Here is a 65,782-nt window from a genome sequence, read left to right as displayed (position 1 = left end):
AGGTCAGGGCTCTGTGCAATACACTTGAGTTTTTTCATGCCAAACTTGGCAAACCATATGTTCTTGGTCCTTACTTTGTGCCCAGGAACATTGTCATGCTGCAACATGTTTGGGCCTCTTAGTTCCAGTAAAGAAAAAAACTTAATGCTTAATGTTGCTTTTTTGGCATAGCTTGATGGGTACAGGATTTTATGATGTAATAGTCTGTAGGTATTACTGCTGATTATGCTATGCGCGGGTGTAAATGTCATTTGGGAAGACATTTATACATCGTTCCTCTCTTTGAGGTCCTGCATAGTTTAAGGGCACTTCCTCTATACCTTGTTATTTTGGCCAGTTATATGGATGTTGGATTTATTTTATTTATTAAAAAAAATAAAACGACATTTAACAACTAATAATAATACATTATAAAAGTGTAATAATTATAACACATGTTGTTAGTGCTAGTTCCATGGAAAACTAATGTTGTAGTTAGCTCAATTAACAAGAAATGTAAAGAGGTAAGCTAAGAATTAAAAGTTTTTAATTGTAAACTCATTGTATCTGAAGATCTGACCAGTGTGAGACTCAGTGATGAGAAAATCCAGAGAGAACCACAGAGATGATGATAATCCAGAGAGATTTGATAAATATCGGTGTATCCTGGGCTCTGAGGGCTTTAACTCAGAGACAAACTGCTGGGATGTTGAAGTCAGAGACGGTACAGTCTGGTTTGTGGGTGTGATGACAGAATCTGCTCAGAGGAAGGATAGGATATTCTTCAAAAGTGGAATCTGGTGTTTTGGGTATAATACTGGTGAATATGGAGCAGGTTCTACACCACAGACATTGACTCCCCTCTCAGTAGGACAGAAACTACAGTGGATCAGAGTTAAACTGGACTGGGAGAGGGGAAAGCTGTCATTCTCTGACCCTTTTACAAACACACACATACACACTTTCACACACCCATTTACTGACAAATTCAAAACTTGACTTCTCTGCCATCACAAGAAAACAGTTCCAATTCCGCTAAACAGCCCTTTCTCAACCGGCAACAGTGGGGATTAAACCCGGCGATTCAGAAAAATTCGAAGAATAAACTTGTTTAAAACTCTTAATCATGCAAAATTGATCTGGGATCCGCAGTCCAAACTCAAAGGATTACTCGGCGGACATTTAAATATACGAAGTATTATGTCTAAAAGCAATCAGCTAGAACATTTATTGTCTCACTCTAATCTGGATTTTCTTGGTCTTTCTGAAACATGGCTTAATAAGCGCTCACCTGAGGCTGCCTTTGACATTTCTGGGTATAATGTGTTTAGTAGGGATAGAAATAAGGGCAAGGGAGGGGGACTGTTAGTATATGTTAAAAACACAATTAAATGTAACCTCATTGAATGGTCACAGGAAATAGACATGGAGTATATTGGGTTGAACATGTGTCTATCTCCTCAAATGTCTTTTATTGTAATTTGTTTATACCGACCACCATCAACCAATAATATATTTTATGAGCATCTCCATAATATCCTTAAGCAATGTGATGATAAAAAGGAGTTGATTTTAATGGGTGATTTTTAATATAAAATGGGACAAAAAAACAGAGAGGAAAAAACAGAGATAACAAATTCAATCTTTCCCAATTGATACAAGGTCCAACAAGAATAACCAACTCCTCCCAGACACAAATTGACCTGATATTTACAAACAGACCTGAGAGAGTAATTAAATCACATAATTTGTTGACTGGTCTGTTTGATCATAATATCACACTGATAGTAAGGAAACTAAACAGAAAACAATTAGTATATCCAACCTCAAGAAAACAATTTTATGAGAAAATTCCTAAAAATGAAATAATCAACTTGGAAAAAGCTATAAATCAAATTGACTGGTCTGACCTCCTAACCAGCGGAGATACTGAGATTAGTTGCAGCACTTTTTTTTCGGCTATCACTGAGAAAAGAGCAGCTTTCATAAGAAAGGTGAAATGTAATCATGGAAAGAAGATCACCTTACCATGGCTAAATGATAGGCTCTGGCCTAAATCAGGACATAGTAGCGACTGGCTTACCTTCACAACTCTCCAAAATAAGGTATTAAGGAATTTAAGAAAGTCTAAGGCTGAATTTTTTCTCACAACTATCAATGAAGCTCATGGAAATGGAAAACTTATTTGGAGAAATCTTAATAAATTAACTGGTAGGAATAAAGAACAAAGGATAATTTTACCTGAACTCAAAGTGAATGGAATCCTGACCCAAGATACTGATATGATAGCAAGTATATTTAATGATTTTTTTTTTTATAAATTCAGTCAGGGAGCTGGTTCAAAGTATCCCAACTGAAACTGTACCATTGTCACAACTGGGATGGAAGGAGACAGACCCGTATGCAGGATAGCTTCAAAAGAAGGGGGTTTAATAAACACTGGAAGACATGGACAAAAATGACAATAACTGAAACAATACAGATGATGACATTTAACAAAGACTAAACATGACAAAGGGGGAAACGTAACTAATGATCCGCCCTGCCATCGGCAACGCGGCTCACTTAAATATAAAACACTATGATGACACAATGAGGAGCAGGTGTGGTGACAGGGAGGAGCAGACGAAGGCGGGGCAGACACGTGACGAGGAACAACAACAAATGCACATGGCCAAAAGTCCCGGCTAAGTCCTGACAACCATTTATCCCTATTGATAAAACTAAACCAATTTTTAAAATAAAGGAAATATCTGAATCAGAGGTCAGAAAAATTATAACCTCGTTAAAAAATTCAAAAGCTAGGGATTCATATGGTTTTGATACCACGTTTTTAAAATTACACAAGGACGCACTTGCTTGCCCAATTGCACATCTGATCAATTTATCAGTTAGGCAAAGTATTTTTCCAAGCTTTTGGAAAACAGCAGTTGTATCTCCGATTTATAAGTCTGGTGATAAAACAATGGTGTCAAATTATAGACCCATTAGTATTTTATCAGTAGTATCCAAGGTGACAGAAAAATGGGTAGCTGAACAGTTAAAAAACCATCTAAACTTGGGCCACACACCTTTACACCCAATGCAATTTGGATTCCGCACAAACCACTCTACAGAGACAGCAAACTGTTTCCTCCTTGAAAATATCAAGTCAAAATTAGATGAGGGTGGTATAGTTGGTGCAGTGTTTTTGGACCTTAAGAAGGCTTTCGACACTGTGAACCACCAGACACTATTATCAAAATTATCTTCTTATAATTTCTCAGATGAGGCTATGAAATGGATGGAGTCATATTTAACTAATAAGAAACAGTGCGTACATATTGGTAATTCTTATTCTTCATACCTTGACTGTAATATTGGTGTACCCCAGGGGTCAGTATTGGGCCCTATTTTGTTTAGCCTGTATATTAATGACTTGCCTTCAGTTTGTCAATCTGTTAATATACAAATGTATGCAGATGATACGGTTATTTATTTGCATACTAAGACCAAACAACAGGCAGCAACTGAATTAACCAAAGCATTGGTGCATGTTTCTGCCTGGCTAAAAATCTCAGATCTGCATCTTAACATTAACAAAACAGTCTGTATGTTCTTTTCTAGGAGGTACACAAATGTACAGCAGGCAGATGTTTTTATAGAGGGAGAAAAATCATGGAAGTGTCCAATTTTAAATACCTTGGTATTATTTTGGACTCTAATTTAACTTTTAAAAAGCATGTAAAAAAAAAAAGTGGCTAATACCATCAGATATAATATGGCTAACTTTAGACACATTAGGCCATATATAACAATAGAGGCAGCCAAACTATTTATGCATGCCATGACTTTTTCTCACATATCATACTGTTTCACAAGCTGGTCCCAAGCAAATATGACAACTCTAAAACCAATTGAGACCCTTTATAAGCAAACCTTAAAAATATTAGATCAAAAACCTATCAGTCATCACCACTGTAATATTATTACTAAATACAACTTATTCAATTTTAACAATTTCTCACATTATCAAGATGCCTGTCTCATTTTTAAAATTTTACATGGGCTTGCACCCCCACCACTGCGTGAATTCATAAAACTGAGGAATAACAGTGATAGGGCAAACAGGGCAGCTACCAGGGGAGACTGTGTTATACAGTATAGGCGAAGTAAGTTTGGTCAAACAGTCTTTTCAGTACGGGCCTCAAATTATTGGAATTGTCTTCCTACTGAACTCAGAAAGAGCACCAGCTATTCATCATTTAAACTCAAACTCAAGAAATTGATTAAAAACACTCAAAATTGCAATCATCAATAGTTAACTTATTTTATCTTTGGTACTGCCCATTTTTGTATTGTATTTATTATTATTATCTATTTAGTGTTTTAATCTGTTTTGTGTTTTTCATGTATTTAATTTTTGTACTATGATATTGTGTTGACCTGCCAAGGGACTGCAGATGAAAAATAGCTCTTCAGCTAATTCTGGCACATTTACATTTTGAGTGTAAACAAAAAAAGGTTGATTGATGTGCATTGTCCCTTTCAAATAAATAAAAAATAATAATAAAATAAATAGGTACTGCCATACTGTATCTATGTGTTGCACCTAAAGAATCTCCTCTAAAGATCCTCCCACTTCAGTGCTCTGTAAGAGTGAATCAGATCAGTTAGAGCTCATATTGTTTTATTTCAGTTCATTCATGAAATATTGTAGATTAAAAGATTTAGATTATTTGTGAAAGTTTGTTTTTACAAAAGCAATGAACATTTAATTAAAGTGAAAAGTTTACTGAAGTGAAAAACCCAAATTTCAATGTTTAAAGGCCTCCGATGATACGAGCAACATTGATTTACACAAATAAGGAAATATGTTTTTCAATGAAAAAGTCCAAATATCTTTCACATATCTTATGTTCATTTATGTAACTTGCAGTGAAAGGACAGTTGTTTACAGTGATTTCACAGACAATGATATAACAGCATTTCTGTAAGTTCACAGCTGTAATTTGTACAGTAATTTATTGTATTTCATCGTTTCAGCTGTAACAGTAATGCAGCCAGTAATTTTCTGTAAATTTAGAAATAAATATAATAATGCAGTGTGATTACTGAATAGATTTATAAAAAGATTAAACAAAACATTTTCCATAATTCTTTTATTTTCCCATTGCTGCATTAAGCTGTTAGGACTGCATGTGTGTAGTGTACATCAAGTTAAACTTTGACACCGACACTTTTACAAATTACAGTACACTGTTCTCACAACACTGGTAATTCTTCCACAAACTGCACTGACTACATAAGAAGAATGAATGTGTGTCTGTTTTACCTGGTTTTATATGTTTGATTACACACATTTTTTACATGAAGTATGGTTTTAAGCTTAACATTGACTTAATCCTATATGGAACATTGCAATGAGTTTTATTACTAAATCAAGAGTGCATGCAGACTCATATGGATTTTGACTCATATGGATTTTGAAACTTAAACATTAGTACCTGAAAAAACATCACTGCAACACAACTGATAAAGTCTGTTTGCTACAAGCTTTAATAATAATAATAATAATAATAATAATAATAATAATAATAATAATAATAACTTACTTGTATTGTATATATTTACATATATATTTAATTTAATTATGAATTAAATGATTTAATTCATGAATTGACTTTATGACCATTCACCATGTACTGTAAATAACTGTAATACAGGTGAATAACAGTGAGCAGAATTAAATATATAATACCTGCAACATCCCACAGTTTTTTCCACTGTGTGGCCCTGACTAGTGAACTAGTTTTGAGCACGGATATCCTAGTTAAAGTTAAGTTGTTTAGCTAGTTGTCACTTAAAAGATTTACTCAAAACACCATTTAGAAAAGTAAAAAGAATGTTTTTAATGTCATTTTCGTCAGTTTTTTAAGCACTCTATGAAACTAGTTCGCTAGCCTGAACACCTCTTTTTATATTCCCTAAAATAATTAAAGAGACAATACTGTCAGACTTATAGTGTATGGACTTTCAACTATCAAACATTTTGTTAGAATGTCTTGTTATTAATTTTAGCTATCTCAAAACAAAACTCTTAGATATCTCGGATATATCTTGAAATTGTGAGTTATTACGTCAAAATAGTGTGATTTTTTTTAGTTAAAAAAAAAAACATAATGTTTTTCCAAACTTCAGGGCTTCCATAAAAAAATAGTAAATTTGGATGTAGATTACCCTTAATTAGATTTAGAACTCATATAATTAAAAAAGAAAATTAAGAAACTGAAATCTGGTATCTATTTCGGCAACTTTTAAGACAGTGACACCCTGTGGATCTGCAGGGAATTACATCTAAATGCGTAAATCATCGGTCTCACATGTGACACTTTATGCCAAAATGTGCAGTTCCATAATAAATACATTATGCTACTATTATAATACTACATTATGCAGTAGGCTACTTGGTGAACAGCATTAAATTCTTTAAATAATTCATTAAATAGACATTATGAAAAAGACTCAATTCTAACAGTATGTTCTTATTTATGTGGGACAACCCCAGAGAATATTAACAATACCCAACAATACCCTCTTTCTGACAGCACGGTTAAACCAGCAGCACGTATTATTTCTGGGGTGCGGCTTTTGGATACTTAGCGGTAATAGAGCTGAAAACGGAAAGCGAGGTCCTAACGCACAGATCAATAACGTTTAATCCATTATAAATAGAAAATTTAAAAATGTTAGTTGATAAAACTCACTTATATAACTTAGGAATGACCTACTCTATGCTCACAATAAAGATCAGCCAATTTTACTGTGGATTTTTTTTATTAATTCCTATTCAAAGTTACTATATCTGACAATATAATTCTGCTAGGAGGCACAATTTAGTTCATTATAAAAGGAAAATTTCAAAATGTTAACGCGGATACGCGTTTTGTGGCATAATCTAATGATATGGCCGAAATGAACTTAAATTACACTTTCAGTTTTGATCCTACAGATAAGAGCAATACATCAATCGAATCTGTTAAGGATCTACTTTTATTTGTATAAACACATAATAACAATAAAACACTGTACTTTTGTAGAATAAAGAAAATAAACAGAGTGCGTTCTCTGCCATTTCGGTCTCGGTCACCACTCTTCACAGACACATAAATAAAACAACCCGAATCTCAGCGAATACTTGCCTCAAAGACAAGATAAATATATGCATAGAAAGCTTGAAATGCCTACTTTTAAATAAACAAATTCAAGTCAAAAACAAATAATCTATTTTTATGTAATCCGTAAGAAAGTACAGGTTTCTCCTGTTTCGCCTAATTATAGCTAATGTGTTCCCGCCTCCCTCTGAGCGCGCTGTTCATATGGAAATGAACTGAGGTGATGCAGGTAATCACGTACACGCCCCCGAGATATGGCATAAAACGTCAATCTCCATCATAGAATTACTTACTTTTTCTGCGCGTTGGCATGATGGCACGCTACACGGGTGAAGAAGGACTTTGGATGGTCCTGCGACGAAGATGCTACTTTCTCCTTAGAGGAAGAACATGACACGGATGACGAATGTTTGCATTTTGAAGAACGTCTGGACCCAGCGGAAGATATAATTCCTGACGAGTAAGCCTTTTATTATTACCTTCATGATTTAAAATGTTGCTCAGCTATAGTTTTTTTTAGAGATTTTATATCTAAATTTGGATGTTTCCAAACAGGCTATTGTCAGACTAAAATCAGCTTTTCAATATAATGTACAATCGGTAATATGAAATATCCTTACCGGACAGTTATATTTTTGAATGTTGTACAAAGCACGTATTTAACTATAAATAATGATATATAATGATGAGATATATATATAGCCTATATAATGATATAATAAATATCTGTATAATGCTATAGGCCGAATTTTGTTGCCGAATATCAGATGTGGTAAATGTCAGAAATGCGTTATACCCGGCTATTGGCGTTCGCGATCGTCCGAGGTGTAAATGTATCAAAAAGCTGTAAATGTCACCGATAGGTGGCCTATCGACAGACATATAGGTGCGTCCATTCTTATCAGTGATGCAATATATTATCAGTTATGAATCCTCTGGTATTTGCTAATAACAGTTTCAATTTTCATTTAGGACTGTGGCTGCATCACCGGCACCTTGCACAAGAAAGGCCCACAAGTGTCGTGCTTTGAGTTCCATGGAAAATCATACTAAGTGCACAGTAGTTGTACTTTTATTATGCCTATAGGGTAACATTATTTGTGGTTGGGATGACACAATAAGCAAATCTTCCTGTATGGGTTAATAGAAATTGTACTTTTGTTATGCCTATATCCCACATGAAAAAATTATATAGTAATTTATAGTAAATACTATAGTGTTTTTGAACCATACTATAGTAAATTGTATTGTACTGTGTGTATATATATATATATATATATATATATATATATATATATATATATATATATATATATATATATATATATATATATATATATTATAGTATTTACAACACTTTGTTAGTTAATGTTACCACCTCACCTTTACCTGCATCAAAAAATGCTTATTTTTATTTTTTATTTCAGATGTGAAATATCAGTGCAAAAGAACCAGTGGCAAAGAGAGCTAAAGCAAATAAGCATCCCACTTGGTCATGGAAAACAGAGGCTGATGTTGACATTGCTCCACAGGCTCTGAGATTCCTGCCCACACGGGAACCTGGACCACAGCTAAGACCATGTGATGCACATACTCCCATGAGTCTATTCAAAAAGTTTTTTTCTGAAACTGCTGTGTCAACTCTGTGTCGAAAGACAAATGCTCAGGCTGCCAGGGCATGTGCAAAGGTCTATAAATATAAATGTCGTTATAATGTATAAAAGACGTTAGCATCAGTGAGCTGTACCGCTACATTGGGCTACTCTTCTACATGGCCATGGTGAAGTTGAGTTCCATCACAGACTACTGGCGCCAGGACAATCTTTTCTCTGTTCCTTTTCCTGCCAAAATGTCAAGGGACAAATACCACACCATTTCATGGAATCTGCACATGAGTCACCCAGATGCAGACCAGGACAATGACAGAAAGCGGAGCACAGCTGAACACGACCGTCTTTTCAGGGTCAGACCCCTCATGGACACTATTCGGCTTGCATGTAAGGCCATCTATCATCCAAGAAAAAATTTGGCAGTGTATGAAAGAATGGTGGCATGCAAAGCAAACACAGGAATGACTCAGTACATGAAAGCCAAGCCAACAAGGTGGGGCTTCAAGTTGTTTGTTCTTGCGGACTCATCAAATGGATATACTATACATTTTGCTGTTTACACAGGAAAGAACAACTTTCCCACAGGCCATGGACTGTCATATGACGCTGTGACATCTCTGTTAGACAGTACAGTGTTGGGCTCTGGGTACCATGTATACATGGATAATTTTTACACTAGTCCCAAGCTCCTAAGAGACTTGTTTGCTTTGAAGTTTGGTGCATGTGGGACTTACAGAGACAACAGGAAAGATTGCCCTCGGAATGCAGCTAACTCACTCACCAAAAAATCTGTGAGGGGCTCCATCAGGTGGATTCGAGACAAACATCTTGTGTTCGTGAAATGGATGGACACACGAGAGGTGTCAGTCTGTTCCACCACCCATGCTGCTTATACAGGAGACAATGTGCAGAGGAAAGCAAAAACACAAAATGGATGGAGGACAAAGAGTTTTCCATGTCCTGCACCTGTCTAATCAGCTGTTACAGTACATTTACATTTACATTTACAGCATTTGGCAGACGCCCTTATCCAGAGCGACGTACATAAGTGCTTAAATCTCTAACATTGAATACATTAATGCTGGATCACTAAGTTACATACTTAAGATACCATGAGTTTAAAACATTTGTTCAAAGTTACAATGAAAAAGTGTCAAAGGTGTTTTTTTTTTTTAATGCAAAAAATAAGGAAAGAAGTGCTAGTTGAAGTGTTTCCTGAATAAGGTGGTCTTCAACCGCCGCTTGAAAATAGCCAGTGACTCAGCTGTCCGGACCTCTACGGGAAGTTCATTCCACCACCTTGGTGCCAGTACAGAGAAGAGTCTTGTAGTATACTCGCCTTTTACCCTGAGAGATGGTGGAACCAGTCGAGCAGTGCTGGTAGATCGGAGGGTGCGGGGTGCAGTGCGAGGAGTGATGAGGGCTTTGAGGTAAGAGGGAGCTGGTCCATTTTTTGGCTTTGTAGGCCAGCATCAGTGTTTTGAATCTGATGCGTGCAGCTACCGGAAGCCAGTGGAGGGATCGCAGCAGCCGGGTGGTATGCGAGAACTTTGGCAGGTTGAAAACAAGCCGTGCAGCTGCATTTTGGATTATTTGCAGAGGGCGGATTGCGTTCATAGGTAGACCTGCCAGCAGTGCATTGCAGTATTCCAGTCTAGAAAAGACAAGAGACTGAACAAGTACCCGAGCAGCCTGTGTGGACAGAAATGGCCGAATTCTTCTAATGTTGTAGAGAAGAAACCGACATGAGCGAGTCACATTAGCAACATGAGAGGAAAAAGACAGTTGATTGTCCATGGTTACCCCAAGGTTGCGAGCTGTGGCTGAAGGGGAGATCAGATCGTTGTGCAAGGATATAGCAAGATCATGACCTGGGGATGAATTACAGTATTACAGTACACAGCACAAAACAATGAAGTGGTACAGAAAGCTATTTCTACACTTCTTGGACATTGCTGCTACCAATGCTTTTATTGTACACAAAGAGCTTTATGGCACCATGAGCCACAAGGAGTTTATGGAAGAACTAATTGTAGAGCTCTGTGGTGTGTCACAGAAAATACCACCAAAACGGACCAGTGCTGACCATGTGCCTTTTCCAGGAGCTGAGCAGGCCTCAGATGCCACTACTGGTTGCCGGACCTGTGTGCTTTGCAAAGCAAAACATGGTAAGGGGCAGGACACTCCTTGGAAATGCAAGGCATGTAATGTTCACTTTTGTGTTCAGCTGAAAAGGAACTGTTTCCTAGAGTGGCACAAAGATGTATAACTGTTCAATTCTGGGTACTATGTGACAGAGTAGGTTATTGGGCTTCTACAAACCTTACAGCCTTTTTTATCTTGCACTCTTCCTGTTGACACTTTTTTTGTTGCACAGTTTTGCCCTGATTGTGTCTTCTGTGTTATTACTAACTTCTAAAGTTATTTTGTGTGATCATTAATTATTCTAAATAAACTACAAACAAAAAATATACACATTTATTTGGTCCTCACATTCTTTCTTGTAACCCCTCTCTCAGTCACACCTGAAAGGCTCATTATGCAGCTCATTATGCAGCTCATTATGACTTTGTCTTCTCAGGTGTGAATCACACTAATATGCATGATAGTTGACGCCTACTCGCATATGCCCTTTACAAACAAAAAGTGTCTTAGAAGATTTAAATCAATATATTGTTTTCTGTGAGCAAGTAAACAATGATTTTCACATAATTTTGAAGCAAAAACTCTAGGGTAGAAAATCCAGTTCTGTACAGTATGTGTTTTCTGGCCTTATTCAAGTGATTTAAAATGTTTCATTTTTCACTAACCACGCATAATCATTGTTTTCTCAAAAACACAATCATGTACATACATGCTGCTCACATATTGTTGTAGTCCAGTTTGTGCTGATTACAGTGATATTAGACTTTAGCCATTTATATCTTTGGCTTGAAAAAGCACAAATGTCAGGGTATGACAAAACTTCTCCAGGTCCTAAAATACCCTTAGACCTCAGAGGGTTAATACAACTCGCTCAGATCACTTCAGCATAACCTACTCTATAAGCAAAATAAATATCAGTCAGTTTTACTGTGGAATTGTATAATCATTTCTATTCAAATTCACCAAATCTGGCAATATAATTGCGTCTGTGGGCACATTTAATCCATCATAAATGGAAAATATTTAAATATTAGTTGATAAACTCAGATCACTTTGTAATGATCGACTCTATGTTTACAATAAAGATCAGCCGATTTTACTGTAAAATTTCCTAATAATTCCTCTTCAAAATTACGATATCTGGCAGTATGGTGCCTGGAGGCACTATTTTAATTCATTATAAAATCAAAATTTCAAGATGTTAGTTGGTTAAACCAGCTTATGTCACTTCAGCATAACCAACACTATGAGCAAAATAAATATCAGTCAATTTTACTGTGGAATATTTTATAAATCATATTTAATGTCACCATATATGTCAATAAAGGTGACATACAGTATACATGAAGTTCAAGCAGTGTCCCACAGAGAACATGTCATGTGAACTCTTCAAGAAGCATGGCTCAGAGCACTACTGGGATCTGGCTCTGAGTGAGAGCGTGCTGGAGATGGCTGATGACTGAGAGACAGGGCGAGCGAGCGTGTGTAACATAGTCTGAGTGACACAGGCAGCCATGTTTGGTTCATTATAGGAGAGAAGTGAACTGGACTGAATCTAACAAGCTTCACACTGGCAGTGGTGTGTGAGTGTGCGATAATGTGTCTGATAATCTGCACTACTGCTACTCTTGGATATTGGGTTCTTGTGATCATAGCAGGATGTTTGGGAATCTAGTGCATGGACGCTTTTCTCCTGGGACTTCTACAGAATGTTGAAGATGGCTGCCTTGGTTTCGTCGTTCCACGGACATAAGAATCCTTTACAGACAAAACTGTATATTTGTTCTATTTAATCGATTATAAAATGTATACTTCGAAATGTTAGTTAATGCAACCAGCTCATATCACTTCAGTATGACCTTCTCTATGCACTAAAGATTAAACAATTTTACTTTGGTATTTTTTTGGAATAGTTCCTCCTCAAATTCACCATATCTGGCAATATAATTGCACCTGGAGGTAATTTTTTATCCATTTTGAAATGTATTTTTTTTTTTCAAAATGTTAGTTAATAAAACCACATCACTTCCCAACGACCCTCTTTATGCTCAGAATAAGAAGCAAATAATTCTACTCTGAAGTAGAATTAAATAATTCTGAATTCTGAAGTAATTTTCATTCAAATTCAATATTCCTGTCTATTTAATTCAACCAAAGACGGAAAAAAAGGATTTTTCAAGATGTTAGTTGTTCGAACCAAATCAGATCACTTAAGAATGCCCTTCTCTATGGTCACAATAAACATCAAAAAATTTTACTGTGGGATTTAAAAGTAATAGCTCTTCAAACTTACTGCTTATAAACTTACAATATAATTGACATTTTGATTAATTTCCAAATTTGATTGATTTTTAAATGGACAGTTTAAATTGTTAGTTGATCAAACTAAGACAGATCATTTTATAAAGGCCTATTCTATGGTCACTATAATGATCAAGCAATTTTACTGTTAAAATTTGTAATATTTGCTCTTTAAATTCACTGCATCTCTAAAAATATTTGTGCCAGGAGGCACATTAAATCCATGATAAAATGTACCTTTCAAATTGATAGTTGATCAAATTGAATCAGTTCACTTTATATTATATTACTCTATGCTAACAATAAAAGCCAACTAATTTTACTGTGGGATTTTGAAATAAATGCTCTTCAAGTTATTATGTTTACCAATATAATTGTTCCAGAGGCACAGTTTAATATATTATTAAATTTACATTTCAAATTGTTAGTTTATCAAAACTACTCAGATCAATTTATAATGACCCATTCTATACTAAATAAGATAAACCACTTTTACTGTGGAATTTTGAAATAATTAACCTTTAAATCATTCAGTTCATTATAAAATGAAATAAAAAAATTACATTATTTGTTGATCAAACTGACTCATATCACTTCTGGATAACCTACTCTTTGCTTAAAATAAAGATTAATTAAGTAAATAAATAAAATAAAATAAAATAAATTGGTATGATTGGTATAATTGGTATAATGGTATAATTATGTAAATTACATAGTTAACATACTCATCCACATTCCATTCCATACACTGCTCATTTTACAGTTCTATTTTTATTTTATTATTATTTTTTTATTATATGTACATTTTAATTTTCTTTTGTAGTTCTGTACTACATTGTACTATTTTTCCTTATACTTCTGCTTTACTAAAATAAGGAACAGTCATATAACACATTTCACTACATGTGTATGTTTATGTATGTGACAAATATAATTGGAATTTTAATCTGAATTAAAATTTTATAATGGGTTACAGACATTGTAACTTTGAATGTAAATGACCTTAAATTTCCACAGTACAATGTATCAGTCTTTTTTTGCATCGCGTAGGTCATCAGAATCAAAATCAGAATCAGGTTTATTGGCCACACAAGGAATTTGGTTCCAGCTGTTTTTGACTCTCAAAAGTACAGACATAAATAACACTATAATACAGATACAAGATAAGACAGACTATACAAGACAATGCAGATGTGATACAATAGACATTATGAGTATTAAATATGAATACAGAATATATGACTGATCAGTTATGTACATAACGCGTGGGAAGTGCAAATAACAATATTGTGCAATATTATGCTTTTTGTACAATATGCAGCAGAAGTAGTGTGTGTAACACACGGATGATGTGATGACTGACAGTTCTGATAATGCAGTACTTATGCTATGAAGCAGGGAATATAATTATGGTGAGTTGTTAATCAGGGTGATTGTCTGGGGAAAGAAACTGTTCCTGTGTCTGGCAGTTTTAGTAAGCAAAGTTCTGTAGCACCTTCCAGAAGGGAATAATAATATTTAGTAATTATTTAGTAACTATTTAGTAATTAGTATAGTTAATATAGTAACTAATAATAATTTGAAATGTCCAATCTAAAATGTCCAGCTTCTGGTTAAATTATATTGACAGATATAGTGACTTTGAATAAAAGTTACTTTAAAATTCAATAGTAGAATTATTTGATTTTAACTGTGAGCATAGAGTATGTTAATATAAAGTGAACTGATTCAGATTTAAAGAGCTATTACATTAAAATCCCACAGTAAAATTGTTTGATGTTTGTTGTGAACATAGAGGAGGGCATTATGAAGTGACCTTAATTATACTGACAGGCAATGATATTGACAGATATGTTGACTTTGGATAGGAATTATTAAAAAATCCCACAGTACAATATGCTGATCTTTATTATGAGCCTATTATTCGTCATTATGAAGTGATCTTAGTGAATTTTATCAACTAACATTCTTAAATTTACATTTATAATGGATTAAAATCTACTTCCTGCCACAATAATATTGCCAGATGGGAATGGGAATTGGAATTATTAAAATATTCCACAGTAATATTGGTTAATCTTTATTTTCTTTATACATTACATCACATTACATTGCTCAAATGATCTGAAATATTTTATTAGCTAACAATTAAGATATATGTATATATGTATTATGTATATTTTATAATGGATTTTAAAAATAAACATTTGTATGTACCTCATTTTTGATGATTTTTAATGTAATGATTATTTAGACCTTAAGCCTTTATTCTCACAAATACTATAATTGTTTTGTACTTGTTATGTCGCGCATTAATTACAAAAATCATCGTTTTATATTAATATATTGTTCTGTGAAGTAGAAGCTCGGGGACACCTGCTTTCTGTTTTCAGCGCTATTACCGCTACGTAAGTATCTAAAGGCCGCGCCCTAAAAAGTTATGTGCGGGTACTTTAACCGTGCTTTCAGAAAGAGTGGCTGCCTTAACCGCAGTGCTATCTGGGTAATGGTGAATTAAGTTCATTTATTCTCCAATAAAAACGAGAGCTAGTTAACTGGAAGGAATTAGTGTTTGGAATTAGGAAGGAATTAGAATTAGTGAACTGGAATAGTGACAGTTTGAACAATTAAATCTTTATTATAAATTCAGAAGACTTAAATTCATGACTGGATCATTTTGGACAAAAATTTAAATTCATTAATTGGTACTCAGTGATATAACATAAGTGAGTGTTGTGTGCTGTTTCTGATGTAACTGATGACTGTAACAGATCATAACGTGTCTCTGTGAAACTCCTCTTATTAAGGAAGTGTGGTGTCTGAGGTGACTGCAGTCCTTCATAAACAGCCTGCAGCCTTCTGCTCTGGTGAGTTTAGGTTTGTTTTTAGTTTCAGCTCTGTGAAAGGAAGCAACATTTAACTGAATCTACAAAGTCATCTGTTTAAACAATCCTGTAATCGTGTGTTTCATTTTATCAAAGTGAAATCTGAGCAGTCGGACTGGAGAGAACAACAACAACAGTAAAATAAAATGGCTTCTAAGTTCTCAGAGAAGGATTTCTCCTGTCCTGTGTGCTATGAAATCTTCAAGGATCCTGTTGTTCTACACTGCAGTCACAGTGTGTGTAAAGTGTGTTTGCAGCAGTTCTGGGACACCAAAATATCCAGAGAATGTCCTGTTTGTAGGACAAAGTCATCTATGAATGATCCTCCCAAAAATCTGGTCTTAAAGAACCTGTGTGAGACTTTCTTACAGGAGAGAAGTCAGAGATCTTCATCATGGTCTGAAACAGTCTGCAGTCTGCACAGTGAGAAACTCAAACTCTTCCGTCTGGATGATCAACAGCCGGTGTGTTTGGTGTGTTGGGATTCAAGAAAACACATCAACCACAAATTCTGCCTCATTGATGAGAAAGTGACAGACTGTAAGGTAAAGAACATGTTCATTGAGTATATAATAGCTGCTATTCCATCATATCCAAATGTTCCCCATCTGAAGTGTGACCTGCATAAACAGGAGCAGATATATAATATATAACATTTTCTTCTGCTTTTGGTGCATTTCAAAAGCTATTCTAACTGCTTGTAAATGATAATATACTGTAGCTATTACTGTCACATTATGTATAAACTCATATTGAACATTGTACAGTTCAATCCCCTTAATAATCAGTGATCTGAGTTAACAATGTGTACAATAAGAGCTGAAACACAGAGTCTTCATGCAGTGGGTTAATTTATTTCAGAAGGAGCTCAAAACTGCACTGAAGCCCCTACAGGAGAAACTAAAGATCTTTACAGACTGTAAACTGAACTGGAGTCAGACTGCAGAACATATAAAGGTTACAATCAATAACATGGTTTTGATAGAATTCTATTCTCCATCATTGTAAAATCAGTTATATTTCATTTAATTTCCTCTTCACTGCAGATTCAGGCCCAACACACAGAGTGTCAGATTAAGGAACAGTTTGAGAAGCTTCACCAGTTTCTACGAGATGAAGAGGCAGTCAGGATCGCTGCACTGTGAGAGGAAGAGGAGCAGAAGAGTCAGATGATGAAGGAGAAGATTGAGAAGCTGAGCAGAGACATATCATCTCTTTCAGACACAATCAGAGTCATAGAACAGGAGATGAGAGCTGAAGACTTCCTGTTCTTACAAGTAAGGGTCATTTAGTCAGTATTTATACTGTGAGAAAGTAAAACTTCTTTCCATCATCAGAAACGTCACATTTCAGTGGTGTAAAAATGTAAATCATATCCACTGATATGTGCTTTGTTGTTTTCCAGAACTACAAGGCCACAGTGAAAAGGTGAGTGATGTGGTTCCTGTCTCTCTGCTTCTCTGTGTTTCTGAATCCAAAGCCACAGCAACACTGACTCCTGAATGTTTTTGCAGAGCCCAGTGCACACTGCAGCATCCAGAGGAGCTTTCAGGAGCACTGATCCATGTGGCAAAACATCTGGCCAACCTGAAGTTCAGAGTCTGGGAGAAGATGCAGGACACTGTCCAATACAGTAAGAGTCTTTCTTTCTTTCTTTCTTTCTTTCTTTCTTTCTTTCTTTCTTTCTTTCTTTCTTTCTTTCTTTCTTTCTTTCTTTCTTTCTTTCTAAGCATGTTCATGTAACATAAGGGAACTCTTATTCTGAAAGGCTTCTATTAGGTGTCAGACTGATCAGTGTTTGAAGTGTAAGCAGAGAAACTGAGTGAAAACATGGAGAGTTGTAGCAGCTTACAGACGTTTTAGAGTTATTATAGAATTGTAATTATTATAACGATTAGTTACATTTGTAATTTAAGCAAATTATTGCAGTTATTATTGCTCTATTGATAGCTATTAGCTATTGCTCTATTGATAGCTATGTTAGCTATTTCCATGCTAATGTAAAGTTATCCTAGCCTGTGTGTGTGCGTGTGTGTGTGTGTGTGTGTGTGTGTGTGTGTGTGTGTGTGTGTGTGTGTGTGTGTGTGTGTGTGTGTGTGTGTGTGTGTGTGTGTGTGTTTTTTCAGCACCTGTAACTCTGGACCCCAACACTGTTCATCCTTATCTCAGTGTATCTGATGATCTGACCAGTGTGAGATTCAGTGATGAAGAACAGAAACTTCCTGATGATCCAGAGAGGTTTGATTACTGGGAATGTATCCTGGGCTCTGAGGGTTTTAACTCAGGGATACACTGCTGGGATGTTGAAGTTGGAGACTGTACGTGCTGGTTAGTGGGTGTGATGAAAGACTCTGCTCAGAGGAAGGGGGAGATAATCTCCAGAAGTGGAATCTGGGGTGTGGTGTATTATAAAGGTAAATATGGAGCAGGTTCTACACCACAGACATTGACTCCCCTCTCAGTAGAACAGAAACTCCAGAGGATCAGAGTGAAACTGGACTGGGACAGAGAAAAGCTGTCATTCTACAACCCTCTCACTAACACACACATACACACTTTCACACACACATTTACTGACAAATTACTGCCATTAATATTTTTTTTTTGGTAATGAATCTCCTCTCAAGATCCTCCCACTTCAGTGCTCTGTAAGAGTGAATCAGATCAGTTAGAACTCATATTGTTTTATTTCAGTTTATTAATGAAATATTGCAAATTAAAAGATTCAGATTCTTGTGAAAGTTTGTTAAAAGTTGAAAGCACTCATAAGTCCATGACTTTCTTCTTCTTCTTCTTCTTCTTCTTCTTCTTCTTCTTCTTCTTCTTCTTCTTCTTCTTTTTTTTTTAATGATAATGTAAAAAGAGAAAGATACATGATTCCCACAACACAATAAATTTTAGCTGAATTAGCAGAAGTGAGCATCTTTACATCATTAGATACAGCACTAAAATATGACTAAAATATAACTAAAATATGTTAAAAAGAATAAAACAGGAGTAAAAGTAATTTGGATAAAAAGTGCAGTCAGTGTGAAGCAGCACAGTGCTCATTTAGTAAATGCAGAGTTAAACAGATGTGTTTTTAATCTTGATTTAAAAGTGTCTACTGTTGAAGCACATCTGATCTCTTCTGGAAGCTGATTCCAGCTGTAGGTGGCATAATAACTACTGTAAATGCTGACACACCTTGTTTTGAGTGAACCCTTGGTATCTCTAACTGACCTGATCCTAATGATCTGAGTAGTCTGCTTGGTTTATATTCAATTAGCATACAGTATCTGTAATGTATTTCGATCCTAAGCCATGAAGTGATTTATAAATGAGTAACAATACTTTAAAATCTATTCTAAATGTAACTGGAAGCCAGTGTAAGGACCTGAGGACTGGGGTGATGTGCTCAGATTTTTTGGTTCTGGTCAGAATTTTGGCAGCAGCGTTCTGTATGAGCTGCAGCTGTCTAATGGTCTTTTTGGGGATCCCAGTAAGGAGTATACAATCTAGCCACTAGGGAAACCAGAGTAATTTATGTGATTAAGAAAATATTATTTTATATTTTAGGTAAATACATTTTATTAAATCTGTCAAGCGCATTAACTGGTTTAAAGCCACAACATGCAATATGATTTTTTTGTCTGCTTTTTAACAGTTTTATCAGTCACTGCAATAAATTTATACCATAAATGTTTCATACCATGAGTAAAACAGTGCATGAATAGTTTACATTGTAGAGAGATTTCATCTAGTGATAACATTACTGTGTTTCTGAAGAGGTTTAATCATTCAGTTCTTCTAACTTTCTGAAACGACTTTGAGAGCATTTTGGAATTCTATGCCGTCTCTTTGGCCGTGTAAGTATTTCAAATATCACACAGACAGGGTGCTTTTACTGTAGCACTACATATTAAATCATGGAAATTACACTCGCATACCTATCCCATGCTTGTGTAAAGTGTTTGTGCACATTTAAGGCTTTACACACTCGGAATAACATGGAATCTCATATACACCGCTGCGTTTTTTCAGGAAATGGAAGTTACAATTCCACACACTGTGGTTCGCTGTGCTATTCCTGTCCTTCTTCAGCACAATACCTCAGAATTGACCAAGGTTTGCTTTGTAAGTATAGTTGTAAAAATTGTGACCAATATTTGCTTTTTTTTAAAGGTTAATGAATTTTGAATGCTTTGTGGCAATGTATGTAAAGCTCTGCCTAATGTCTACATTAGATATAATTACTTCCATTGTTTTATATTTTATCTTTTCAGAACTTTGAGCACCTTCCTGTTGACATTCTGACCATCATCAATGAAGACTCTCATCACTGCTCTTTGTTGATCTCTGTATATTCAGTCTCCAATGTTACCATCCTAGAGAGAGGTACAGTATTGTTATGAATGATGTCAGGGACCTGTCTTTTTCTGTTTATCTCTTGTTCGGACTATCGTACCATCTTGAATACCCAAAGTGCACGAAGAACACATTCAACTTCATCAAATCAAGCTTGATCTGGGATCAAAGTCATTATAACCAAAACTTCAAACTTTGAAGAACCAGTTATTTGCCTGAATCAACACATCTCAGATTAATGGGTCGAAATTACTGACCTGCAGTTCAAATGGCTACTACTGAGATGACATAATTCACAACACAATGTCATAGCAAAAAAAAACAAAAAAAAACCTTTGTTCAGTTCTACTTTTTGATTGGATTCAGTTGATTATTCAGTATTTATATTTGTATAACAGCTTTAAAACATTTATAATTTGTATTTTTGTTATTTTCATTGTGTGACATAAGTTAATAGATCACCATATCCTTGTATTAATGTCAGTCAGTATGTTCTGCTTACAGGCATTCAAATAAGGTTTGTAAAATGTTACAGGAAAGTAGAGATATTTAGACAGCTGAAGTTTTCCAAATTAAACTACTGTTGACTTTAATTCTGAGATGCTAGTTTAAAACATTTTGATGCAGGACTTTTCATGTACAGTAGATGTTTAGAACACTGTGGCAGTCATCCAATAACTAGAAATTAGTTATCTTGTTTGTTAATTCAAATTTACTCAAGCTCTGTTTCTGCTGTAATCAACATATTTGAAAATAAATGTTTTGAAGTGATCTGAATGGAGACTTGTGATTTTTACTAGTTGCCATGTATTTGAAACTGTACATAACATTAAATAAGAATACTGCTATTATTAATAAAAAATAAAAAAAAAATTATTATTAAGTAAACCTTTCTGGTACCATTCCTCAAACCACACATTCAGTTAAGTTAATAAAACTTAAATGGTTTAATTAAATGTTACTGAATACAAGTAAGGAATACTTTTAACATATTAGAAATTATGACTTTAATGACACTTAATACGACAAAGTTAAGATTACTTAATTGAATTAAGGCAATGAGTTTGCACAATTCAATTAAGTAAACAACAAATTACTTTTTACAGTGCTGACTGCTATGTACAAAGAAGGCTTTTAATGTCATTTCCATCTGATTTCATGTCAAAGGTGAGGAATTTACAAACTTTACAAAAAATTTACAAAAAAATTTAGAAACACAAACTTGCTCACTAGCCTGAACGCCTCCTTTTCTATTCCCTTATAAAATTCACTAAAATCTTTATTTCCTTTAACTATAGAGAAGTGAAGAGAAGTGACATGACATACGGCTAAGTATTGTGTCCCATTTAACCCATCCAAAGTGCACACACACACACACCGTGAACACACACCCGGAGCAGTGGGCAGCCATTTATGCTGCGGCGCCCAGGGAGCAGTTGGGGGTGGGGGGTGGGGGTTGGGGGGCAGTTTTGGTGCCATGCTCAAGGGCACCTCAGTCGTGGCCGGGTCGATACTCAAACCCACAACCTTAGGGTTAGGGGTCAGATTCTCTAACCATTAGGCCACAACGTCCCCAAATAGATTATTTACTTCTTACCTTAATCCCAGCAGCTGAAGCATCGACAGTCCTTGAGAACTGTGTATATAGAGAGCTGTAGGGGATGGCTTCCTGGATTAATCATAACAAACCCATGAGTGATGAGTGAAAGTCAGGATTAGCTGACATTGAAGAACAACAGTGACTTCACTGGGTTTCTACCTGTGCTGAATTCAATCATAATGATGTTTCTGCAGTAAAGGAGAATTAATAAAGGAAAGCACCAGAAGAAAAACTAAAAATCTCTATAAATAACATAAATGTAAAATTCTAACAACCTAACAATCTAACAAGTTCTAAACCTTTGATTGAAAAAAATAAAAATAAAAATTAACCAAAAAAAATATATTTCAAAATATCTTCCAATGTTTTAGTTATGTTTTTATTACTCATGTTGTGTTTGTCCCATGTAAGTCTTGTATGCGGGTGATCGAGACAGAGATCCGGGTTTGAGCCCCACTTCAGGCGGCATCTCCTGTTACAGTGGTCAAAGACACCAAAATATTGTATTTGAAAGAAAAGCAAAACTCAGGAAAGAAACTTTGGATGAAAAGAAAAATCTGACCAAAATGTATTTTAAAAGTCAAAAACAAATGCAAAATTGTTTCTGGAGCAGAGTTACAGAAACAGCAGCTGGTGTTAATGTCCTTTTTAAATCTTAATGAAATAAAGGATTTGACAGGAGAACAAAACCATCCCAGTATGACATCACATGAGTTGTTGAAAAAGTGCTCTGACTCTTTTATAGAGAAACTCCTTTTAAATCTATTTGTTTTATTGGGTTGAATATCTGACAGAGCAGCAGCTGAGAAGAAGACACTCTCTGTAATGTAAAATGGAATAAATAAAATGGAATAAATAAAATAAAATAAAAAAGAAAACTCTTCAAAATCACAGTCTATCTTTCAATAAAATTGTGCTAAGAGCCAAATTAAATTAAACTGTTAGTTGATCAAACCAAGCCAGATAATTTCATAATGACTTATTCTATGGCCACTAAAATAATAAAGAATTTTACTGTGGAAATTTTTAATAATAGCTCTTCAAAGTCACTGCATCTGTCAAAATAATTGTGCCAGGAGGCACTTTTTAATTCATTATAAAATTTACATTTCAAATTGTTAGTTGATCAGTTCACCTGAGATCACTTCAGGATGACCTTCTCTGTGCTCACAATAAAGATAAAAGAATTTTACTGTAGAATTTTGTCAAAGTCACTATATGTGTATATAATTCAGCCAGAAGCTAATTGTGATCCATTGAACTAAAATATTACTAGATCAATCTTACTCAGTTTAACTTAGGATGACCTAATCATGATCATTCAGTTTTACTGTGGGATTTTAAAGTTTATTTTTATTTATTGATTTATTTTGATTAATATTTCTCAATATTAAAAAATGTACTCTTTTTCCTATTAAATATTTAACAGAATATAAAGGTTCCAATTAGGGATGAAGTCACATATTTGGGAATCAAACTAATCAGATAGAGTACAATCTTCTAAAAAACTTCCAACCTATTATTTAAAAAATTTAAACTAAATTTGATATGTGGCTCATGAGAGATTTATCACTCAAAGTGAACATTAATGACAAACAAAGTTTATCAGTTATAATTACAATTGCAGATGGCTAAATAAAAATATAGAGCAGTTAAGTTTGTGTGTCCTGTATTTTACCCTGGGGAAGTGAGAACCTGGACATCTCCATGTATCACTGTGTTATTTCTAGCTTTATACACCAGTCTGACCTCAACACATTGGAGGTACCTGTGTTACAGCTTGTGACTCTGATCAAGTTATAGGTAGCCTCCCTTCCAAAGCTGGAAATCTTCTTTATATACTATGCTCCAAGCACAGCCTTGTGCTGATGTACTTTAAGACGCAAGAGTTTAAACAAAATAAACTCAAAATCTAACGGACAAAGGGACGCTAGAGCATTTTATTTATAACTAAACTATCATCTCCTGATAAGGGTTTTGTGCATGCTTTACCAAAAGTTATATTAAAAGAAATCCCTCCAAATGTCTGTGTGTGTGTGTGTTTGTATAGAGTATAGAGCATTGTCATGGTGGGAATAATGCTACATTTTTATTTATTCATTCATTCATTCATCTTCTACCGCTTATCCGAACTACTCGGGTCACGGGGAGCCTGTGCCTATCTCAGGCGTCATTGGGCATCAAGGCAGGATACACCCTGGACGGAGTGCCAACCCATCGCAGGGCACACACACACTCTCATTCACTCACGCAATCACACACTACGGACAATTTTCCAGAGATGCCAATCAACCTACCATGCATGTCTTTGGACCGGGGGAGTACCCGGAGGAAACCCCCGAGGCACGGGGAGAACATGCAAACTCCACACACACAAGGTGGAGGCGGGAATCGAACCCCGACCCTGGAGGTGTGAGGCGAACGTGCTAACCACTAAGCCACCGTGCACCCCATTTTTATTTATGCCCGATTTAATCTTTAATCACTGGATAAATTTGTTACAGAATTATGGTTAATTATTTTATACTTAATAATTAAAAATAAGAATTATATTCTCCATCATTGTAAAATTAGTTATATTTAATTTTACAGCAGACACCCTTATCCAGAGTGACTTACAACTGAGGGTTACGGGCCTTGCTCAGGGGCCCAGCAGTGGCAGCTTGGTGGACCTGGGGTTCGAACCCATGACCTTCCGATCAGTAGCCCAACACCTTAACCACCTTAATCCTTAATCAGATTAAGGAGCAGTTTGAGAAGTTTCATTATGAGATGAAGAACTGAGAGAGGAAGAGGAGCATAAGAGTCAGATGATGAAGGAGAAGATGAGCAGAGACATATCATCTCTTTCAGACACATTCTGTCAGGAATGACTGGAACTATTCCCTACCTGGACACGAGGGGTACATTCTGGCAGATTTTGTGTCATGTGTCTTGTGCCATGTGTTTTTTTTTTTTTTGTTTTGTATCACCTGTGTTTGCTCCCCCATTCCTTATGCTTTCCCGGTATCTGCACACCTGTTCCTTGTGTTTCAATGATTGTCACCCCATTTATACAGGTTGTCTTGTGTCTGTTTGTTGCTGAGTCCTTGTCTCTTGTATCTGTGTTTGTGTTCCTGTGTTCCGTTTCCAGTTTCCTAGTGTTTCTAGCCCTCTGCCATTTTTCCCCTTAAATCAACTCCTTTTATTGTTATCCCTACATTTGGGTCATTTTACCCTGTTAAAACACCCCAGTTCAATGTCACAGTCAGAGCCAAAGAAGAGGAGAAGAGCGCTGAAGACATCCTGTTTGAACAAATGAGGATCATTTAGTCAGTATTTATACTGTGAGAAAGTAAAACTTCTTTCCAGCATCAGAAACATCGAAAGCTCTGTTCCCAGAACCTAGAATAAAGTGTCTATAAAATGAGTGACAGGAAGTGTTTCTAATAACAAACAAGTATTTTAGAGCAGATATCAGTTTTTTAAAAGAGTGTGCTGTTTCTGATGACTGTAACAGGTTATAACACGTCTCTAAAACTCCTCCTATTAAGGAAGTGTGGAGTCTGAGACGACTACAGTCCTTCATATACAGCCTGCAGTCTTCTGCTCTGGTGAGTTTAGGTTAAATTTTATTCTTATTATTTATTTGTTTATGGAGAAACCCGAGTCTCATTTTTAGCACTGTGAAAGTAAGTGATTAAAAACTGGAACTACAAAGTCAAGTATTAACAAACCTAATATCAGTGTGTTAATTTTCAACAAATTTTGAGGGTTGGGACTGGAGAGAACAACAACAGCAGTAAAGTAAAATGGCTTCTAAGTTCTCAGAGAAGGATTTCTCCTGTTCTGTGTGCTGTGACATCTTCAAGGATCCTGTTGTTCTGCACTGCAGTCACAGTGTGTGTAAAGTGTGTTTGCAGCAGTTCTGGGAGACCAAAGGATCCAGAGAATGTCCTGTTTGTAGGACAAAGTCATCTATGAATGATCCTCCCATGAGTCTGGTCTTAAAGAACCTGTGTGAGACTTTCTTACAGGAGAGAAGTCAGAGATCTTCATCAGTATCTGAAACAGTCTGCAGTCTGCACAGTGAGAAACTCAAACTCTTCTGTCTGGATGATCAACAGCCGGTGTGTTTGGTGTGTCGGGATTCAAGAAAACACACCAACCACAAATTCTGCCCCATTGATGAGGCAGTAACAGACTGTAAGGTAAATAAAATGTACATTTGAGGTTATGGTGCACTATAGATAGATTGTGTAATTAAAAAAAAAACATTGCAAATGCATTTGATCAATTTAGCTTCTCATAATTTTCTTTTAGAAGTTCATTTGAATGTTTTTGTAAGAAAATATAAGAAAACTGTCTCATGGTCATTAAAAACACATGTTTAACATTCTACAGTTCAATCCCCTTAATACTCAGTGATCTGAGTTAACAATGTGTACAATAAGAGCTGAAACACAGAGTCTCCATGTAGTGTAATTTATTTAAGGAGAAGCTCAAAACTGCACTGAAGCCCCTACAGGAGAAACTGAAGATCTTTACAGACTGTAAACTGAACTGGAGCCAGACTGCAGAACATATAAAGGTTACAATCAATTACATGGTTTTGATAGAATTCTATTCTCCATGGTTGTAAAATCAGTTATATTTAATTTAATTTCCTCTTCACTGCAGATTCAGGCCCAACACACAGAGCATCAGATTAAGGAGCAGTTTGAGAAGCTTCACCAGTTTCTACGAGATGAAGAGGCAGTCAGGATCGCTGCACTGAGAGTGGAAGAGGAGCAGAAGAGTCAGATGATGAAGGAGAAGATTGAGAAGCTGAACAGAGACATATCATCTCTTTCAGACACAATCATAGCCATAGAAGAGGAGATGGGAGCTGAAGACGTCCTGTTCTTCCAAGTGAGGATCATTTAGTCAGTATTTATACTGTGAGAAAGTAAAACTTTCCATCATCAGAAACATCACATTTCAGTGGTGTAAAAATGTAAATCATATCCACTGATATGTGCTTTGTTGTTTTCCAGAAGTACAAGGCCACAGTGAAAAGGTGAGTGATGTGGTTCCTGTCACTCTGCTTCTCTGTGTTTCTGAATCCAAAGCCACAGCAACACTGACTCCTGAATGTTTTTGCAGAGCCCAGTGCACACTGCAGCATCCAGAGGAGCTTTCAGGAGCACTGATCCATGTGGCAAAACATCTGGCCAACCTGAAGTTCAGAGTCTGGGAGAAGATGCAGGACACTGTCCAATACAGTAAGAGTCTTTCTTTCTTTCTTTCTTTCTTTCTTTCTTTCTTTCTTTCTTTCTTTCTTATTTGTGTGTATTATTATTATTATTATTATTATTATTATTATTATTATTATTATTATTATTATTATTATTATTTTGTACTCATGTAACATAAGGGAACTCTTATTTTAAAAGGCTTCTATTAGGTGTCAGACTGATCAGTGTTTGAAGTGTAAGCAGAGAAACTGAGTGAAAACATTGAGAGTTGTAGCGGCTTCCAGACGTTTTAGACTTATTATAGAATTTGAATTATATTGGTTGTGATTGGTTACATTTCTAACATTTCTAATTCAAGCACTCTGAAAATTGCAGTTATATTTGTTTATAAATGAATTGTGTGTGTGTGTGTGTGTGTGTGTGTGTGTGTGTGTGTGTGTGTGTGTGTGTGTGTGTGTGTGTGTGTGTGTGTGTTTTCAGCACCTGTAACTCTGGACCCCAACACTGTTCATCCTAATCTCATTGTATCTGATGATCTGACCAGTGTGAGAGTCAGTGATGAGAAACAGAAACTTCCAGATAATCCAGAGAGATTTGATAAACATTGGTGTATCCTGGGCTCTGAGGGCTTTAACTCAGGGACACACTGCTGGGATGTTGATGTTGGAGACAATACAGGCTGGTTTGTGGGTGTGATGACAGAATCTGCTCAGAGGAAGGAGAAAATATTCTCCCGAAGTGGTATGTGGTATGTGGGATATTATAAAGGTAAATATGGAGCAGGTTCTACACCACAGAAATCCACTCCCCTCTCAGTAGAACAGAAACTACAGAGGATCAGAATGAAACTGGACTGGGACAGAGGAAAGCTGTCATTCTCCAACCCTCTTACTAACACACACATACACACTTTCGCACACACATTTACTGACAAATTACTGCCATTCCTACGTGCAATTCGTAAAGAATGTCCTCTAATGATCGTCCCACTTCAGTGCTCTGTAAGACTGAATCAGATCAGTTAGAGCTTATTCACTTTACAGAGTGAACTGAACAGTTTATTGTAAAAAGTTTATCAAAGTGTTGTGGTGTTATTTTGACTCACTTTGACAATTTAATCAAAATAATGTCAATACACACACACACATGCACACACACACACACACACACACACACACACACACAAATATATATATATATATATATATATATATATATATATATATATATATATATATATATATATATATATTCTGAAATTTTCTTTCAATTTTGTAAATGAATGTGCTTGAGTAAAAATAACGACTTGTTGAATCAAAATAATGTGATTTTAATAATGATTTTAACTACATAGCACACCAAAAAAAAAAAAAACACAGGAGGAAATTAAAATAATTAAAGTCTCTTTACATGTAAAACATGATATCTGAAATAGATTGTTTAAATTCATTGATGTATTTTAAATCATTTGTAAAAACTGAGACTTTAAAAGCTTGTGTCTTTAATGTATTTGCACTTGTTAGTGCTGTGTTGTTAATGTTGGGTGAAATGTTTAGCTGGCTGTGTGTGTTATGTGTTAAACTGTGCAGTGGAGGAGAATTCAAGCTCTCGGTTTCTCTCCACCTGCAGTTTGTGGTTTTACAAACGTCAGAGAGATTTGTGACAAATTTCTAAACCATGGTATGGCAGGAGGAGACTCATTAATATTCATGAGTGTAACTTAATTAGCTACTGAGCTTGTTCAACCATTAACTGGTGTGATCGTTGAGAGAAACTGGGTGATGTGGAGATACTGGAGCATCCTGATGTTGGGTTGAAATAGCTGACTAAAAGTGAGAGTTAAACATGAATGTGAATTATTGTTAATAATAATATAACTATTACTAAGCTATTAAAGCTTAACTATTAAAAGTCTACAGAGTAATTAGTGGTCCACATATGAAGTGGGTCGTCCATCCAACATTAACATTTATAATTAACATGTGATGTTCAACAGAGACCAAGATTTATTTTGTAATCGATTCTGAGTTCAGCTTCTTCCAGCAAATTAGCATCAGATTCATTGAACACATCACAAATATTTCAGTCCCAACATATTTAATGTGTTTCAGTGTGCAGCTTTCTTTTAAAGTGAGATGTGACAATTCCAGCTGACGTCTTTTACACTTTTGCAGTGAGTACAGTGTGTGAATTGGATGGAGAGATGCTTAAGTTATGTTTATACTCAACAGATGTCTTTCTCTTGTGTCTGCTGAACATTTTGTTTCATTACCCAAGGATCAATAAACTGCAAATACCTGCAAATACTTATACATTTGTGGTAGAGATTTACATTAGGATGAAATAACTGAACAAAGACAGGATGTATTTCTGTAAGTCTAGAAATCTAAACCACAAATTAAAAAGTCATTGTACCTGTAACTGAGAGCAAACAGCACACCGTTTGTCTAAACAGAAAGCACTCAAAGTCCATAAAGTATTTTCTTCTTCTTCTTCTTCTTCTTCTTCTTCTTCTTCTTCTTCTTCTTTTTTAAGCCCATAATCGAGCTACCTGATAAGTAGCTTTTTAGGAGCAAAGAACAAACTTGACATGTTCCTAAAGATCTTTATAAATTTAACACAGTTAGAATTAGTAATAAAGTTGATTTTAACCCAGATAGGGATAATAATAAAGTTTTGTGTGAATATGTTCTAGAAGAATCTATTAGTTTGTTGGTTGCATACTTGTACATTTGTAGTTGTTTTAAAGAACTTTATTGCAAACAAATCAACAACACCACAATTCAAAACTATTCAATTCAAAAAACCTAGTCAGGGAGGATAAAAGTAGTGATGTGCGATACCACTTAATTCCTATTCGATCCGATACCAAGTAATACCCAGGCTGGTATTGCCGATACCGATACTGATACCAATACCTTTTATGTATTTTATGTGTAGTGTGATATGACAACTAGTTTAAAGTAAAGTAAAAAAGTAGTCTGTAGGCTTACCAATTCCAAATTATAGCTGCATAATGACAAGACAATAAACTACTCTCATATTATTTAATTATAAAGAAAATCTCAGACTTGTAAAACAGGTTGAAAATTACACACAAATAAAAAAAATTGACTCTTAACCTTGTCACAAAATATTCTATATCCACTTTTTGTTGTTCTTAACAAAAATGTAAATCAGGCACCCTTGAAAATAAGTACCTTCAATTTTTTTTTTTTTTTACAATAAACATAATAAACAGTTTTACAATAAACATAAACATTTGTTTTGAAACAAAATATTCTATATCCACTTTTTGTTGTTCTTTACAACACATGTAAATCAGGCACCTTTGAAAATGGTTAACTCAAATTGTTTTCACAAAACATTCTTGTTTACAAAAAAATAAATAGAAATGTGTGTAAATAGAGAAAATGTTAAACCTGAGCCTGTTCTGAAAACTGTCCTTATTCACAGGTTTTTGTTTAGGAATAAGAGCATGTTTAGAGCAAGTTTTCCCCTTGAGTCTGTTCCATTTTTTGCTCAGTACCTCGAATCGTAGCGGGAAAATAAAGGGCTGCAGCGGCCGGCTCCGTCACAGAGCCGCAGTGCACACACCTGACCGGCGAAGGAGAAGTAGTTCCTTCCCCTAATAGGATATAATTGGACTTTTCTGGTGACAGCAAGTTAATTATGATAACATAAACACTCACTCCAAATTACTGAGTTTAAATATCGACCTTTTTATATGAGAATTGATACTAGAGCAGGAGACGTTGGGATCGTAAATATCTTTAGTATTGATCCGGACATCACTAGATAAAAGTATCTAGCAAATAACAACAGATAAACAAACACACACACACACACACACACACATCGAAAATTCTAGCAGCCTTTGATTAAAAAATAATAATAAAAATAAAAATGAATGAATGCTGGCAGGTGTTTTATCATAGTCAGCTTTGTCATTGTTCCCATGTGTGTTGTGCCATGTCCTTCCTATTGTTCTGCTTTCCCGCCATGTCACCTTTTTCCCATCTACCCTGATGTTCTGCCCTCTATATATCTGTCTTGTTCTATCTGTTATTGTCAGTTGTTGTTTTATGTTCATTCTGTACGGTCTGGAGTCGGTGTGTTTTCTTCTGGAGTCGGTGTGTTATAGTTATGTTTTTGTTATATATATTTTTAATGTTTACATTGTATATGTACATTTACATTTACATTAACATTTACATCATTTGCAGATGCCCTTATCCAGAGTGATGTACAAAAGTGCTTAAGTCTCTATCATTGGATACATTAACATTGGTTCACTAGGTTACATACTTAGTTACATACTAAGATACCTTAGTGTCTAAAACTCTGTTCAATTTTTTTTTAATTTGATTTTATTATTACTTTTTTAAATATACATACATACAACAAACAGGGAGAAAGTGCTAATTGGTGTTTCATGAATAAGTAGGTCTTCAACTGCCGTTTGAAATTAGCCAGTGACTCAGCTGTCCGGACCTCTAGGGGAAATTCATTCCACCACCTCTGTGCCAGAACAGAAAAGAGTCTTGTAGTATACTTACCTCTTACCCTGAGAGATGGTGGTACCACTCGAGCAGTGCTGGTAGATCTGAGTGTGCAAGGTGCAGTGTGAGTTCTAGTCTTAATCTACTGTATATGTCGTAGTTCTAGTCTTGTAGTCTTCTCTAGTTTTGTTAATAAATTAGCACTTTTATTTTATCCTGCATATTGGACTGATTCTCTGTATGTGGGTGATTGAGACACAGAGATCTTGGTTCGAGCCCCACTTCAGGTGGCATCTCCTGTTACAGTGGTCAAATAAAAACCAAACCAAGGTATTTTAAAGTAAAGCAAAACTCAGGAAAGGAACTTTAGTTGAAAACAAGAATATCTGACAGAAATGTTTTATTAAAAGTCCAAAACAAATGCACAATTGTTTCTTTAGCAGAGTTACAGAAACAGCAGCTTAATGAAATAAACGATTTGACAGGAGAATATTTATACAATATTTAAATGAAATTTCACTCAGCTTGTTAATTAAAATATAGTTAGAAGTCCAGATTTTTTTCTAAGGTATACTATTGACAAAACCATCCCAGTATGACATCACATGAGGTACAGTGACAAAGAGTTGTTGAAAAAGTGCTCTGACTCTTTTATTGTTGTTACAGGAGACTGAGAAACCTCTTTTAAATCTATTTGTTTTATTGGGTTGAATATCTGACAGAACGAAGACACTCTCAGTTGCATAAGCAGACCTGAGGGAATGGAATCAAACACAATGAAGAATTCCTTTGCAGATACAGGAATGGAATAAGCAGAGAGAAATTCTGTCCAAGTATATAAGTACTTTTGGTATAAGGACTGTTGGGTTTAAGTAATTGACCAAGTATAATAATGTTATTGTTAAAACAATTAAAAAATGAACAAACAAAAAAAAAAAGAGTAACATCTGTCTGTCAAAATTAGAAAGTTTGATGGGGATCCTGGAAATGTGATAGTTACAAACCCACAATAAATTCAAACCACCTGTTTTAGAGAAACCATAGGAGGAGATGATTTCAAATAGAGTTAGCATCTGTCACGGAGCCACCAGGTCCTTCTCTCACTCACCAGCACTCACATTCCCCTGAGTACTAATCAGCATCACCTGCTCCGCATTCATCAATCAACACACACCCTATATAAGCCACTCTCAGTCACTCAGTCTTTGTCTGGTCTCGTATGTACTAATGAGATTTTTCCCCGCAGTCATTCAAGCTCCAGACTCCCTTTTGCTTCACAACAACCGGCTCTCCTTCCTTCTCCCCCGCCTTCGGGGCGATAGGATTATCCTCCTGCAACTACTAGTTCCCGTCAAGGATCCTGTCTCTCTTATCATCTGTGTTTTTCCCCAGCGTGTGTGATTTAGCGTGCTGCAACTTTGTTGTGCTTCATTTGCGTTCTAAGTGCAATACATCATCAATACACTTACCCCGGCCCGTGTCGTGTATATCATTACAGCATCATTTATCCTGAGCCAATTTATTTTAAATATATACTTCAGATTAGTCAGGAAAATTCACACGATAACATTAATTTATTCATTAAAAGGTTTTTATGTAATGAAACATTTTCCTCGACACAAAATCCAATAACATTTTGTCATTTTATTTAAAGTAACCTGATCAACATATAAAGAGAGAACTGCATAAGTAAGTCTGGAGAGATCTTTAGCCTTAGACAGCAAAATTCTGATTTTGCAGAAAAAGAGACCAAAGTCACATTTTCCCAATGCTTTTAGAATAAATTAATCCCCTCAGAGTCAAATGTTTGAAAAGAAATAAAACTGCCTGTCAATAAAGTCACAATAAATTAATAAATCTAAAACAAGCCTAATATTTTTTTTACTCTGTGTTGATTTTACTGTCATCTATAATTGAAATTAGGACATCTTTAACTCGTTTAGCAAAAAGTAAGGCCAAGAATTATAATCATTATTAAAAAGAGTTATACAGTAGGACACCAGTAGAAATAGAAAGTAAATCAATAGAAAGTTAATCTTTTTTCTTTTTGGTTTAGGTATCAGAGGGATGATGCCCTGAGTCATCGATGGTGGAAGAGACTCTTTTTGTAGACTTTCTTTGAAAAAGTCTGACAAGAGAGGTGCAAACATTTTAGAAATATCTGCAGTAAAACCATTATTTCCTGTTGGTTTATTATTTTTAGACTATTAATTGTTTGATACAGAAGTTCTAAGAGACCATGTGTTCAAGTGTCTGAACATTTACATCATCAACAAACTCTATTCTATCCTTTTCACCAAATTCATCCTTTCTAAAGTGCCCTGTGAGGTACACAACACTTCGTTATCACCGCTCTCTGAGCTCTTAAATATGACGCGAAGCTTCTGTCGACAGGAAACATCTTGAAGTCAGGTTTACGTACTCTCTCTGCCGGCCTTCATTACACTAGCCACCCAGCATTTCAACAGTTTGTTTTTGGGAAATTATTTTATATGACTAAGAGCTTCACATTGTATTTTATAAGAAAAAATGACAGAGGTCCAGACCTCTGAGATCTCATAGCTGACTATGGCCATAAATAGGATATCAAATGAGTAAAAGGTACACAGACTATTTAAACCCATTTGTAAATGTTTCACGTATATACATATTTCAACAGCGACTACCGAATATGGTTTTTGATGTACAGAATAACATGTCTGCAGAGTAGTTAACAAACTCTGATCCTCTGATTCAAAATATAACAAAATTAATAAATGAAAACACTTCCAGCTACAATTTCTTTGTAGATCCTCATGTCATAACAAAGGTTTTCTTTTGTCATTCACTTGACCAGACATCATCTAGCTTCAGGTGTTGGCTATTTTATTGTTAACTTGAATGTAGATTTAGCATAACATGAGAAATGGACTATTGTTTTTGTTAAAAACTATGATGCTCTTTTGTATTTCACTAAGCACAGCTTGTTTGATTATTTAGTAAATATATAATATATAATATTTATGCTATAAAATATAACAGGGTGTGTGGAGGCCTGTCAGCTTACCCCCTTTAAGGATCTCAACAGTATTAAAACTAATTCAATGTTCCATGTAGGATTAAGTCAATGTTAAGCTTAAAACCATACAGTTGTGACTTTAGTGAATGGCAAGTTTATCAATGGCGAGTTTGTGTACTATATGTATGTAAGTCCTGTATGTTATTTATAATGATTGTCTTGTCTTTATCTGGAACCACCCATAAACATCATCAAATGTATTAGGATGTGTTCAAGGATGAAAAGAAAGGAAAATATTTGTGTGTAAGAAAGTTGAGTCTGTTATTTGAAGTTTGCAGTCACAGGAATAGTGGAGTAATGCAGCAAATTGAGTAACTGTGATAATGTAAAGACCTAAAATGAGACTTTTACAAAGACGTATGTGTTCAGACATACCTTTCTGCTCAGTATGGTTCTAAAGCAACAATTTTTCTTACTGTATAAGTGTTCCTAATAAAAATGACTGGTGTATTTATGTAAACCAGGCTATATTTCTGAGATGGTAGTAAGCTGATTTGCTTATCGCTTTCACTGAAATTAAGGTCAGACTCTAAAATTACACCAAGATTTCTGACTTTATTTTGTGTCTTTAGACCCGTAGAGTCAAGGTTTGTGTTAACCTTGAGAATTTCATCTTTATTTCCGAATACAATGACTTCGGTTTTGTCTTTGTTTAACTGGAGGAAGTTTTGATGCATCCAACTGTTAATTTCATCAATGCACTTACATAGAGCATCAATGGGGCTGTAGTCATTAGGGGACAGGGCTAAGTATAGGGCTAAGTATGCGCCGCTTCTCTACAAATTAAAGAGAAGCGGTGCAAGAAGAGCCCTGTGGGACTCCACATGTCATGGATGTCCACTCAGATTTATGGTTACCTATGTTCACATAGTAACCTCTCCCTTTTAGGTATGATTTAAACCTTTTGAGGACCATCCCAGAAAGCCCTACCCAGTTTTCCAGTCTATGTAAGAGTATGGTGTGGTCTACCATGTCAAAGGCAGCACTAAGATCTAGTAGCACCAGCACTGATATTTTTACCTGAATCAGAGTTTAAGCGAATATCATTTATTATCTTTATGAGCACTGTCTCTGTGCTGTGATGTTGGCGGAAACCAGATTGAAAATTGTCCAGATAGCCATTTGAGTTTAAGAATTTGTTCAGCTGATTGAAAACAACCTTTTCAATGATCTTGCCTATAAAAGGAAGATTTGAGATTGGTCTGTATTTGCTAAGTATGGTTTTGTCTAGGTTACTCTTTTTAGGAGAGGCTTAACAACTGCCGTTTTTAGGGACTCTGGAAAAGTGCCTGTGAGCAGAGAGGTATTTACTATTTTTAAGAGGTCAGTTTCTAAGCAGTTAAGTACCTTTTTGAGAAAGGATGTGGGGAGGGTGTCAAGGCTGCAAGTTGATGCTTTAAGATGTTGTACTGTTTCTTCTAAAGTTTTTATATCAATTATGTCAAATTCTGAGAAAATGATAAATTTCTGAGGTTGTTGTAATGAGGTCTGACTGACCACTTTACCATATAAGGCCGTATTTATTGCCATTCTGATATTACTGATTTTCTCAGAGAAAAAGGTTGCAAACTCATTGCATTTGTTGTCAGAGAGCATTTCACTAGGAACTTGATTTGGGGGGTTTGTTAGTCTCTCTACAGTAGCAAAAAGAGTGCGAGTGTTGTTTATGTTGTTGTTTATAATGTTTGAGAAGAAGATCTGTCTAGCTGTGCCTAGTTCTACATTGAAAGCACGAAGACTGTCCTTATAGATGCTATAATGTACTTCAAGTTTTATTTTCCACCACATACGTTCAGCTTTTCTGCATGTTCTTTTCATGCTCTGTACAGCTGTTGTGTTTCTCCAAGGTGCTTTACGTCTGCCAGTGATCATCCTGACCTTTACTGGAGCTATACCATCAATAGCATCTTTAACCTTTATGTTAAAATTTTCAAGGAGAACATCAACAGAGTCTGCCGATATGTTTGGCAACATTGATATAGCATTCATAAATACCTCAATGGTGTTTTCATTTATGAACCTATTTTTTGACATAGACAGATCTAGCATCAGTGGCAGAACAGATCAATAAATCAAAGTAAACACAGAAATGGACAGATAGCGCTTCATCCTTGATAACAGTGGATGAAATGTTTAGACCCTTGCTAATGAGCAGATCAAGCGTGTCCCCTATTGTGTGTAGGACCTTGCACGTGCTGGGTCAGATCAAAACTTTTTAAAACATTTAACAGTTCAATTGCAGTATTGTTTTCTGCATTGTCTATATGAATGTTGAAATCTCCAGCAATAACAAAATAATCAAATTCAGAGGAGATTATTGATAAAAGTTTTGTGAATTCATCAACAAAAGTTGGGGTGTATTTGGGAGGCCTATAAATAATTGTAAACAGAAAGCGTGGTGTACCTTTTAGAGCAATACACAAATATTCAAAAGACTGGTAATCACCAAGTAACACTTGCTTGCATTGAAAGGCATCTTTGAATAAAGCAGCTATTCCTCCACCTCTTCTAACAGCTCTACAGACACTTATAAAAGTAAAGTTGGGTGGGGCTGATTCATTGAGGACTGTAGCGCTGCAGCTGTCATCTAACCAGGTTTCATTTAGAAACATGAAGTCCAGGTTGTTAGTGGTGATAAGATCATTAACTAAAAATGATTTGTTCTTTAATGAACGGATGTTCAGAAGTGCTAATTTAACAGTAACTGGTTTTGGCACTGTATCCATCCATCAGAATGACGTCTAATAGGCAGTAGATTTGATAGAATTGTCGTGCGGCTGGAGAGGGCCTTCGTCTTTCTATCACATTTCAAGACAGAGATAGGGAAAGCTAAAGGGACATTGGGCTCCCACGTGTTCTGAAAACATTTCTGATTGTTACTGCTGTCATAGCGGGGACCCAACACATATCAGTTACCAATGCTGTTTGCAGATGAGGGCTGGTGTGATCACTGACATTGAGGCAGAGGACAGAGTGCTCTCTCAGATGGAGGAGGAGGGCAGGCTGGGCCCGGAGGCTTTGGTGGTTGTGGAGCCCGCCGTTTCTTGGTTGATATTTGGGGACTCGCAGCAATAGAAGTTCCAGCAGATACCAGTTTCTCCATTTTCTCTGAAAAGCACAGAAGTGGTGATGTTGGAGAGAAGGAGAGAGAGTGTGACGACATCAGCTGTGATTCTGGTGTTCCTGGAGGCTGGGGAGTGTTATCTTGTTTTTCCTGGTTGTTATCCATAGAAACGTCCTTGGGTGTTGATTCACCATCCAGCTGTAGTGAGGTCCTTGCTTCCAATGTTTCTGATAATAGAGTCACCCACTATCAGCGTGCTTGGCTTGGCTGCTGTCTGAGTGGAGCGCCGCTGCCTGTATGATATTGAGCATCTGTTAGCTGTTAGCTACTGGCTGATGTGATCTGTGTCCATTTACATTTGGGGATTCTTTGCCCAAACTCACTAGTGCTTCAAATCTATTTTCAATCCGCACAGGGGGTGGTACAATACCAGTAGATGATGCTAATGCAGCAATTTGTGATACTCGTGACAGTCTAATGTCTTGAACACCTTTGGGTCTCGCACCCTGTTTATGCCATCAGTTTGTGTCCTCAATTACTTTAGTTTTCTCTGAGCCCACTATGACCTGTTTAAAAGCATTAGGTTCACAGGACTCACCAGCTTTATGTTGAGAGGGACCACGATGAAGCTCTGCTGTATGTTCTGGCAGGGTCGGCAACACCACAAGTAACTTTGTTTCGAGAACTGCAATCTTTTGTAGAAGTCTGTTGCAGTTTGAGCAGCAGGTGGATTGAGATCCAAAAGAAGGCATTTTCTCTTCTGTTCGAGTGTGGACAGCTGTGTTGTCCTGATTTAGGATTGTAAACTGCCGGCAATAGCAGACTGGTAGACCGCTATGACAAATTCCCCAAGTTGTTGAATATTCCAAATATCAATATAGTTCCAGGAATTTGTAGTTTTAGTGTAAGTGCCCAATTGTCTAGTTTGAGCACTGTGCTGAACTGCTGGTAGTTAAATCAAAAGATAAAAGCGAAACAGCAAAAGCGCAAAGCACAGAGCGCAAGTAAAAGCGTCCGAACAGTAGCAAAGCAGGAAGCAGAACTTTTTATACTATTTATAATAGAATATTTGAATGGACCTACCTATGCTCATGAAGCTCTGCCACAATAACCTAGATTAAAATGAATGACAGAAGGAGCATCCAAACACAAACAAAACCAGAACTCAGTTTTCCAAAAGGAATTTCTCTTTTTTTTTATGGTTTTGATAGAATTATATTCTCTATAATTGTAAAATCAGTTATATTTCATTTAATTTCCTCTTCACTGCAGGTTCAGGCCCAACACACAGAGCATCAGATTAAGGAAGAGTTTGAGAAACTTCACCAGTTTCTACGAGATGAAGAGGCAGTCAGGATCGCTGCACTGAGAGAGGAAGAGGAGCAGAAGAGTCAGATGATGAAGGAGAAGATTGAGAAGTTGAGCAGAGACATATCATCTCTTTCAGACACAATCAGAGCCATAGAAGAGGAGATGAGAGTTGAAGGCATCCTGTTCTTACAAGTGAGGATCATTTAGTTAGTATTTATACTGTGAGAAAGTAAAACTTCTTTCCATCATCAGAAACGTCACATTTCAGTGGTGTAAAAATGTAAATCATATCCACTGATATGTGCTTTGTTGTTTTCCAGAACTACAAGGCCACAGTGAAAAGGTGAGTGATGTGGTTCCTGTCTCTCTGCTTCTCTGTGTTTCTGAATCCAAAGCCACAGCAACACTGAGTCCTGAATGTTTTTGCAGAGCCCAGTGCACACTGCAGCATCCAGAGGAGCTTTCAGGAGCACTGATCCATGTGGCAAAACATCTTGCCAACCTGAAGTTCAGAGTCTGGGAGAAGATGCAGGACACTGTCCAATACAGTAAGAGTCTTTCTTTCTTTCTTTCTTTCTTTCTTTCTTTCTTTCTTTTTTCTTTCTTTCTTTCTTTTTTCTCTTTTTCTTTCTTTCTTTCTTTCATTTTTCTGAGTTTGCTTAGTAAAACAAAACTGATAATAAAAAAAACAATATATTATTATTATTATTATTATTATTATTATTATTATTATTATTATTATTATTATTATTATTATTATGTTCATTTGTACTCATGTAACATAAGGGAACTCTTATTCTGAAAGGCTTCTATTAGGTGTCAGACTGATCAGTGTTTGAAGTGTAAGCAGAGAAACTGAGTGAAAACATGGAGAGTTGTAGCAGCTTACAGACGTTTTAGAGTTATTATAGAAATTTAAATATTATAAAGATTTGTTACATTTCTAATTTAAGCAAATTATTGCAGTTATTATTGCTCTGAAAATTGCAGTTATATTTGTTTATTAATGAATTTTGTAATATTAGCTAGTTCCATGTTAATGTAATGTTATCCTAGCCCTCTGTGTGTGTGTGTGTGTGTGTGTGTGTGTGTGTGTGTGTGTGTGTGTGTGTGTGTGTGTGTGTGTGTGTGTGTGTTTTCAGCACCTGTAACTCTGGACCCCAACACTGTTCATCCTAAACTCATTGCATATGATGATCTGACCAGTGTGAGATTCAGTGATGAGAGACAAAAACTTCCAGATAATCCAGAGAGATTTGATAAACATTGGTGTATCCTGGGCTCTGATGGCTTTAACTCAGGGACACACTGCTGGGATGTTGATGTTGGAGACTGTACAGTCTGGTATGTGGGTGTGATGACAGAATCTGCTCAGAGGAAGGGGAGGATATTCTCCAGTAGTGGAATCTGGCATGTGCGGTATTATAAAGGCAAATATGGAGCACGTTCTACACCACAGACATTGACTCCACTCTCAATAGAACAGAAACTACAGAGGATCAGAGTGAAACTGGACTGGGACAGAGGAAAGCTGTCATTCTCTGACCCTCTTACTAACACACACGTACACACTTTCACACACACATTTACTGGTAAATTACTGCCATATCTATGTGTTTTTGCTAATGAATCTCCTCTAAAGATCCTCCCACTTCAGTGCTCTGTAAGAGTGAATCAGATCAGTTAGAGCTCATATTGTTTTATTCCAGTTTATTAATGAAATGTTGCAGATTAAAAGATTCAGATTCTTTGTGAAAGTTTGTTGAAATTTGAAAGCACTGAACAGTTCATTGTGAAAAGTTTATTAGTCCTGTGGCATTTGTAAACAACCATAAGTATATTTTGTTACAGGAAAGGCGATTGTCTTTTATTTTGAGATTTTTGTATTGCACTGGTTGACTTCCGGACTTAAGCTACGCCCTTTTTTTGTTTACGATGCGCGCGCGCCCTGGCTAGTGCAGTTTATAGTATAGCTTGGTATCCAAAATACGGCAATAACTTCGACCCTGAGCCGTGGTTAATGTCTAATTCACACTTGCAGCCCCTCAGAAGAGGCAAAAGATGTTAAATAAGTTGAGATATGAGCATTTTGTACGTTAATGTGTTCGTTTTGCACAAATGTAAGACAGCAGATTGTGAACAATGTTAGCTGATCAGTTACATGTCTTATGTTGGTGATATGGTGAATGGATTAATGTTCATAAAGGATTAAACATCATAAAACCATCAGTAAAAGTCTCATCCTTGTTCGGGTTGCATGCTACAGCGTTATTACGGTTACGGTTCAGCCCGGACATTTGGCCATGTGCTTCTGTTTATGTTCTGTATCACGTGTCTGCCCCGCCCTTGTTTACTCTTCCCCGTCTCTACACACCTGTTCCCTATGTGTTCATTGTCATGTCTATTTAACCGTGCTGCGTTGCCGATGGCAGGGCGAGATCATTGTCAGTGTACCCCGTCCTTTGTCCTGTTTAGTTGTCGTCATTGTTCCTGTTACACAAAATAATGACTTGTTTAAAATGAAGAGTTAGTAGATCAAAATAAAGTGATATTAATTTAAAATAACTACTACAAAAATTAAATAAATAAATAAACCACAGGAGGAAATTAAAATCATTAAAGTCTCTAAATGTAGAACATGATATCTGAAATAGATTATTTAAATTTATTGATGTATTTTAAATCATTTGTAATAACCTAAGACTTTAAACGCTTGTGTCTTTACACAATACAGTATATTACTTTAATATAAAGTATTATACTTTGTATTTGTACTTGTTAGTGCTATGTTGTTAATGTTGGGTGAAATGTTTAGCTGGCTGTGTGTGTTATGTGTTAAACTGTGCAGTGGAAGAGAATTCAAGCTCTCAGTTTCCCTCCACCTGCAGTTTGTGGTTTTACAAACATCAGATAGATTTGTGACAAATATCCAAACCTTGCAAGGCAGGAGGAGACTCATTAATATTCATGAGCGTAACTTCTTTAACTACTGAGCTTGTTCAAACATTAACTGGTGTGATCATTGAGAGAAACTGGGTGATGTGGAGATACTGGAGCATCCCGATGTAGGGTTGAAATAGCTGACTAAAAGTGAGAGTTAAACACAAGTGTGAATTATTGTTAATAATAATATAACTATTACTAAGTAAAAGTCTACAGAGTAATTAGTGGTCCACATATGAAGTGGGTCGTCCATCCTGCATATTAACATTTATACAGTAATTAACATGTGATGTTCAACAGAGTCAAAGATTTATTTTGTAACAGATTCTGAGTTCAGCTTCTTCCAACAAATTAGCATCAGATTCATTGAACACATCACAAATATTTCAGTCCCAACATATTTAATGTGTTTCAGTGTGCAGCTTTCTTTTAAAGTGAGATGTGACAATTCCAGCTGACGTCTTTTACACTTTTTCAGTGAGTACAGTGTGTGAATTGGATGGAGAGATGCGTATTTTATGTTTACACTAAACAGATGTCTTGCTCTTGTGTCTGCTGAACATTTTCTTTTATTACTTAAGAATCAATAAACTGCAAATAAATACCTACTTTGTGGTAGAGATTTACATTAGGAAGAAATAACTGAACAAAGACAGGATGTATTTCTGTAAGTCTAGAACTCTAAACCACAAATTAAAAAGTCATTGTACCTGTAACTGAGAGCAAACAGCACTTTCTTCTTCTTCTTCTTCTTCTTCTTCTTCTTCTTCTTCTAAAAAAGCCCATAATCGAGTTACCTGGTAAGTAGCTTTTTAGGAGCAAAGAACAAGTTTGACATGTTCCTAAAGATAAATTTAACCCAGTTAGAATTAGTAATAAAGTTGTACTTGATTGTAACCCAGATAGGGATACTAATAAAGTTTTGTGTGAATATGTTCTAGAAGAATCTGTTTGTTTGCTGGTTGTTTTTTTGTTGTTGTTTTTAAATAACTTTAGTGCAAACAAAACAAGAACAACACAATTCAAAACAATTAAATAAAAAAAAAACTTAGTCAGGGAGGATAAAAGAAACTAACAACTAGAAACACACATGGTTGATCGAGACTACCACAGAGATCTGGGTTCGAGCCCCACTTCAGGCGGCATCTCCTGTTACAGTGGTCAAAGAAACCAAAACAGTGTATTTGAAAGAAAAACATTTTTAAATCTCAATGAAATAAAGGACTTGACAGGAGAATATTTATACAGCAATTTAAATGATATCCCTCATCTTCTTAATTAAAATATATTTAGAATTCCAGATTTTTTTCCAGAGTATATTATTGACAAAACCATCCCAGTATGACATCACACTGTACATCACATGAGGTACAGTGACAAAAAGTTGTTGAAAAAGTGCTCTGACTCTTTTATTGTTGTTACAGGAGACTGAGAAATTTCTTTTAAATCTATTTGTTTTATTGGGTTGAATATCTGACAGAACAGAAGCTGAGAAGAAGACACTCTCTGTAAAGTAAAATGGAATAAATGAAATTTGTTACACTGTCATTTAAAAAAAATTATTATATGAATTATAAAATATACAGTCCAGATTGTAAGCAGTTTCAGGATGACCTACTCTATGCTCATAATAAAGAGAATAATTGATTTTCAAATTCACTATATCCGTCAATCCATTTGCGACAAGAAGCACTATTACTCTATTACTATAAATACTCAAAAAAAAGGAATAGGGCAAAATATTAGTTGATTAAATCAAATCAGATGACAAGTATCAACTCCTCTGTGCTCACAATAAACAACAAAAAACTATTTTATTGTGGGATTTTGAAATTTTAACTCTTCTAAATCACAGTCTATCTTTCAATGATAATTGTGCTAAGAGCCAAATTTAATTAAACTGTTAGTTGATCAAACCAAGTCAGATCATTTCATAATGACTTATTCTATGGTCACTAAAATTATTTTTTTTAAATTTTACTGTGGAAATTTTTAATAATTGCTCTTCAAAGTCACTGCATCTGTCAAAATAATTGTGCCAGGAGGCACGTTTTAATTCACTATAAAATTTACATTTGAAATTGTTAGTTGATAGTTGTTAGTTGATCAATTCACCTGAGATCACTTCAGGATGTCAAAGTCACTATATGTGTATATAATTCAGCCAAAAGCTGATTGTGATCCATTGAACTAAAATATTACTAGATCAATCCTACTCAGTTCAACTAAGGATGACCTAATCATGATCAATCAAGTTTACTCTGGGATTTTATAGTTATTTTTTTATCATAGTTACAATGTCTTTTATCCATTATAAAATTATTTTTATTTAATGATTTATTCTGATCCCTAATAAAATGCTGAAGCGGTCTGCACAGTGAGAAACCGAAGATCAACAGTGGCGGTCAACAGCCGGTGTCAGTGGCAGATTTAGGTATGAGGACTCGGGCATCCGCCCAGGGCGACTTCTTGCTGAAGAAGACCTTTGCTTCCATACTGATGTGAGCCACAGGACTGAATAAAAGAAAGAATAAAGTTGAGCTTGGACACAATTGTAGATGATTTTCAGTTTATTAACCAGGATGCATAAAACAGGAAGATCCTGTTGCTCTACTTCTAGTAATGCAAGTGATAGCATTGCACATATATAAGCACCCCTTTGTTCATATTGCTGATGATACAGCTATTTTTTTTTTAATGAAATGCAGGTGAAAAAATTATAGTGTCTAGGTGCTTTATCCAGAGTTTCGGGACTAATGTTAAAAAATGTACTCCTTTTCCTATTAAATATTTAACAGAATATAAAGGTTCCAATTAGGGATGAAGTCACATATTTGGAAAGCAAACTAATCAGATAGAGTACAATCATCTAAAAAACTTGCAACCTATTATTTAAAAACCAAATTTGATATGTGGCTCATGAGAGATGTATCACTCAAAGTGAACATTAATGACAAAGAAGGTTTATCAGTTATAATTACAATTGCAGACAGCTAAATAAAAATATAGAGCAGTTAAGTTTGTGTGTCCTGTTTTTTACCCTGGGGCAGTGAGAACGTGGACATCTCCATGTCAAAACCTACAATAAAGCCATAAAGTATCCATATGGTGTATCACTGTGTTATTTCTAGCTTAATTAGCTGGGGGGGGGGGGATTCCATGCTCCTTCTTGATTTTAACCTGGACCATCGCCTCTTTGGACCTTCGCGGGTGGTTCTGGGTTGGTGCGTCGGTTGGTTCTGGGTTGGTGGCCTTGAGGGTTCACAGTAAAAAAATGGGGTGTTAATATTTCAGAGTAAATTTATTTTAACCCAGATAGAGTATTTTCAACATTTTGGGGAGTAAAGTTGCTCTGTCAGGGAGTTAAAAGTGAGTGTAAAAATCTGCAGAAACGCAGTGTCAGTTTTAATTCTACAGCAGTGATGAATCCCCACCACTGCTGTGCTGTGAAACGTGCTCGCATTTCGGTGGAGGAAGATTCAGAAGGAGCAACACAAGGCCACTGATATTACTGGGTAAGTAACATCCTGTGTTGTCCACACCACAACGGTATTTTTAACTTTACATCATTTTAAAAATGTGCTGATATTAGTTGAGGTCATATTACAAGTTATAGTAATCCGTATTGGTAACTGTGTTTCTTTATGTGTTGCAATATTTTCACGAATGAAGCTGGTCAGAATGATTTATGCGTAAAATAACGTTATCGGTCACTATAACAAAAGATTTAATACAGTTAATAGCTATTCTTCCCAGGCAACGTTAATCTTTGTTTTTATATATACTGGTAATGTTAGCATGCTTCTGATAGTTAATGTTGGTCTTATAAAACGATAACTTAGATTACTGATTGCATGATGCGTTTGTTTAACATGGCTTAACAATTTTATCGGCTTATTGTTCGAACTAAAATAGCTAATGAGCTAGCTAACTTTGGAGCAGTTATTTGGTAGCTAATGGTACATTAGGTTAAAGCTATAGCCTATACATCATGCAATGACAAAGTAATACAGCTTTAATCTATTATGTTATGATAAATAGTTAGGTCAATAATAATTTCTGTTGTGCTTTATATGTTTAGTTACATAAAATCGGCTGCAGATACTTGTCTTTACTTAGTGAATACAACTTAAATATGAACTTTGATTCTTGTGAGAAGGGAATGCATGTTTTTTATTCATTTTTTTTAAACAGCATGTCTAAAATTCAACATAGCAGAAAGCAGGCAGCCAGACATTAAGGTGTATGACCAGTCAGACACCTGGAACTCTGAGAATCAAGCTGGGCAATGGAGGACTTGGTATTCATTTAGACAATTCACAAATTAGTTTGTTTAGTTTAAAGGCCAGAATGAGAACATTTATCATCTTAAAATAATTTAATATGTTTTTTGTACCTATTTCATAATGAACAGGTGCCTCACAATCATCATCATGCTCGGGTTCATCTGATGACATCGTCATCCTGAATTTCACGATGCGTGACCCTGTTGAAGAGGAAGCCGCTGCCGAAGGAAGCCAGCCTACAAGGCCATGCCACATAAACTACGAGGCAAAAGCGGTAAGTCCAATCTGAATGTTGTTTCACCATGGGAAGTGTTCTTTAGATAACAATTTTCCCCATCATTATTACATATGGTTTTACAATAACGGAAAGCACATTTTATTCCACCTATAGTTGATTGAAAAAATCTTAACATCAAAGCCTGGTGGTGAACACATTATGCAAGAGTATGGAAAAACCAAATCCCTGACAGATGCCACCAGAAGACAGATGATTAACATACTTGCTGCTGAGATGACAGAAACACATGGGTAAGTATTAAGCATATAGCTGGGCTGTAATGTAGTGTTGTGCAATGTCATTTGAGTGTGATGTTAATTTTGAATTCATATACTAGGAAGCCAAATCTTCAGGGGCCTCATTTATAAAGCGTGCGTACGCACAAAACGGGGCTGGAAACCTACGTACGCCAGTTCCTACGCAAAGGTTGTGATCTATAAAACAAACTTGACAGGAGAATGTGTGCACCTTTAGCAAACTTTGAGACGTGCGTACGCACATTCTGGAGACAAAGGGAATTGGCGACACAGATGGTGAGGTCGTGAACTGAAGTTAGATTGTAGAAAATACATGTGAGAAGAACGATTATAAGAATTAATGACATTTAATTTTCACTCCATTTCATACGTTATATCCACATTATCATGAAGATTAAATCCAACAGTGTTATTTGTGCCGATTGTTTTAGGCAATATACATCTAGTAAAATCCAAACGTAATTCAAAATGTATTAAAAAAATATATAATAATAATAATCAGCCCTGCTTTGCATTCACATTGTCCACAACGGGAGCGTAGGAGGAGATGGCGCGACTACTGTACATGTGATACAGAATAGCATGAAATACCCTTTTATTAGAGAACTGCAGAACACAGTGTAAAAACGAAATATTTTCCTTAATGTACATATATCATAAAATGTCAAAGTCTGTAAATACAGTCATGAAGCACAATCGCTACTCATCATCGGTCCTAACTATTACGGTGTTCATTACAAAACCATCAAGAAGAATCATGTGTTCACTATAACATTTTCGTCTTAAATTTTCGCCCACAAATTAATTCTGTGATTTTGTCAAGATGTTAACGATCAGTCTAATTGCTAGAAACATATAAATCCTCCGGTGACCCGGGTATGTAATGCTTCATGATGGCACTGCTGGCACTGTTGGAGGATTACGCCAATGGCAGAATAAGGAGAGAACGAGTTTTCAGGGACCATGATGATGACTGGCTAATAAGCCGATTTAGATTCCCTAGAGCTGTGCTCTTGGATCTATGTGCTGAATAGGGTCCAGTATTAGAGAGGGCAACCATGCCATCCCAGTCCAAATGCAAGTCCTCACCACTCTGGGGTTCTTGGCAACCGGATGTTTCCAGCGGGAATTGGCAGACAGGTAAATTATTTATATAAAAAAACTATAAGTAATCCTCAACTTTGTCTCTAAGACCTTTTCGTATATGAACTAATTCTATTGGAATCTATCATCTCACCCTATAGGTCTGGTATATCACAGCCGTCCCTGAGTGCCATAATATCTGTCGTTTTGAATGGTATACTTAAAGGCAGGGTCTCCGATTTTTGAGAAATGCTTCAGAACACTGAGTCGGGCCAAATAATAAACAAAAATCAAAACAAAAATCAAAACAAACGTGTAGCCAATGAGCAGAAAGGGGCGGGGCTTGTCAATATGCGGCGGAGAGAGTGTTCAGTGCGCATGTGTGACATTAGCAGAAAGCGGTTTTAACATTGACATGGAGGATAAAAACAAAGAAAGAAAGCGAAGAAAGGCTTACAATAAGGCAAGAAGTAGGACCCGTGTTAATATAGGATCAGCTTTCCAGCGCTGGAGAGAACTGAAGGAGCAGGAAGTTGGCCGCAAATTCACAGATTGGAGTTTCCCGAGTCAATAACTCTGTGAAACAAAGCAAAACCAACGTTACTCACCTATCGAGAATGAAAAAAGCGCCTCGTGGTCTTAAGTAAAGTTGAATTTCCCGAGTCAATAACTCCTGAGCTAAACGTTGTTACTACACAAATAACACCTCTTTTCTATCGTAATAATGTAGAGAGGCAGCTACAACCACGTTTTGTGTAGTAACAGTGTTAGCTGCCTTTAATATGGGTAGTCGATACATCAGGTTCCCCTACACTGTGCGAGAACAGGCCGAAATTAAAATGCAATTTGCAGCAAAGTCTGGTTTCCCAAATGTAATCGGCGCAATTGACTGCACTCATGTTACTATAAGGGCACCATCTGAAAATGAATGTGCTTATGTTAATAGAAAGCATGTGCATTCTATTAATGTGCAAATCAAAAAACTCTAACATGACCCTCACAAACATTGTGGCACGCTGGCCTGGTTCAACACATGATTCCTTTATCTTGACACATAACAGTGTAGGGAACAGACTAAATGCAGGTGCAGTACATGATGGCTGGCTTCTTGGTGAGTTTAACAATATTAAAAAGTAGAAACTGTAACAATTTTGTTTTTAATATAAATATAACAATATTGCTTTTAATATAATTATAACCTGCAGGTGACAGTGGCTACCCCCTGAGACGCTGGCTCCTCACCCCATTTTTAAACCTGCAGAGCGCAGAGGAAACTATATGCCTTTGTCTTGTCTTGTCTTGTCTGGCCAAGACTTGTCTTGTCTTGGCCAGCCGTGCCGTCATCAGCAAACCAGACCAAATATGAGTGTTTCATATAAACAAAACAAACAAGGATAGAGCATCAACATGACCTTAGACTGATGGATGTGAGTGTTTCTGTGTTTATTTTTGTTTCAGCTTTCTACAGTAGTGCAGAAACCTAAGACTAAGGCAGCTATGTAAGCCTCCATCCTCAGCGAGATCATCAAATCCCAAAGAATTAGATCGTCAGAAAATCCTATGCCCGGTAGAGTTGAGTCAAATCCTGGGCAGGCGTGTCATAAAGCCAGTGTTTAAGCTGGGCATTTCCATTTCCTGGGCATAAGTCCCTGCCTTATTTACATCAAAATATTATGTTATGAAGTTTTTGTGTAATAATGCATTTACACCATTAAACCATATATATTTTTTGGTTTCAAACGGAACACAACAGCTGTCTCTTTAGTTACAGTCCAGTGTGGCTTTCTGGAAGAAAACTTTGAAGTGCTTCTCCCTTTTGTGAGGTGTAACCGTTATATCGGTTGGAAAAGCCACTGTGCCACAGTACCTGCATGTAAACCCAGGCTCAGGAGGGGCCTGTGTACAAAGACTGTACAATGCACACTTCCTAAAGCAAATGCGCTTAAGCAGGTCCTAAGTCAGTACACCCTTGTAAAACACTACCCAGGGATAGATTTGAAAATCACTGGGTCTTTAAATGTAGCTTTCTGGCACAATTCCTTTACCAAACAGGTTTAAAAATGGTCTTGTCAAGAACTCTAAGATCCAAAGCCACAAGGGGTATGCAAAGTTCATCGGCACTCCCTAGCCAATGATACAAACATACGCCACCTCTCTAGAAGCAAACCAATTGCCAAAACCCGGGGTCAAACCAGGGACCTTTAGATCTTCAGTCTAACGCTCTCCCAACTAAGCTATTTCGGCAACAGGACACAATGCTGTGCGCATCAGCAATGGGACGCGAGTGTGAGCGCGTGAGTCTCTTTGGGTCCGGTAACTCTTCTTCCCAAGATTCATATCTAGAGGCATGGGAGCCCCAAACATCGTAAAGCCTTTGTTTTGTTAAGACCCCACAATGCTTTGTAATGTTCATTGGCACTCTATAGCCTCAGCCTCTTGTTTGAGGTAGGTTTACAAAATTGCTGGTTAGCCTATAATAGGGAATTTAAACAGTGTTGTATAAAGTATTAGAAAGCAATACTTGAGTAAAAGTACAAGTATTGTACTAGAAAAAGACTTTGGTAGAAGTGAAAGTTACCTTTTAGAATATTACTCAAGTAAAAGTCTTAAAGTATCTGATATTTAATGTACTTAAGTATCAAAAGTAATTTTCTGATATTTAATGTACTTAAGTATTTGAAGTAAAAGTAAAAAGTAAAATTTCTGTGATTTTTCGGTAGGCATAAGAGCAGGGGCGGTTCTAGAGTTTCTTTTTTAGGGGGTTTTAGTGCTCAGTGAGAATTTTAAACAAGAATAGTTTTATATTATATATTATATGACTACATAGTAAGCCAAAAGTTATGGTATTATTTAAAATGGCAAAAGTGGACACCAAAATTTTATGCATGATGTAATGATGCCAGTCTTGAATCAAATCAGTTTATGTATGTGTGCATTCACTACAAACAGTGTGTCCAATGAATGCAGTCCTTAATAAAAAAAAAATATTCACAAGACAAAGACCAAATCAATAAATGTTATTTTTATTTAGTATTGAATGGATTGTTTGCATTAATATTTTGTTTGTGCTACAACTCTGGTAATAAGAATAGTGACATTTCACTGCTTTTGGTTGCCGTATTTGCGGCTTTCAGCCGATTATCGTTATAGATAAATGCCTCCAGCGATGACTGCGCGTGCACGCTGCGCGTGCCTGTGCTTCTCCGTAGAAAGTGCGGACGTGCGCAATACAATCTAGGAGCAGTGATTCGCCAAACCTCCCTTATTGCAGTCGCACACATTTCTTCTCATTTTATTTTGTAGTAACGAGTAACGAAGATGCTTAGTGGAAATATAGCGGAGTAAAAGTATACATTTTATCTAGGAAATGTAGTGGAGTAAAAGTGAAAGTTGACATAAATTTAAATAGCGAAGTAAAGTGAAATTTCTACTTAAGTACAGTAACGAAGTATTTGTACTCCGTTACATTACAACACTGAACTTAAAGGTAGTTGAAAAAAAATCTTGTAGGATAATTTTGATCAAAACAACCAGATTTACTCCAATTTCGGATGAATTTCTACCCTGCACATTCATGAATCCCATGCACGCAGCAATTCGCCTACTGCAGGACTATTAAGGCCAAACCCCCTAATGCACTGTGCATTCCTCCATAACATAACACAGATCATGTCTTGAATCCTGCACACAAAACAATGTCTAAGAATGTCCATCTTGGTGAGTATTTACATAAAGTGTTTACATATTACATAAAGTTATATTTTAAACTCTTTGGTGCTTTGTGTAAGTTACTGTGCAACACAATTTTACTATTGTAAATACAAATACACTGACTGAGCAGACATTTAGGTGAGATAAAAAAAAACTGTCTAAAAAGACTATGCGGTGCCTTCAAAAGTTTCTCTGACAGCGGTGGGATTTAAACCCATGCCTCCAAAGAGCGTGTAAGTTTACCAGCACAGAAATATCGACCAAAGTTAAGATTAAGACCCAGTGCTAGATTATCACACCCCACTATAGCAAAGACTCAGTGCCTTGAAACATTTCCCTGGCAGCTGTGGGAGAGACTGGAGCCTAAATCCAGCACCTTAGACCGCTCGGCCACGCTACAAGCAGACACGCAGGCCTTTACAGTCTTCTGCTTTCCACCAAGAAAGCTTATGTCAACTAACAAGCATCTGTGTCCAGCTTTTCCTAAGAGAGAGAAAGAGAGGATTAGAAACCTTACAAACCATTTGCAATTCTTATAGTATAATAAAAAGGATTTCCTGTCACTGTGGTTGCCAGAGCACAGTAGTATAGAGCAAAGTCTGATACAGCAGCAGAGGTGATGATCAGATCCACTTCTTTATTATTTTCATCAACTTCAGGAGACAGACGTGGGATTGGCTTACTTGTAAGTCCATGTGGATAAATGTAAATAAGGAACTCTGGTTTAGATTTTAAATATTGTCTGTACCAGTGCAGATTCTCTACAGTACCACTGAAGTCTTTGTAGCTGCAGGACAGAGTAACATCATCACCTTCATCTACATCAGTGGTCTTCACTATTTTATTCATGTGAGCCACACTGATAGGACAAAGTCAATAGGAGAGCCACTTTCACCGCAAAGAATGCCAAGTCACATTGCTTTGTTGCTGTTAATTTTGTGTGCGGGATTGTTTGATAAGAAATCGATCCATTTTTTAGTCCGTGCGTACAGTAAACACAAATTGTAAACTAGCATGAAACACAAACTAGCTTCTGGCAGGCTGCCAAAAACTGGCTATTGCGCAGAACGCAGTGAGTCAGTGATGAGTCAAATAATATATATAAATATATATTATTATTTGTAATAGAGCACAATCGTTTTTCTATGCTTCCCTGATTGTTTTTAATGTTATTTAAATGAAAAATTTATTTTAACCACATGATCATCGTATTATTTACTGCCTGTCACGAACAAGAGATTAAACGGACCCAGATGCAGGATAGACAAATAAACGGGGTTTAATAACAGAAGTACACAAAACATGACACGGACTAGAGACAGGACCAGACAACAGTTGATTCCGTGCTGCACAAGGCAACGCGGCACAGTTAAATAGACAATGATGATAACAATAGGAATCAGGTGTTTAGAAACGGGGGGAGCAGACAAAGGCGGGGCAGACACGTGACGAGGAACATAAACAAAAGGCACGTGGCCATAGTCCGGGCTGAGTCCTGACAGAGCCATGCGAGCCGCATATTAAAGCTTGGCGAGCCGCAGGAGGCTCGCGAGCCACGCAATGAGTAACACTGATCTACAACTTAGAGTGAAAAGTGGCTCTATTGAATCTGCCATGGAGTCACCTGTCATAGAGAAGAGAACATAATATTCTTAGCCTTTACATGATCAAGACAAACTTGATAGATTGATTTTTTAAAGATTAATTACTCAATATAATACAAAGGAGGAAAGGTGGCCTTCTTTATATTTCATCCCATGAGAGAGCCATTTCTCTTGAAGGAAGTATGGTAGCTTTTCCACTATGGGATTTATTCCTCTAGCAGTATCCAGATATGTTAGGCCGGGCAGATAGCCATCTTGCTTAGCCGCCTGTAGTTCAGTCAGGAGATCGCTTAACTCTCTTAACTTGATAAAGTCCTTATTAAGAACTCTGGGAAAACTTTCCAGCCTTTGCAGAAGTGCATTTTCAATTATCTCAGGTGCACCGTAACATTCTATTAATCTTTCCCAGGCATCGTGTAGCGCTGCCTTGGGATCACTGACATAAACTGATCGTAACCTTTTCACATGGTCAGATCATTCTTTGCCCGGAAGAGGAAGAGGTTGGTATAGTTTGTGAATGGAAACTTACCGCTCATCGGACGAGACACCTTTCATTCACCTGTATATCTTGAATGACAGGTGTCTTGTCCACCGATACCTACCGTTTCCGGGTTGTCTGACTTGTCGTTGTGTTTTCGGATTTGTTAATGTGTTTTCGGATTTGTTAATGTGTTTTTGGATTTGTTAATTTGTTTTGCACTTCTCGGCCACCGTATGGAGCACCTCCAAATCTGCCTCAATTTTGGCTTTGTCTAGTTTGTGGGACATTTCTAATTTAATCTTGTCCAGTTTGATTGCATTGACTCATACAGAAGTTATCTTATCAAAGTAGATTAAGATTAACACATTGAATGCTGTCAAACAAAGGCTAGGCTAATAGTTAAAGGCTGTCATCACAAATATTCCATTAAATCAAAGCTCTGAATAAAATCACAAATATATGAAAATATGTATCATTAAGTATTATGTAAAGAAGAATTAACTTACAGATGATGCTTTTACAAACGCAAAACAAAGTATGGCATCTGAAGATTAAGGAGCTGACTGCATGGGAAACGTGATCACTTATTTTTTTCTGGAGAACTGCCCCTAGGGGGGCATCAAAACTACATAACTATACATGCAATTTACATTTACAGCATTTAGCAGACACCCTTATCCAGAGTGACTTACAACTGAGCAACTAAGGGTTAAGGGCCTTGCTCAGGGGCCCAGCAGTGGCAGCTTGGTGGACCTGGGGTTCGAACCCATGACCTTCCAATCAGTAGCCCAACACCTTAACCACTGAGCTACCACATCCCTATACAAGTGACAAGTAAACTTGGAGCAGAACACCCATAATTTTAAATACACAAATTAAAAAACTCATGAAGTCATACCTTATAATTATTCACCTTTTAGTAAAATTTCTAGTCACAGAGTGAAAGTAGTAATAGCGTTATTCTGCCCCCTAGTGGAATAACAGAGCCTTCTTGACACTTTCTTGGTGTCATGATTAGATCTTCAGTATCACATTAAAGCTTGGATTGTCACTTTTGAATGAGAAAGGCGAGTTGTCAAGAGACTGACAGTCTCCATTTTGTTGGAAAAACTCACTATAGTTTGTGGGCTAATTAAATGTGAAATTCTATTTTTTTAAAGCGAATACTACATTAAATAGTGAATTATCTTCCTTGTTAATTTCCCTGTCTGTGTAATTTGTTGTCAGCATTAGTCTTGACAGCTAAATTGCATTTAATTTAGTCTTAGCTTAAATTAGCTTGTGCATGCACACACTCAATTTTGATCCGCCAACTATAAAACCATGTATATACCACAAAAACTACAGGCACATCACAGACACACTGTCACACACATTCACACTCTCACACAATAAGAAACTAAGATTGTGTGCTACTGATCTCTGTCTCTCTTATCTTCATCCATGACCCCACACATGACTCAAGCTCAGACAAAATAAAAATAATTTCACACAAAATAAACTTGTATAGAAAGCATTATTTACTAATAAGGAATGATTATATAGGTGCTGTACATTGCAGTACCCTAGCTGTCGTTTTGCCGAAGTCATGAGTGTTCATTTCAGTGCCCAAGAAATTGCAGATCTGATTACTTCAGCTGTCCTGGAGGAAGAAGATGGGGAAGAGTACAATCCAGTAAGTTATTCCTCAACTTCAGATGAAGAAGAAATCCCCCAAGCTGACAAAGAAACTTTTTAGGTCAAAGAGCAGCAAAATAATATAGTCTACTTTACCATATGACAACCAGGATGGAATAGTGGCAGAAGATGTCATGATGATGACCCCAGGGACAACAAGATATGCTGTTTCCCATGTCCAGTACATTGTCTCAGCATTTGTTATGGTCATTACACCAGCCTATGTATTCTATCAGGGCTGCTAATCTTAGCTGGTGTGTATAGATCCTCAGGTTTAGATACATCTACTCTCTGGGATGCAGAGAGGGGAAGAGCGCAATTGTCATGCCACAGTGATTCTGAAGGTCTTTCTCACTTTTTCAAGAATGTTACAGTTTGATAACCATGAGTCAAGACCTGCAAGATGAGTGTTAGACAAACTGCTTGCCATAAGAGATTTCTAGGAGAAGTGAATAGAGCACCTGCTGTAGCTCTACACCCCTGTGCCTGAAGTGACAGTGGATGAGCAGTTGGTTCCAGAGGTAATCTTTTATATAAATTTTTATTTTCATATCTGTAAAGTATTTTTTATTATATATAAGTGTGTGTGTGTGTGTGTGTGTGTGTGTGTGTGTGTGTGTGTGTGTGTGTGTGTGTGTGTGTGAGAAGTTACTAGATTTAGACAATAAAATTCTCATCTGCAGTGTAACTACTCCAGTGAGAACAGATAGGCTCATGAGTCCACTGGCATTGTGGAGTTCTGCTATGAGGATTAAGCCAAGCCTCGTCTTTAGTGTATTTGTTATCAGTGAATACTGAATTGTACCTTGAGGGGAGAAATCTTTCTTTATTACAAAATGACACAACACCTCACTACAAGAAAACAGAAGGATTTGAACAATGTGATAGCAGTGACACTTCAGGTAGTGTTAATGCATCACAGCTTCAGGGTCCTCAGTTTGGTGTTGAATTCAGGTTACTGTCAGTTTGTGTGCAGTTCATATTCACCTCCAAAAAACATGACAGAAGGAAATTTGCTGTGCGAAATTGCTCTTTTGTGTGAATGAGTATGTGAAAGAGATTGTTTGTGTATGGAGTTCTGCAAAGGACTGACATTACATTCAGGGTGTTTTCCCACCTCATGTGTGGGACAGACTCCGTATCAACCATGACCCTGACCAGTAGAGAGAAAGAGAGAATCCACAAAAGAGGACATGAAACTTTCTCTAAATCATTAACAGAACTACATTCAATATAACAAAACAGTGTGTTAGTTTTTGTACAGTGCAGCTGGATTTCCTGTCACTGTGGGCTGCAGAGCACAGTAGTATAGAGCAGAGTCTGATATAGCAGCAGAGGAGATGATCAGATCCACTTTCTTAATCTTTTTATCTTGATCATTATTAAGCTGTATGGACAATCGTGGATGAGGTGCTTGAGCTGATGTGACATGTTTACTGCTCTCATCAATCAGCAGCAGAAACTCAGGTCTTGTGCCAAGTTTGTTTTGATACCAGTGGAGACTCTAAGCTGATCCAGTATATGTGCAGGACAGTGAGATGTTGCTGCCTTCAGATACAGATATGGTGCTTTGTTCTGGTTTAATGCTGTTGCTGTTGCTTATTATCACAAGACAGTGTGATAATAAGTATTAATAACACAGTAAAAGCAGACAGAAATGTTTTTGTAATTATAAAAATGATGAATTTCATGTGGGGGGCACGGTGGCTTAGTGATTAGCACGTTTGCCTCACACCTCCAGGGTTGGGGGTTCGATTCCCGCCTCCACCTTGTGTGTGTGGAGTTTGCATGTTCTCCCCGTGCCTCAGGGGTTTCCTCCGGGTACTCCGGTTTCCTCCCCCGGTCCAAAGATTTGCATGGTAGGTTGATTGGCATCTCTGGAAAAGTGTGTAAGTGTGTGTGAGTGAATGAGAGAGTGTGTGCCCTGCGATGGGTTGGCACTCCGTCCAGGGTGTATCCTGCCTTGATGCCCGATGATGCCTGTGATTGTCACAGGCTCCCTGTGACCCGAGAAGATTGGATAAGCGGTAGAAAATGAATGAATGAATTTCATGTATAAATTTCAGTATGACTCACCATTATCAGCAAGAGTAAAGAAGGGGAGTAACATTGTTATCCTGAGTGTTTAGTTTAGACCTCTAGCTTTAGAAATAAATGCAGTGTTGTGTATATGAGATTGAGCCTCTAATGTCTCCACATGTAGCTCCACCCATTCATATTTATTCAAAATCATCACAACTCTGCTGACATCCCTTTATACTGGGTGGAGTTTTAGCTGTTAATCACTAAGTGTGTCTGGAAATGACTGCTTCATTTGTCTTTGTGAGAAAACACTGTCAGTGATTAAAGATTATATAGATTATTGTTAATTTCTCACTTATTTGCAATCAGAACATTTATCTAAATATGTGATTCTTTTCTACAAATGACACATGATACAGTAAATCAGGGGTTCCCAAACTTTTTTGTGCCAGGGAGCAGCTTATTCATAAAAAAATTCCAGGGACCAGTTTTCAATTTTAATGCCTCAATTTTAAGATGCATCGTTTGGAACATATCACTGTGTACAACAGTAACAGCCTATAATTTAATTGCATATAATGAACATGGTGGCAACAAACTTGTAGGAATATACCAATCTATTTTTAAACTTTCAGACCGGATCACAAAATGTTTCCCTTTTCTCCCACACAATTAGGTCAACTTCAAAAGCAACTTACACAGCACTGTGTAATATATATATATATATATATATATATATATATATATATATATATATATATATATATATATGAAAATACCAGTCCATTTCACCTGTCAAATCTCTCCAGAACCACTAAAGACAATCACTTCAAAAGCAACTTAGTGTTTTCACTCACCAACAGGTGACAACAAAGGCTAATTGTATGAAAATAAGAGCCAGTTTCAACAGTCAGACAGTTTTAGAATACAATAGCAAACACACAGTGATTTCAGCCAATAATTTTTAAAAGTATAAAATTAGAGATTAAGCTTTAACCTTTAACAAAAAATACCAGACCAGACCAATGAGAACAGAACATGAACTGCTTATTGATATTACTATAGCCTATTTGTTCTTTCTGGGCATCCATAAAAACATATATGCATCCAAAACAATGCACACAAATTCCAGGATACAATTAAATGAAAGTTTTCACATACGGTACAAGGAATTTGCTTGTTGCAAAATTGTTTTGGTGCAAAATAGGGATGTTAACGATAAATTCGACGATAAGCAGGATCATGCGCGGGTGTGCTGCTCAACCGCAAAACATGTAAAGGGAGCGTGCTGGAGTTATGTTTGGGACCATGTTACACCATCATGATTATAAGTTTGCGTGTTCATTTGCAGCCTTTTGTTTTGTGCAAATGTAAGTTGTAATATTGTGTTTATTTTGTGTAGGCCTATCTATATCTGATTTATCTCATGACATATATGATGCATTTGGTTAAAAATTAATGTAGTAAAGGGTAGCCTATGGTGATCCTCAGCTTCAGTGTGCGCAGCTCAAAAGACACTGCACAACTAATAATGACTATTGGGATTGTCATATTACATAACATTATAAAGAGAACAATATTGTAATAAAATATTGTGAATTATTTGGGTTTAGTTGCCATGTCGCGTTGCTCCAGGAAGAGCGCGTCCACAACATGAGTCATTCTGAATGGCACATAACTTAGTTCAAATTCACTTGTGCATTCTCGTAATTTTCTGCAGATATAATTTGTAATGTTATGTTTATTTTGTATATATCTGATTAATATCATATAGGTCAGGATATGCTCCTTTGAGTTAAATAAAGCGCTAGCAAAGTGCTCCAGTTTACCGGAATCTATTCAACGCACGCAGCTCAAACAGCAATGCACAGCTAATAATAACTATGAGAACACTATTTTATTAAATTGTTGTGAATTCATTGATAGTTGTCATTTTCAGCACATTATTCCAGGGCATGTCCACAACAGTCAAAATAATATATTTAAAGTAATTAAATATAAAAAGTAGCCTATTATTGTTTGAAAAATCTGCATTTACTGAAATGACTATTTTGCCAAATTGAAAATTAAATAGAAAATATATTTTGGGAAGGGGCGTTTTATATGAATATGTAATGTGCATATATTTGGGTTGCGCATCGATACTTTGCCATTCCTTGGGTCTTTTTCAGATGGGAAATAACGCTCAAACTCATCAGACAGTGATGTCAGGTGGCAATGTATCAACTGGCCAAGTCCTTCAGCATCCTCGGAAAAACTGGATAAGTTGCTGAACATATCAAAAATACCCCGGTTGACGCGCCGTGCCCAGGTTTCCAGCTTGGCTTTGAATCCAGCGATTTTATCCACCAACCTGAATGTGTCAGCCATCCTCCTCATCCTGCATTGTCAGGTTCAAGTCATTCAAGGTCATGAAAATGTCACTCAAGTAGGCCAGTTTTGCTAGCCATCTCTTGTCACTGAAGTGCGCTGCTAAGGGTGACTGCTTGTTGGAGAGGAATTTCTGTAATTCCTGTCTTAGCTCAAACACTCGTGTTAGGGCTTTCCCTTTGGACAGCCACCAAACTTCTGTATGTAGAAGCAGGCGCTTGTGATCAGCATCCATGTCCTCACACAACAATTCAAACAAATGCGTATTCAGTGCATGAGCTTTAATGTGGTTGATGACACGTATAGCATTATTAAGGACCATGTGGAGCTCTGGAGAAATAATCTTGCTTGCCAGCATCTCTGGGTGAATCATGCAGTGAGTTGATGACAACCGGCCGGTCATCGCGGCAGGCCTGTCAGTGCAGACACCAACACAAAACTTCCATTCCAGTCTGCCTGCAACATATTCTTCAATACCTGGAATATTTTGGAGCCGGTGGTTGTCCTTGGAAGTGAAAGACAACAGAGCAAATCTTACTGCACCTCATCTTGATGCACGTACCGCACGTACTTGAATTGCGTACCAGGGAGATGCTTTTAATCTTCCCAACAGCTGCCCCTCAATATCTTCAGCCATGTCATCAATTCTCCTGGCAACAGTATTGTCAGATAGTGGAATATGTTCCAACTTGCTAGCTGCTTTTTCCCCCAAAAGTTCCAGACAAATATCTTTTGCAGCCGGCAAAATTAGTTCTTCTCCGATTGTAAAGTTTTTTTTAGCTTTAGCTATTCGGTGAGCAACCAGATATGACGCCTTTGTTGCAGCTACGTTTACTGATGTTGAGGATATCAAAACTTGCCGCTGAGCGTCCAACTCACGTTTCTTTTTTCGAAAAACTCCTCCGTTTTGTCTTTGAGAGTTGGGTGTTTGGTGGTAAAGTGCCGCTGAAGTTTTGACGGCTTCATTGCTCCATTGCAGAGTTTTTCACCACAAATAACACACAACGGATTTGGCTCCACCGAATCACCTGTTGTTGTAAATCCATACCTAATGTATGAGGAAGGGCCGTGCACAGACATTTGGCCGTGCACAGGGCCGGGCACCTCAGTCGATGAGGGCAGGGGGCAGTGGCTCTGGCCACCCGGCCACCCCCCTGTGCATGGCCCTGGTATGAGGTATCGTATTTACGATTGAAGCTTGACTTTTTTTTTCTCTCGCTATTTTCGAGTTGGTCATCGCCTTTCCTTTTACCAGAACTGCCCGCAATGAAATTAGCCATTGAAGTTTGCTGAGGCCCGCTCATCTCTCCACATACTTCGGTCACTTCAGGTGCACCATGCTTTTTTTGCAGTCCGTTCAGATACGACACGTTGCTAAGCAATCGCATTTTAAAGAAACACATTTTAATTTATTTATTGTTTATGTTTTGGATTAAATAACATGACATGTCATAGCACTTAAAAAAGACAATTATTATTATTATAAAAAAAAATCTGGGAATATATCAAAGCCCAGTACTAACGGGTCCACAGTCCGGCACCGGTGCGGGGACCGGGGGTTGGGAATCACTGCAGTAAAGCATTTAAATGTGCAAAGTAAACACATCAAATTTAAATACAGAGCATTTACTACAGCGATGTCTAAACACATTTACATTTTTGATTTTACTTCCAATGTTTTTTCAGTTACCAACATCAGAGGAAGAAGAAAGTTGTGAGGCAGAAAAAAGAAAAAAAAAAGAAATGTTCTGTTGTAACTATCCTTTCATTTGTAGTAAATACTTATGTAAATATATTTTGTCTTTATTTTAATGTGTATTAAGTTATTTAGTGTTTAAAATGTAAAATGAATAAATTTGTAAACACCGTTTTTTGTGTAATGTGTTTCTGTTTACATTGTTCATTAATTATTATTTCTTAATTAAAAATAACAAATACAGGAAGACAACCGAGATAAGACAAGAAATTAGGGTCACAGACAAAAGACACTAATAACAAAGTCTAACACAAAACAACAGGAATAAATAGGCAGGAACTCAGAGGAACATGAGGAGTGTTCAAAGGTGGGGAAACAGGACAGAGGAACGTGAAAAACAATAAATGCTTCAATATTTTGGTGAGGAGAGGAGAACTGCAGGTGGCGTTGTTACAATAACATTAGGGATAATCTTAAAGGTTGAATTTAGCCTCATCTCCATTTTAATGAACTGTAGTAATGACTGTAATAATGTAATAGACAATTCTAGTGTAAATGTCTTATAGTAGTTCTGCAGATTTAGTGGACATTCTTATTATTCAGGACTCAAGACCAAAGTAAACCTGCAAAGAAACACGTGTTAAATCTCAATCACAATAAACAATAACTGCTCATCAAAGAATTAACTTTTAATATCATTATTCCTGTAATTGTATGGCACTTTGGGGTATTTCTGTCATGATACCTGAGAATTAAAGAAAAGCCTAAAGTTTAGATGTAAAAAATTGCTCTTTCATGAGCCACAGCCAGAAAGAAGCAATGAAGAAAGAAGCTTACTACTATTTTTCATATCAAATGCAAACAAAGAAAAAACAAACAAATATATAGATTAATGAATAGGGGAAAGAGGAAAACATGCAAAAATATGCAATTTTATAGAAATGTAAATTAATGTGTGAAATAAATGTGTAAATGAAAACAAAGAAATAATAGAAAAAAAACACCAATAAACAAACAAACAAACAAACAAACAAACAAACAAACAAACAAATAAATATTTTATGTAAATCTTAACAAAAATCTTAGTATTTTTCTCATTTTTTTCATAAACAGAATGATACTTTTACATTAATAATGAACAATGAATAAATGTACAGATTCATCTATATGAATTTATTTAGTAATATGATTATAAATAAAGCAGTAAATTTATTGAATATACACAGTTTTGCCTATTTTTGCCTATAGAATTCTTTATAGGCTGATGGTGTTGTAGAACATGTATGAAGCTTTAAACAGTGCCATAGAGGTTTAGAGAGACTGCTCAGTCTTTACAAAGTGCTCTGAACGGACATCATTTAAGATACTGTAGGACATGCAAGGTGTAACAGACAGCAGGCCTTGCTGTAAATATGGTTAAAAGGTGTAGTTCACATAGTGATATTTCTGATCTTATGTCAGTGTGTATAATAAATTATACATTACTGAGTTATAGATACTTTCAACTGTCCAGATTAGTGAGTAGATGGCAGAATGATTGAATTTGTACCAGTATAGGGATGTGATGTAAGGTACAATGCTATTTAAGTCAAGAGGGTTAACAGCACATTAGAAGTATATCTGCAGTACATGTATTCCCAAAGCATTTACAGGTTTGTTAGGAATAATTAGTGAACAGTCTGTGGATTATTCGTCCTCAGCCTTCTCATCTTATTGCTTCTATATAAAGTAGTTCTATGTCATCCCAAGCTTCCCAGCACTCCTGGCATCTTCACCATTTTAGGTAGCTTCCCTTATGCCTCCTCATCTCCCACCTACTCTCCTTCCAATCCTGAGACGGAGATATCACCTCCTGGATCTCCTAATTCTGCCATTTCTCTCAAACTAACCCGCCCTGTTCACCCTACTTCTCCGTCTCCAGGATGTTCTTATACTTATATTGACTAGGCCTTTCATCAATAAACAACTTTTGATCCATGTTTCTCTGAGTGATTATTTCATTTTGATTAGCTTATCTACTACAGCTAAGGCACTTAGGTTTAACTGATTTTGTGCTATAAAGTCTGATTTTAATACAATTTAGATTCAGGTAGTTAGATTTAGTTATTATATTTTTACACATCTCACACTCCTTCTCTCAGATTTTTCTCAACACTTCCCATTACAAAAAGATTTTTATTTTTATTTTGTTGCATTACTTGGAGGTTAACATTGCTCAGGAAAAAAAGTGTAAAAATTGTCTGAATTATCCCTTAAATAATTATTACTATTATCAAATAAACAGTCATTCATATTTTAATTCAGAGTTTTTAGTTATTAGATTCCAAATTAAAAACATTTAACAAATTGTTAAAACATTATATGTTATGTTAATTTGTACAGTTTATTGAAAAAATTGGCTGTTCTTTCTCCTCCTTTTGAGTGTTGGAAAATGCTGAAAAAAGAAAAGCAGATATGCAGTGATTATTATATTATGTTTTTTATATAATGATAATTATCAAATTTTAATTACAGTTTATTATATTATAACAATATTATACTATTATTGCTCTGGTCTTAATTATGATATTCCAAAATTAGTCTTCCTGTATGTATTCTATTTAGCAGATTTATATTGAGCAGACTGAAGGAATATCTCATCTCCACTTTGCCCAAGCAAGTGTTCTTAAGAGCTCTTCAAGCAGAAGAGAGCTCATCCTTATACTGCGTTTCATTTCAGGCCAAACATTCGACCTATCTAGGGAGCTTACTGTATATTTTGGCTATAAATTGCAAAGTGTGTGTAATGACTGATGAACAATAATTCTCAGACAAATGCTACACAATTTTATTCTGCAGAGTACTTACCATGTCCTGGCCAGCTTCCCTCGCCCGAAGCGCAGCAGCAATCTGCTCGACCTGCACACACACATGAATATGACAGTAAATTGACAGTGTTTCATCTATTTGATTTTTGTATGATGACTGAATAAGCAAGTTGTCCTTCGGCTGCTCCCTGTTCGGGGTCGCCACAGCGGATTGTCCGAACCACATGTTTTGATTTGGCACAGGTTTTATATCTGATGCCCTTCCTGACTCAACCCTCCAATTTTATCTGTGCTTGGGACTGGAACTGAGCGTTAACCGCTCATTGACTGGCTTGGTTTCGTCCCGGTGAGAGCACAAGATATGATTGAATAAGCAAGTGATGTACATAAATGTGGATATCGGTAAATAAGTCATTAGTGGGTGTGGCTTTGTTTCCACACAAGTAAAGCTAACTCATGTCAACTGCATGAATCAGACAAAGCACAATTTATATATTGCTAAACATCTAGATAATTTACTAAAACATACAAAAAAAAGAAGAAAGAGTAACCCCCTCTATGTGCGTGTTTATGTACGAGTGTGTGTATGTATGTGTTTGTGGTACATGGTACTGGTTATATGTTTGGCCCCAGCCGGGTGAATTTTCTCCACTCGGGGAAAAATATACTCGTCTGCAGAGAGACAGAGAGAGAGAGAGAGAGAGCGCGCGCGCGAGAGAGAGAGAGAGAGAGAGAGAGAGAGAGAGAGAGAGAGAGCGCGCGCGCGCGAGAGAGAGAGAGAGAGAGAGAGAGAGAGCGCGCGCGCGAGAGAGAGAGAGAGAGAGAGAGCGCGCGCGAGAGAGAGAGAGAGAGAGAGATGCTGCTTTGTCTGTTTGGTTTTATTTGGCTCCATATTCCAAAAGCAAGAGTATAAAGTAGACAGTAGACTGTATACACTGTTGTATTTAAGGAAAGTTTGTATTTATTTGTGTGTAAGTTTGTACATGACAAACTCACAGCATCCTGATCTGTTCGTCCAGATCAGCTGACTCCAACATGTAGATTGTCAGCAGCTTCTGAGCTGGTGCAGGAACAGCAGACTGGGAAAGATTATTATTATTATTATTATTATTATTATTAGAAGTAGAATTAGTGGTAGAAAAAAATTAATTAAACATCAGAGATGTAGTTAATATAATATAATATATAGCAATATTAACCAAAAATGTTGTGTTATTGGTGTGTGTGTGTGTGTGTGTGTGTGTGTGTGTGTGTGTGTGTGTGTGTGTGTGTGTGTGTGCTTGAATCTGCATACAGTAGCTGCAGCACTGTTCAGTACCTCAGACTGGGAGATGAAGGAGCCTGTAGACAGAAGAACATAATACAATGTTTAAGTGAAAATACATATTTTGGAGAG

General features: G+C 36.4%; 2 protein-coding genes, 1 non-coding gene and 1 pseudogene across 3 annotated transcripts; 3 read left to right on the top strand and 1 right to left on the bottom strand.

The window, feature by feature from the left end:
* Positions 1 to 16,220: 16,220 nt before the first annotated feature.
* On the top strand, positions 16,221 to 18,783 carry LOC132849900 (E3 ubiquitin-protein ligase TRIM39-like; annotated as a pseudogene).
* A 6,798-nt stretch (positions 18,784 to 25,581) lies between these two features.
* On the top strand, positions 25,582 to 28,262 carry LOC132849899 (E3 ubiquitin-protein ligase TRIM39-like). The gene is made up of 6 exons (XM_060875916.1): positions 25,582 to 26,211; positions 26,496 to 26,591; positions 26,681 to 26,911; positions 27,037 to 27,059; positions 27,146 to 27,264; positions 27,718 to 28,262. Exons 1-6 carry the CDS (start codon positions 25,813 to 25,815, stop codon positions 28,260 to 28,262), a joined length of 1,413 nt encoding a protein of 470 aa, XP_060731899.1. The 5' UTR covers positions 25,582 to 25,812.
* A 9,466-nt stretch (positions 28,263 to 37,728) lies between these two features.
* LOC132850529 (E3 ubiquitin-protein ligase TRIM35-like) lies at positions 37,729 to 40,929 on the top strand. Its single transcript, XM_060877171.1, has 6 exons — positions 37,729 to 37,818; positions 37,914 to 38,156; positions 39,134 to 39,364; positions 39,493 to 39,515; positions 39,602 to 39,720; positions 40,315 to 40,929. Exons 1-6 carry the CDS (start codon positions 37,729 to 37,731, stop codon positions 40,857 to 40,859), a joined length of 1,251 nt encoding a protein of 416 aa, XP_060733154.1. The 3' UTR covers positions 40,860 to 40,929.
* Positions 40,930 to 50,189: 9,260 nt separating this feature from the next.
* Positions 50,190 to 50,262, bottom strand: trnaf-gaa (transfer RNA phenylalanine (anticodon GAA)). Its single transcript has one exon. It is a non-coding gene; the product is annotated as a tRNA-Phe (tRNA).
* Between the last annotated feature and the right edge of the window lie 15,520 nt (positions 50,263 to 65,782).

This window comes from Tachysurus vachellii, chromosome 8, assembly GCF_030014155.1.
Source record: "Tachysurus vachellii isolate PV-2020 chromosome 8, HZAU_Pvac_v1, whole genome shotgun sequence".
NCBI lineage: Eukaryota > Metazoa > Chordata > Actinopteri > Siluriformes > Bagridae > Tachysurus > Tachysurus vachellii.
Note: the sequence above shows the minus strand (reverse complement) of the source record. Positions and strands in the feature narration are given on the sequence as shown.

Excerpts from the sequence above, each read along its gene's own strand:
- LOC132849899 (XM_060875916.1), top strand. The coding sequence starts at position 25,813 with ATGGCTTCTAAGTTCTCAGAGAAGGATTTCTCCTGTTCTGTGTGCTGT. Across the intron at positions 26,212-26,495 it reads AGGCAGTAACAGACTGTAAG|GAGAAGCTCAAAACTGCACT; the intron begins GTAAATAAAATG and ends AATTTATTTAAG. Across the intron at positions 27,060-27,145 it reads TACAAGGCCACAGTGAAAAG|AGCCCAGTGCACACTGCAGC; the intron begins GTGAGTGATGTG and ends ATGTTTTTGCAG.
- LOC132850529 (XM_060877171.1), top strand. The coding sequence starts at position 37,729 with ATGAGGGCTGGTGTGATCACTGACATTGAGGCAGAGGACAGAGTGCTC. Across the intron at positions 38,157-39,133 it reads TGAGTGGAGCGCCGCTGCCT|GTTCAGGCCCAACACACAGA; the intron begins GTATGATATTGA and ends TCTTCACTGCAG. Across the intron at positions 39,516-39,601 it reads TACAAGGCCACAGTGAAAAG|AGCCCAGTGCACACTGCAGC; the intron begins GTGAGTGATGTG and ends ATGTTTTTGCAG.